We start from the raw sequence: 64,758 nt of genomic DNA, 5'->3' as shown, positions 1-64,758 counted from the left end.
TAAAAACACCCTTGAATTAGCTGGAAGACAGATCTTGTATGTCATCCGCAATGCCAGTCGGGCTTTTACCCTATCATGTGGCTGCTCACAGCAGACTGTTGTATGGCAGCAGATCCATAGTCCTGTCCTTCACACCTGCTCGGGTTACTCTGTTAATTCAGTTTTCCCTCGGATCTTTTGCGTCTTGTTTGTGCCCTGACATTCACAAGGCCTTGTGTCCTACATAAGCAGTTGTTGGGCTGAGAGCCAAGGGTGGGGGGTCCTTCCGTTTTTGCCCTGCAAAGAGAGTGGCAGAGTACCATACCGATCTATTAATATTAAATCAAGCAGGAAATACAATCTGCTCACCCACTGTTCTCCATCTGGGGTCAGGAGATTAGCAGGAGCCAGGAGAATAAAATACATACACAAGCAAACACCAAGATATGCACACACACACACACACACATATATACACAAGCTTATTGAAGTGTCCCAGGATCATAGGCTTTTTTTCAAAGCTGGTGTGGGACCCCTGGCAGTTGGCAGCACTTCATGGCCTTTGGCACATGGATCATTCGTTTATATCACACATACAAGAGGGAATGATCAGTATCCACAAAAAACAATGCAAGGAGCTGAAATTGAAAGCACACTGTTATTTGTTTGTCTGCCAGTAAGGAGCTGTGCTCCTGAAGGGGAAAACACGGTTTGTTTTATGCGTCCACAGATTGTAATGCATTCGCTTCACTGTACATCCTGAGACTAGTTGCCACAACGAAGGCACATCCGAATTAATTTGATCCTTCGGGGCTAGAAACGCGGCTCAATCGTTTTTACGATTGTCATTTTCCTGCTTTCCCTCCGTCATGCTCTCTTCCTCTAATGCTCTAATTATTTTCAAATTGGCTAGGGTACAAATAACAGACCAGTGTATTCTTGAGTGACAGGTCTGTCATGATAACAGAAATACATACTCCAGCGAAAATGAAATGCTTCAGCCAGAGTGGATTTTGGAATCAGTGCCACTAGCAGCGATACCATCAGGTCCATCACTGGAATTAGCATTTCATCTTCTCCCCCACTTAAGCCCACTCCAGGAGCTTAAAGGTACAACAGATCAGTGGGTGGTGGAAACAGTGACATGATGTTTAGGAAAATGTAATACCATTCATGTGCTTTTTGAGGGGGCATTTCTATCCTTCACTTTGTAAGTGATAATTCTGGGAGATAACAGCTGTGCAAAAGCTCAACACCAGGAAAGAAGCTCACCAGAGATTGTAAACTGATCAAATCTGTGCCTACTGTAACCCCTACTGTCCACAAAGGCTGGGCAATGAATCCCCCTTTAAAAGGACTTAATCTGGATTCTTGTCTTTCACTGCTATTGCAACCAACATCATCTAGTTTAACATGCAACATAGATTCACAAGTGTGTTTTTATCCCCTGTACAATACGTCGCACATAGTATCTAGAATGTTCTAATGTTCTCACGACTGAACAGAATAACTAACCACATCTCTAAACAAACTTTCCCATGTTTGATCATCTTTCTGAGTGAAATTCCTACGTGAGTAGAGCCAGACTTTACTTTGGCAAAATGAATAATTGATTGTTGTGTCATCTGAATCATAGATGAACTATCTGCTCGATGGTGTGGCTTTTGCTCTAGTGGGCAGGCAGCAGGAAATAACCAAGTGCTAATGGGATACAGATAGATCCCATACATACAGGGGCAGACTAGAGCGACGGCATCTGAATGAACAACATTTTCACTTCCCATTTATTTTGTTTATATGCTGTGCAAGGCACCATCTTGACTACAGCCACTTGTTTAGCACTTCCCCTAGGGGAAGACAGAACCCTGTGAAGCCAATTGTCATTCTTCCTCAATCTAAGGAACAAAAGCACATTTTAGTGTCGCAATAATTAAAGACCTCTCAAAGAAAAGTTCCTTTTTTTAATGTCCTCTGACATCTGGCATAGTCACTTGTTATTATGTACAGAGACGTCATTATCTGTATCTGTTTGACCAACAAAATAATCGGTCTCTGTATTTGGATATAAGACTGGAAACGGGCATGGTTTATACTTTAGTCACATGAAATGGGGCAAATGTTGTATTTTCTAACCTAATATTCATTGGCAATATGATTTTCGTGCCTTCAAAGCATCACATTAATTTAATATTGGCATATAATTAATTCTGAAATATATTTCCACATCCTCATACTGTACTTTTCATCTCTCTCTCTCTCTTTTTTACCTAAATAATGACGCACAAATTCAGGTTGAAGAAATATCTGTTTCCATCACACTATTTGTGTTTTCCCTAATAACGGATTCGGGTACATCCCTACTTGTTATGTACTCAGTGATCATTGTGTTCAGAAATTTGGACAAAGGTAATCGAACCTTATTAGACTATTAAATCAGGAATGTAGGCTAACTGCAAATTAAGCTAATTTAGACACAGAAATTGATGTTACACTGTTGCTATCTAACTTAGTACTTAAAGGAATCATTTGACATTTTGGGAAATAGGCCTATTTACTTGCTTGCCAAATGTTAAAAGAGAAAATTGATATTAATCATGTGTGTTTGCTAAATATGAAGCTAGAGCCAGGTTAGCATAGAGGATGGTTCGCTTAGTTTAGCATAAAGGCAACTTTAAATGGCAGGCAAAGAGATGAGAATGTGAGATGATGTGTAAAGCAGTAGTCACCTTTCCAGTCAAGAGTTTCAACACAAGGCAAAACCTCACTCTCTGTTTATCTGTTCCTTCCCATTCAAACACTTACTCACTATCTCTCTCCCATGCATGACGCCATTAAACACATATAATGTGTCTCCAAAGTGAACAGGGTTGTGGTTATTCAGTAATGAATCAACAGATTAAATCAATTTAGAAACGGCTGTATTGAGCTTTAATTTAGGTATCTGTGCTGTTTATAGATACTTTATCATTTCATGGGAAATCATTTTAATAGCAATAGTTCTGCATTTTGGGGAAGCGACTAACTTGTTTTCTTGCCGAGAGTTAGATGAGAAGATTAATACCACTCTCACCTCTGTATGTTAAATAGAAAGCTACAGCCAGGAGATGGTTAGCTTTGCTTAAATGTTGAAAACGGGGAAACAGCTTGCCGGGCCTACCAGCTCCTCTAAAGCTCACAATGAATAACATGTCAACAAATCATGTTTGTTTTATCTGTGCACAAACGGAAATGTGAAAATGACAAGTCGTGGTGTTTTTGGTGAGTTATGTGCTGTAGCTGTTTCGTGGCTCCAGCTCCATATGGGAACGTGGTGTCGATCCTCACATCTAACTCTTGGCAACAAATCAAATAAGTATATTTTACTTTAATAATAATAATACAGTAGTTAATTTGTATCCAAAGTTAAGCATTAATCCTTCAAATTCTATAAAGTTCAATACATTTCAACCCCTTGCTAAAGCTCCTGCAAAAAGGTCTGAATGTTCAAATATCAAATAAAAGATTAGAAGATAAAAGAATTGTAAAATACTAAATTATCTGATATAAAATGTAAACTATACATGGCTTTCTTTTTGACTGTACTGCTTACAGAGTCACTTTCTACCTTCCTGGAGTCCACCAGGGAACTTATTTTAAGCCCCACTAGGCCAAGGTCATGGATTCATCCTTGGCCCACAAATGATTCCTGTTTTTGTTTCAGGCCTCTATCTGTGCTCATGCTGATACTGTATTTTAGGAGACAGATTACATGGAAAAAAACATTCCCACGCAAACAGAGAAACAAACACTACTTCTCCCTGCTGGAAATATTTTTTGGATGATATCATGTGCATCATGGCTTTTTAAAACTTCTCATTTTTATCATATCTGACAGTGGAAGACTGGCACATCAGCTGAGCTGTTGCTTTTAGGTTCATCCCTTTAACAGAGATATCGCTCTGGGAAACATTTTGTCTCATGAAATATGTCTCTGTGGTTTATGACCTTAAATTACCCCAAAGGTAGAAATAGACATTACCTTTTCAGCTGTGGCTGTCAAGTCCTTAAAGTATTAGTATCGAAAATGTACTGCTGAATAAATGATCAAACGCTCACATAGAGCAGTATTTCCAAAAGAGAGAGGAAACAGGAAGACACAATTTGATTTGGTCACAGTCCTTTTAGCACTCTCTGCAAATATTAGTCAACCAATCACAGGGAGGATTTGATCCCATTTAAACACAAGCAGCACAGTACATTTGTGCTGTCTGCAAACATTTGTTAACCAATGACAGGGTGGGTAGGAAAACCTTTTTGGCCTGACACACTTTAAAAGTATGGCAAACTATTCTGACAAGCACATAAAAAGATAACTGTTATCTGGCTATCCAGTATTGTTTCATGACATGTCTGGGGGTCGGATGCAGCAGAAAACGAGGAGATTAAAGGAGAAATTTGTTGTTACCTTTGTACCAGAGGTTAGCAAGCACGCTGCAAGCTTGTTTAAATCAGTTTGTATTGTGGGATTTGGATCATTTGTACAATCACTGGCATATTTTTTTAAACAACAAGATTTAGTGAAAAACGTAACATATTAGTAATTAACTATTATATAAGAAGCTACTATGTGTTGTGTCACCACTTCCATGTTTGACAGGGTCAAGGTCAAGTGTGTGTGTGTGTTAGGGGGATATGGTTAGGGTTAGGGCACTGTTTGTTATTTATCTTATCTTATTCTTTTACCTTTATATTTTTACATGCTTGTTGTCTGTCAGATTATATGTTATATGTTAAAAAAATGTAGCACCATCAGACCACGGCAAATTCCTTGTAATGTATGTTACTTGGCAATAAACAGATTCTGATTCTGATTCTGATTCTGATAGAAGGGGGACTGCATATTGTACATGTGCTGTGGGACCATTTCACAGACCTGAGCTGTTATCTGAGCTTCTGAATGTGAAGACATTTTCAAAAAGTTTGTTTCAAAAGTCAAACTCTTCAAAAAGTATGTAGGACACAGACATATTACTCATTCTTTTAGAAAACTCAGCATGTGACATTTGCAAGATGGTAAATATTTTACCCCCCAGCCATAACTCTACAACTCACAAAGCACAACAGAAAGCACACTATAGGGTCAAAGATCTGGTTCATGCAGACCACATTTTAACCAATGCAGGATTTTGAATCGCTGACTGAAAACTCCTTGTAACAGCCTCTCTTTCTCAAACCATGTGATCTTGAAAATTTGGCGACTTTGGCATTTCATCTGTGGTAGGAACAGTATCATACGGTAGATTTCCAACCATGCCAGACCAGGGCTGGTGGCTCTGGAACCGGGAAAGATGGCGTGCTTGCAGACGCAAGATTGCTCAGACGATTATGGGCTCGATCCATCACGTGATAAAGTAGAGCCTCGGGGAAACCTATGGGCTTACATTGCTGCTGTCTGCTGCCTAATGAGGTGGCAACAACAGGAAGTCCCATTAGAATGAAACAGAAATATCTCAATAGCAGCATAGTACGTGTTTGTATAGAAAATGGGAGATAAAGACAGTTTTTTCTAACAGACAGGATTCATATGATAATTAGTTAATTAGCTTTGATGTCAGCATCATAAGCAGCGAGCAATGTAGGGCAAATAAATGACTTTAACAAAGCCAAAAGAATAACATGTAACACAGCAGAATATACTTGAAATACAGTATATAGTACATTTTGAAATCTGTACTATAAATCAGCAAATGGTACCATAAACAGAAAAGTCAGTTACAGTTACTATTTATGTATTGGCAGCTACTTGCACAAAACTAGGCTTCTGTCGATGTGTTAATCTATTTATCAACTCATGCTTTCACACCTTCACACATGTAGACTTTCTGTCTCTGCCCTGGAAATACACACACACACACCCACACCCACACACACACACACACACCCACACCCACACACACACACACACACACACACACACACTTTCTTTCACATCCTTGTGTGTGTATGTACATGCACATACTTGAGGTTTCCATTCAGGGCGGCTGTATAGGACTGCAGGAGCAGCTGTAAAAATGCTGCAAAGCTTTTATGTGTGTGAGGGGGCTTGCAAAGTAGAAGGAAGTGAAAAAGCAGCAGGCAGGTTGTGACAAGCACCGTGCACACACACTATGGATAAAAGACAAGTGATTTGCCTAAGGTCAGAAAACTGCCACTAGTCATTTGGCATTGCACATGATGTGATTTCATACATTGTACCAGATTTCTCATTTCAGTCAGAATTAAATATGACACACTTCTTGTTACTGTAGCTTTTTGTAGTCAGATTCACTTAAAGTCACATAGAAGCTCTTTTGCTTTTGTTTGCTCCTGTGAAAAAAACTGAGAAGTGAGGCAGCACAAACACAGCTTTTCTGAAACAATTGTGCAAGAGTCCAATAAATTAGGGATTAAATCAGATTTTTCTACACCTGACCTTTTAATGCCATTTGTTTTGTTGATTTTTTTTTTTATCAGAATCATCCACTGATGCAGGCTTAATACAAATTGAGCCAGACAAAATCTAACCATTATCAGTGCAGGAAGGCAGGAAGAAACTGAGTCCTTTGTTTACTCACTGAGGTTGTCAGTAACCCCTGTTTGCACTGACCTGCAGTTCACCTGTGTTCAGAGTGTCGGGCTATGTAACCATGCCTGTGGTCGCTTAGCCCTGAATCAAACTCAACTGTCAACAGCCTTAAATCGCAAAGTGAGAAACACTGTGTGCCTCTGTTGACTAGTGGCTTATGTCTGACTCTCACCTCATGAGGGGCTTTGGTTGGAAAAGTCCACTGTCTCTGACATGGTAATGATTAATGTGAGAGCAAGTAGCTTTTACAAGCACAGAGAACAGATCCAAATCCTGAACGAACAAATAATATCCACAATGGACTGTAGAGGAACGAAATAAAGATCATGGCTTTGAAAGTAGAAGCTACAACCAGCGGATTCTTAATGTCTGTGTCAGCTATAATGCATCTCTCCTTTAAACTAGTTTCACTGAGGCAGAATAATGTTTCCTGTGTTTGCAAGCAATGCACCCCATGACAGTGTTGTATCATTGGCACACTGTCTGCATTTATGTGGTAAAAGGCCTTATCTGATGAAGGAAGACTGGTACAAATACACTATCTGCACCCAGCAGTTGCAACTGCAAATTAGTTGGCATTTAGAAGCATTTACTTCATCACATGTGATATCTCAGACACCAGTGGTCGGTAGTGCTTAATCTCACCAACACAGCTTAACATTTGTTTCTGGTCATTCCAGGAAACCAATACCTACAAACCTCCACATGCGACAACATCTTTCTGTCCACACATGACTCACATACTTCAGATGAATATCATACTACGCACAGAAAAAGAAATGTTTGAAACTGCTACCTACAGCCCTCCGGGAAAGGCTATAAAAAGTTATCAGCAGAGTCAAAAATGAAACTACATACACCAATAAATTACAGTCACTTAAATAGTAAAAGAGTGTTAAAAGAAATACAAAGCAGACCTTTTCCTTTAACCTTCAAACAGTTGGTAAAACTAGAGAAAACCTTTTTAGTTTTTTAGTCTTGACTGTATCCAAGTATGCTAAACTCAAAGAGAAACAAACTCTTGTCACAGCAGCTGAAACATTTTAAACAGCAAGCTAACGCTAACTTTGTAAGCTGCAGCTAGGTAGCTAGCTGAAAAGGCTGAGTCTGAGTAGCTTCCACTGTTTTCAGGTAAGCTAGCTAGCCACACAGTACTCTCTGACTGGAGGTTAAAGGAAAAGTATAACGCTTTATATTTCTTTTTACTCTTCGTTTGAATTATTTAACAGTATTATTTATTGGTGTGTTCAGTTACATCTTCGTCGTCGTCTTTCGTCATCGTTTTCTGTGACCTTTACAGCCTTAAAATATCAAAGATATTGAAATAAAATATTGATCAAGCTGAAGACAGGACAATATTAGTGGGCTAGGAATGATACAGTGGACAGAAAAACACACAAGAGACAAAGTATGCCATGTATGGATGTATAGTGTTACTACTATTTTTACCACTGCTGTTTTTGGGAACCAAGCTCAGTACACTATTGGTTAACACCATTGTCTGAACATCAGACATCAATAGCACAAAGTAACCTGAGCCCGGTCACTTGACTACCATGTGACCGGTGTGAGGCAGTTGCAGACAATAATACCCTACTAGCAGAGGACCTGAGGGAGCCACAGCTGCCGAGTCACAGAGAGGGCTGAAAGACGGTGCGAGGGTTTAGATATGGAGGCACGCTGAGAGACAGAGCGCTGGTGTGAAAACAATAAGCCAGCCCTTTGGTTGCATGTTCCTGCTCCTTTTCCACATCTGAGTGACAAAATGTTAACGTCTGCGTTAATAGATTTTTTTTTGGCCACTTCAGGACGGCGGAAACAAGCTGTAAACATGACACATTATCACTTTTTAAGTTGATATGGTGAAGATGTGAACAGACAGTGGCCTATTTACAGATCCAGCAGATACAAAAGCGACATTAGCATTGATTTAGAGTTGTGTTTCTGGCCACCTGATGAATGTTTTTACTCCACTTTGAGCTCTCTGTTCTGTCTTTAGCAGCTGGGTGCTCCACTATGTTTGTTATCTAGTTGCTAACTTTGTCTGCTGTTTGGTGCTGGGAAGGTAGCATACGACAGGCTTATCAGAGCTTTCTTTGCTGAAAACAGCTGACTGCCGTGGCACAAAAAAAAAATGATGAGAGTGAACCATCGGTAAAGTTTCCATCTTTTAAACAGAAACAAGGAGCTGCAGAGACAGTTGATCATTCTTGGTGGGTTCATCACTATGAGGAAAACCTTTTACATTACACATGGTCATTAAATTCATTGTTATCAAAAACTATTTACTGTAGCCACTTTAAAGAAGACTGAGAATCAGACTAGACAAATGGGAGCAAATATGGGCGGTAAATATGTACACAAAGATGTGGTACACAGAATATTCAGGGCATTTCAGACTACAAAATTCACAATCTTTATGCACAAATTAGTAATTAAAGGTACATTTCTCCAACCTCAAATGTAGCTCAGTAAAGGTAAAAACAAATCTTTCTGAATTACTTACATTTGAGATGCCTCCTGTGTTCTTACAGTAGCAGTATGGTTTGTATTTTTACAATAACTGAGCGCTCTGTCATCTGAGCTGAGCTTCTGTACAAGCCAAATCCAACAGGCTGTAACGAGGAAACCGGCACAACTCTCAGATGAATTCACATGACCCTGGTGTGTTCAGTGATGATGTGCCCTTCTCTATTACCCCACATAAAAATCACTTTGTTCTATGTGAGAAACCACTTCAGCGCATCACATTTTGTTGAGTAGCACTTAACCACACAGTAGCTCTTTCATTTAATTTTAGCTCCCGTGGACTCACTGAAAACAGCCGCCGGTGCTAGAAAATAATAGTACAGCAAAGCAGCTAATTAAATATTTCAGCATTTGGCATCGGATTTCTGTTTTGTAACTCAAATGAGAATCGGAAGCACAAAAAACAGTATAATGGACACTGAAAGCTTTTGGTGAGTTGAAACTGAATTGCGTGTCAATTGGGAAACAGCACTTTGACTGAAATCATTTAGTACAGTAAATCAGCATTGAGCTAAATGCTAACTAAGAAAACAAACCTGCTGGAGAATATTTTGAAAAATATTTGCAAATTTGGTCATATCAGACCCAAGTGTGGAACCAAGGACTAACAAAGATGTAGCTTATTGCAACAGCAGATATCAAGACCAAATCCAAGGCCGAGACACACAAAACAAAAAGAGAAGATGCCAAATGCTTGAAACCAAAGCAGGGAAATAACACTGAAGTGTCTTTCATCATAAGTTTAGAGGAAGTAACAGTGAGGGCAAAATTATGGCAGGATGCCAGTACCCATTTCTTACTACCATTTGTGGGTTACACTAACTAAACACAGCTTTACGTCAAGGGAACTGAAATGGCACTTCTGAGGCATTTCCATAAATTGAAGCTGAATCAGTCCAAAAGTTCCCCAGGGGCATTTCTTTGAAATTTCTGAAAAGTCAGAAATTGTTTACTTCCTCAGGGCACACAAAGCATTAGTGAACCACACTCACAGCCCTTACTGTGCCCATAGGTAACCTCAATCAGACAGTTTTGCCTGCTTGTGTATGTGTGTGTGTGTGTGTGTGTAAAGAGACAATTCCTCTTTCAGGCAGTGTGTAGAGACAGATATACGAGACATGTAACCATCGGCATACTGGGTGCCAGATCAAGTCAAGGGAGGGAATTAAGGTAAAGCTCCATTTTTCAACCTGGAATTTTACAATCAAATCTCTTTCAAAAATGAAAAAACAAAACAAAACACGTATGCAGTATATATACACAAAACAAAATATTTTAAAAAGATACTAAAGTACGTATGTATTAATATGAACATCCTCCATGCTAAAACGTGAGAACACTTAATTTTAACCCCCTTTATTTAGCATAATGTATTTGTCAACAACTTATAACTCCTTCTGTGAAGCATCTGCAGCAGTTAATGAATGATTGACAATATAACAGAGTTGTAATATATGCATCTTCATATTTTATATATTAAAACAATTGAATTGTATTTATTAATTATATTTGTGTTAAAACTTGTTCACCCTCATTTTTCACCCTAGCTTCAAATATGTTTCACATTTCAGTAGGAACATAAAGTTCCTGCCTCTTGTGGGTACATCAGGTCAGGGGCAGATCCTTGACAGGCTTCCATATAGTGGCAAGCAAGGAGGTAATAGAGTCCATAGTTCATTTTGTATATGCTCTGCTCTTCAGTTACATCACATTCCCTCAGGCACTTCAATATATCTGGCGTGTCAGCCAAACAGAAAGGTAGAGTGCATACCAGTGGTTTAAAGAGGGAACACACTATGTGCTGTCCATCAAAGATGATTATAGGATGTCCCAGTCGATTTAACTGGCTCTGTAGATTTTGAGGAGACAAACAGATAACAGGGCGGACTGTGTGTCAGAACTCATCTTCAACTTGAGAAATCCAGCTGTTTCATATCAACACATAGGTATTGATTTTATTGGCTATGTTGAGTCAGATGAAAGTTTGCATTATAAATTATAGTCAGACAACGGTAATAAATACAAGCCAATACAAGCAGGCTGTTGAGTTTGGGGCTTTCCTCCCAATAACATGACCGTTAGCATGGTGGCTGTGGTGTTTGCAGTGCAAACATGTTCAGATTTTCACACGTGATCGCTCCCTTTTCCTAATGGAACTGTTACATTTAACAGCTATCAAGTTCTGTAAGTTCTCAAATTCGCAGAGCTGCTCTGTGACAAAGATTTCTTGGTGCAATTACTTTTCTGGCAAGAGCTATTTTTAGTTTAGTGAAATGCAGTTTCCAAACTGGTTTAGATACACAACATCTGAGATGCATAACTGTAAACCCTATTACCTGAGTGAACAACCACAGAAGTATTAGAGTGCAAAACAGCTGGAGGTTAAGTACCATTACATGCCAAATAACTACCAAGGTACTGTCTCAAATAAGTTGAAATATTTTGGTAAGACTCCAATACAGCTCTAATAAATCAAGTGATAAATCTGACAGGTCGAACAACCTGGAGTTCGAGGTTGTAAAGAGTGCAGTGATATGGAGAGCCAGAAGCCATCCATTGAATCAAATTTCAGCAGCGGTCTCCACCTCACAAGACTCGTCCTGCTTTGACACAGCTGCAGGCCCTGTGGCTGAGACATCCAACACCAGGAGCTCAAAAACAAGGGGAAAAAAGCAGATGACAGCGTGCTGAAAACCTGAAACGGTTCTAATAAAAATGCTGCCTGACTCTCAGCGCTTTGATCTGTTGTAGTTGTCCAGAAAGAAAAACGGTAGAGGGTCTTTTTCTTACTCCAAACTTTACTCAAAAAGTTGATGTTTACAAAGAGTGTACAGATTGAATGCTGCCTTGGACAAAGGCCCAAATGAAACCAAATAGACAACAGTAGCCATGAAATGGGCATAGCTAAAAGGTGTCTGCACACCACGTCCTTCTGAGAAGCCAGCAACCTTTTCATAATTCTCTACACAAAAGACCATTTTGAAGCAGATATAAAAGACTCAACATGAAAGAAAACCAGCAAGTATGAAAATGATCCTTTTACCACCTTTCTGTTTATTTGGGATCAAACTATAACCTCATTACAATGTTCATCTCTAGATCTAGCTTTTATCAGAAACACAAAGAAATCTAAACTTAGTGGAGGCCATGTGTCTACAAAATGGTAAATGTCCCGTGGCAGGAGGTAACAATAAGTGCTTTTTGCTTACAGAGGGACTTGAGCCAGATTGGCATTCACACCTTCCAATCCCAATACAGGAAAAGCGAGTCAAAATTTAGACAGGTGATGTCTGAAAACCTATCAATATAATAAATATAAATACATCTGAGGTTTTCTGCAGATTGCGAAAAAGGACATGACAAAAATAGCTTTGTTCTCAAACTCAACGCACTCGCATAAATAAAGTGTAATAATAACATTAATTACAATAGTTATATTAAACCTTAAGCTTTAGAAAAAACAAAGTATGCTTGGCCCTTTGAAATGTAAGGCTTGGGCCATCAAACATGTCTAGTTTTCTTCTATCTTCACAGTAGACGCACGTTGACACCCCTATGAGAAAACGCACTTATGAACCATGTAATGCAATGCATGGAGCTATAAGTACAATCTGAAGATGTGTCAAAAAGTGACCTCAAAATATTATTTCATTTCTTTGGGGTTTCAAGTTTACACAATTCTTGATGAGACAAATTGACGAGTCGAATTGTTTACAGCTCTGCCGTTGTTTAATTTCATGTGCGAAAAAAACTGACCCAAGGTAATGCTTCCTATAAAACCTGATTCCCAAGCACAAATTTCTTCACTGCAAAATATTATTATGATAAATTATTATGAAAATAACTGTATGTCAAGAGCAAAAGGTAATTTCTAAAAGTAATATCACTACAAGTAGAAAAACTGTCCATTGTGTAAAGTTGTATTTACTTGACAGCTGCTAAATGTGGTGGTGGATGAAAAAAAAAACGTTACATAGTCCAACCCTTTCAATACTTAATAATTCATTGATGGCTTCTTCCTGAGAAAAAGAAAGAAAAAATCCAATGGATTGTGTGGAGTGATGGGAAACGGAGGTCTAAGAATATTATTCAATGCACACAAAAGTGATTTAAAGTCCCAGCCGTAGTTTATAAATATGTAGCCTGACGGGCCGTGGAAGAAGGGGGGGGGGGGGGGGTCATTCCTAAAAGCAGTAGCCAGAAACAGAGAAGCCAGACCGAGAAACGAAGAGCTGCATCTCTCTGTGGTGAGTTGATAAGGTGGAGAAGGAGAGGCGGAAAGCTGGAGGAGAAAGAAATGGACGTCACTCCATGATGGCTCGGTAAATGACGGGCTCGATGTAGTCCTCTTTGTATCGAGAGTTGATGACCCGTTGCCTTTTGGAGTTCTGTTTGACGTCATTCTGTGTGAAGAGCTCGAAGCGCATGTCCGACGCCACCGACTGTGGACCGAACACAAACATCGGAAACAGAAATGAGTGCTGCAGATCTCAAACATACAATAACCTTTGTTATAAGTCTCGCCTACAACACTTCATAACACCTTCTCTTAGTATAAAAGGTTCAGAGACCTTCTGATGAAATGGGGGATTTTAAGTTACCATTCGTGACTTGACTCGTTTGGGCAGATTCTCCTCCAGAGTGTAGATGTCTTCTCGCTTGACAGAGATTTGTGATCCATCCTCAAACTCCACCTGATTGCACACACACAAATAGATATTTTATCACATGGCAATTTAAGCACTTAACTCACATGCTGCAATAAATCACTTGATATAACTGTTAAACGGGATAGTAAAACTACAGTAACATGCAGGCTGTTGTCAGAATAGATCACTAAACATAATTAGAGTAGAAACTGTGTAATTAGGTCAACCAGATAAAGGCACTTCACTCACTTCACAATAGATCTGACATATTGATGAGCACGCTATCACCCCAACATGTTTACTTTTAACCACACACATTTAGAGGTTGAGAAACATAAACTCAGCATCTTCTGATGTGGTTTGAACAGAGTAAGCCTTGTAGATGTCAGTACCAAGTGAGTTAGAAAAAGAGAGACAGATAAGAGGTTTACCAGGTACATAGGGATGGAGTGTGATGCTACAAACTTGGCTCCATAAATCAACCCATCTGTCCATCGCACTCGAACAGCATCACCTTTGGCGGGTGGACCGAGCCGGACACAGTCACGGTTCTGAAAAGATAGTGAAAGGTGAACTCATGCTATGTGTTAGATAAGGAAACTTGTCTAAAAAGGAAACTAAACAGGAAACTCAAAGCATATGAGATGGTATCTGTTATTAAGTCTCACTATGTTTATCTGTGTGTGTTACTACACTTTATCCCTTAATATCTTTTCAGTTGACGGAGTAAATAATGATTGAAAGCAATTCTATTAACCTCGATGTCCTCTGGGAAGAGGTTGTCGCTGTAGGACCCGTCGTCGAACACAACCTCGTAGAAGGTGGCTGTGGTCAGTTCCACCACCTCACTGTGGTAGTAACGGCAGTTTTTGTATTTACAGATCACCCTCTGCCCCACTGCCAGCTCTCGCATGGAGGCCTTGTTGCGCTAGGGGACAGAAACTGAGCGTTAGTCTTAAAAGCGTATCACTCAGCAGTGTTAACTGCCACATGAAAGATAAGTGGTTGTTGAGCAATAAACAGAACGAGTCTATAAAGATAATCAAGCAAGGATTAGTCTATGGTAATGAATAAAACAATATTTGGTCAGGGATGTGTACCCAAGAAATCATACTGCTCTCTGCATCATGCTACAAAATACATTCGAGCATCACAGCTGAGGACTTAAACAAACAAGCCCAGACTTGTAGTCACATAGCTCAATACCACAACAGCAAATGAGAAACCTTGACAGCTTATTTGTATAATTTTGTTGCTGCATCTCTTGACAGGACCAAACAGATGTCTGTCTCCCCCCATTAGTGAATCAAAACAGTGAGAACATGAAGTGTGTGTGCAGAAGTAAGAATCCCTGTGGTAGTTTTGAGAGCTTAGAAAAAACAAGTTGTCCAACAGTTACTGTGCTGCATGGCTGAATTAGTCTTCACATGAGACATCTTTGCACCAAGATAGAAATGATGTATCTATCTTTATCAGTGTAAACAAGCTTCAATAGCGAAAGTAAAAATTATTTAACTGAACACAAACCGCAGGAAAAATTACATTAACTGAATCCTGTTGTAGAAATCAATGAATTGCAGGGAAGGAAACTTTATTTAGAACGAGGAACTACGGAAAAAACTGCATGTCAGTTCACAAAACAGAGTCATTTCAGGACTGAATTCTTAGCTTCCCTTTCAGATAAACAACCTAATCCAAGCTACGCAGTGAGATCAGACACAGAGCAACAAGAGGGTGTGCATCACATGATTGGCTTTTTGTTATTTTTGTTTCTTTTTTCAAGAAACGCTCCAGTTAACCCTTTTTTCTCACCAAAAAAACCCAAATGTTACAGCTTCACAACATAATGCATGTAGAAATGATGTGACCTTTTGCACCCAATACATCACTATTGGCCACTAGGTTACCTCAGGTAAGATGGGCGCTCTGTGTCTGTGGCAGGTGATGAAGACTATGAAGGGCCAGTCATCTGGGTGCATGAGGATACCAGCGGCCTGAGCGCAGGTGGGGTGAAACGCAGTGGAGCAGCGCCCGTGGGAGCACTGGACACAACAGCCCTTCACCTCCCTCTTCATCCGTTTTCTGCAGTATGCGCATTTCTACCACAGTGACAAAGACATGTGGAGGGGGAATAGAGGTCAAGAGGACAGGTTAGGAGTAGCAGGTTAAAGTAAAGGAAGTACAGGGGAAGGAAAGGAGAAGAAAGGAAACAAGCGGGGAGGATGAGAGGAAGAAAGATAAAAAAGTTATCAAAGGGAGTACAAAACAGGCAGACCCAGACACGAACTCGAACACAAATATGTTAGAGGGAAATTACACAACTTCCTTTTGAAAATTAATGGGGTTCTGACATCATGCACTTATTTAGAAGTAAATCCACTGAGAGAGGCTCCTGTGAGATCAAGAACTATAACAATGGAGACAATGCCAACTACTGCATTATTTCCCACAGACTGGTTGTGTGTGACTCATACACACGACAGAAGGTAAGCATATCGTGTTTTTACTTCTTTTTTTTTCTTTTTTTTTTTTAATCAAAGGTGATCAATGTCACAGCTCTGTTACTTGAAACAGCATCTATTCTATCAGAAATGTCCAGAATAAGAAGAAGTGAAACTGAGCGAGGACAGCTGACAGGCGCCACATCAGTTTCATTATGATGAAATGTGTGTCCTCAGTGACAACCCCAAACAGATGCCATCAGAGTACAGCTGTTTCCCAAGAATCCAATCTGCATATGGGTTAAAAGTACCTGGTCGTGGAAAAAAAGACCTATAGGAGGTGATAGGAGTGAGATATACAACAGTTGACACCTCCAACCACAATAAAATCAATGTAGCATTTACTGCAGGTCAATGAATATTCACATTAAAAGTACTTATTTATTATTTAATTAAACTGTTTTGAATAGAGAAACACAGCAAAGAGGCAGGGCAACTACAGTCCAATTTCAGGATTCTGGCACACCAAATCAACAAGTATTACAACCAGTACATGCCCAAAGCTACGCAACAGATCTCCTGATCTAAACCACTGCAGCTACACCAAACGTACTGCAGAGCGCTGCAACAGCAGCGAGTCTTACCAGTTTGAACCGCGGCAGTGGGATTGCAGAGAGGTCAATGGGGCCCCGCTCAGTGATGTTGACAAAGCGAGCTTCCAGCACAGTGATGGCACACAGAACATGAACCCACCTGTGTGAAAAGGCAAACATGAAGATTCAGGACAAACAATTCAATGTCCAGGGTGCAATGTTTCTAGAAATGTCAGAGTACGTGTTAAGCAATGTGGTTACAGCACTTACAAGTAAACAGAATGTGTGGTCCCATCTAATGCTGGGACGACAAGTTCATGTCTACGTACAATCCATAAGAAACTACAACACTCATCTATAGCATGCTTTCCTAAATAGAAGAACAAAGACTGGGATTATTACAAAATGACAAATATATAGTTAGGGATGAAATTATTGAAAATAATTATTATTTTATTATTTCAATGGAAATCAAAAACAAATAGCCAAAACACAAAAAATCCCATGCTTAAGGGTTGTTCAGTTGAAGAATCAGTTAAAGAATGAATGAATAAATGTGACAAAAATATTTCCATGTAAAACTATGTTTTTAACTTTAAAGAAACAACTTGGTGATTTAAAAACCACGTGATGAAAAATATATCATTTTACTTTTCCATGGCATTTCATGTTGTAACTGATGAATAAGTGGTCCCAGCCCTAATACAATTACATACACAATATTTAGATAAAGTATTCCACATTACAAAAAAGTAAAATACTTCACTATAGTCCAGCTGTAGTGACCTATTCATTGAAGATGATATCAAGATATTGACAAGTATGATGATATAGTGCATTATTGTGAACAATATGAAGAAGCCACAACCCCTTCTGTCATAAGCCATTCAAGACAGACGGCTGACGGAAAAACATTTCCTGTCACTTCAACTGACATTCACTTACTGTTCCCTACACCAAGCGATAACGTGTAATAACCACAGGCTGAGGGTAACATCTGCATGTGCACAGACACAGACACACACACACACACACCTACATCTACTGTGTATGTGTATGTGTGTGTGTGTGCATGTTTGCATTTAAAAAGTGCATTTGGCTTGAGGGTCTTCGTCCACCAGATGGATTTCAGCAGTAACAGACTGAAGAAACAGGCAGACTTAATGAGGTCAAGGGAGAGCAAATGGTAGGCGTGACAATCTGCTGTGTAGCAACCAGTCAGACTCACTATGCCTGAGCTGTTTTGTAAACATCATAAATCCCTCTTCAATACTTTTTCCTGGCCCTTTATTTCAAAAGTTTATGACTGTGACCATGAAGACAGTCTCATTAAAAAAAGCAACAGGATCATATTTTATTAGAAAAAGCAAATGTGCCACTGGGAAAGCAGAAAAGACTGTTCTCAATATTCTACTTCTTTAAAATCCGGTGATTTTTACGAAGAGGTTAGCACACTTTAACCTCATGGAAAACACTAGATCTTCAGTGGTGCCCTCATGCCGCACTGGTGGGTGTAAATAAAATATCCAACCAATAACCGCCTTCCTTCCTGTCCTAGAAAATCAGCTCAGATTTCCGTGACCACTAAACATGTATAATACAACTTCAAAGTTGGGTTTCTGGTCCACAAAGAAGCTCTATGGTGGCAGCACTATTGTCTGCTGGTATTACTTACTTGTCATTGTTGGCTCTCTGCAGAGCTCCGCCTCTCAGGGAACACAGACAGCAGTCCTGGAGGAAGAAACAAACAACAATGTGGGTTTTTTTTTTTACTCCTTTATCTTTATCACATCTAAATCCTGATGTTTGGATATATGATGTTCAGCTGGGGATAACCCAATCTCCTCTACTGGACCACATGGATATGTATCAGTTATATGAAGCTCAATCTATTGCTGATCCTTGTTACCCAGTGCACACCTGGTATGTCAGCTGTCAGAAACGCCTCACTGCACTGTCTTAAAACCTGTTCCTAAAGTACAGTACTGAGAGTACTCAGCAGATATCAAATGACAGACAGACAGAATCAGGGGAAAAACAACATGATGGGGACATCCTGAGCAACGATGCAGTTCTTAGCCACGTTAATAACATGAGGAATGGCTCAAACTCCTTTGAGAAAAGCTCTGGCATTAGATGTTCTAATATTTCTATGAAATAAATAAACTATAATTCGTAATATATCTAAAGAAGGAAACATGACAACGCTTCAGCTCAAAGATTCTACAATTGAAAACCCAGACAACTTAAAAACAAAAACAGTGCAAAGCCAAAGTCCATTGAGGTGTCACAATGAACTGTAAAGTGAAGCATTGCCCACTGGTGGTCAAAAGGTGATTGTGCCAAACGTGGGCCACATTCCCAGAATATTTCACAACCATCTATTGTTCTGAGCCGACAGGAAATTTAAAAGATTCATTTTATAAACAAGGTTGTGAAAAACAAATTCCCTAAACAATAACACACAAAGGAAGGGAACACACTCACTGTCTCAGAACAAAGGAAGCGGTCGCATAGAGAGCCAAGTCTATTAGTGTGACAAACGCAGGGCTGCTGTGGCTGTCAAGTGTATTAAGCTTAGTTCAGTACAAGCTAACTTAGTGGGACTGGTGTGCTACTTAATGGTTTATATTGTGCTTTTGGATATAATAGGGACCGACTTTAAGAGACTGAATCAGCCTCATAACAGCGTGTACATGTACATACATTCAAAAGGCGAAATAGAGCTGCAGTATAGCCATCATGACACTCACAATGGTGCCACAATGGTTTCAGCTGCAAATTACAAAAAAAAAAACTTCAATTTCCCTGCATGGGATTATTAACGGGTATCTTATGTTATTACATACTGGTGACAGTGGCTGTCAACCACTGGCACAGGTCTGTCGTCTGAGGAAGGGGGCTGTGAATAGTCTTCAATCAACCCTTAAAGTCACGCCATGTGGTTTTCACTCTAAGCCGTTCCTTACTCTGCGATCTGTCATCAGAATGATGACACATTTTTAATTATTTGTATTGAAATGACGACTTCTACTATAGTGAAATCTACTATAGTAGCCCAATGAACTGACCTCTGTGATGGCATCAGCCTCACAGCGGGCGCACAGCCAGTCGTCTAGCTCTGCTTCATCCCCAGACACACCGTAGCAACCTGAACAGGAACAGAAAAGAACGTGTCACACATTCACTTTGCACAGGCTTCATTTCTCAGGAAGGTTATTAGCGATGTTTGGCTGGTTATTTAAGAGAATTGGGAAAAATAAATAAATAAATCGCCCACACCCTGCGGTTTCATTCTCCATACTTGTTGTTATCTTATTAGAAAATGAACGTTATGTATAAACATTTGACCATGGAACAGAACTGATCAGACTATAGTATGACCAGGCCAACATTTTTGTTGTAGTAGTACATAAATTAATTCAAATAATACTGCAAATAAAACTTAACTTTGACTGAATTAATAGCCCTTCATTCAGCAAAACAATTCATTTGGTAATGTGGTGCTGCTGGCTGTGTGACACAAGTGTGTTTACGTATTAATTCATAATCCATTTATGTCTGTTAGTGATGGCTGTTTTTGATACAACTGTGTAACGGTAGTTTTAAGAATAACCATTGAGTGGTGGTTTCGTAAAGAACAACAAAAGATCTGAATGTACTGTTTGTAAAACATATTTAATCTAACAATGTTCCTACCTATGCATACTTCAATAGGTAACTGCTCATCATAGAAAAGGCGCTTACTGGTATGTACGCGGACACAGCACTGAGCACAGCTGACCAGCCGGCTGGTCCCATCCTCTGCTACATGAGGGTTAGACAGCTGTCCCTCCCCACTATCGTTCATCTTGCTAGTTTGGGTGTTGAAACACATTTCAGGGATGAGTGGCTTGGACCACTGGCGGCCCCCTGGACGGTTCACCAACGTCATGCAGGAACTCCCACTGGTGGACTCGGACTTGAGAGAAACAAATAAAGCTTGTTAGCACATTATGTCACACATTTCCTATATGAATATCTGATGGATCCAATCCTCAGTGAGAAGTGGCTGAGACACATTCAAACCTGTTAAATGTTAAATCAATGCACAACTATGTTAACATAATTAAACATTACTGAGGCAAATTAAACTCATGAGATATTTGTTTCACTGATAATTGACTTGTAAAAAGACTGTATTCTCTGTTCTGTCTATTCTCTGGGTATAATGACCATGAACACTGACAAACCATTGTTCTGCCCAGTCCATAACGATTTTGTCTCTGACATGCAATAATTTGTGTCTGCTTCAAAGGTCGACAATTATTTATGTGGATACTGTCCACTCAATGCAGATGCAAAAGGGTGGTAATAACAATATTAAATAACAGAACTAACTTCATAAAAGCATAAAATGAGTTGTCACCTGGTGGTAAGTGTGGAAGAGCAGGCAGATGGAGCAGTAGGGGGCCTGCTGGCCCATGCTCTTGTTGTATTCTCTCTCTGCCTGAGGGTTATATGGCCGACACTGCCAGAGCTGGGTTAACGGCTTTGCCCACTCCTCTTTCTCCTCTTGCTCGACCTCCACATCTACATACATATCTACAGACAGCATGGTGGGATGGAGGACAGAGGGGTAGTGGGAGTGAAGGAGGAAGAAGGTGGTGGGAAGCATTAGGAATGTTAAAAAGTGGGGTTTGAGGAGAAATTTAAGCCAGGGTAAGTTGATAAGAAAAAAAGATATTGGGAATAAAATAAAATGGGTCATTAAAAGGTCATTAAAACAGGACCTAATATTATTACTGTAAATACAGTGCTTGGTAAACTGGCGCCACACAACATACTACTACATTATGCAGATTAACTAAACAACTGCGTACCATCGTCACTGTGCACCTCTCTGATCAGCGGGTGATGACGGGGCAGCTTACAGAGCTGTGCCTGCTGCTGCTGCTTCTTCACAACTGACTTGCAGTATGACTGCTCTTCTGACACCTGCTGGAGGAAGGAGTGTATAGCAAGACAAAACTTTAAAAACAGGAATTATACTGTCTCTGTATCAATGAACATGACATTATGAGGCTTATTGGGAGCTCTGTACTGGTATGCATACATTTCCAGATAAACATTGGGTCCATTGATCCCTTTGAGAATTTGGTCACAGCTCGTAAATACTTACGTGACGATACTGAGCAATCACAGTCACCTCATCAGGCATTGGTTTCCTGACAGGAGCGGTGTCTTTCAGGATGACAATGCCACTATCCGCAAGGGGGCATTGGCTACTCTGTTTGAACAGCATGGATAACATTGAACATTCATGGCAGACTTTGGAATGATGCCTGATGAGACCACTAAGAATTGTTGTTAGTAGAATTAGTAATAATGCTGAACTCAAAAAGATTAGTTTGCAAACATCATGCAAGGAAATTGCACCAGTACAGAGCCACCAAAAAGTCTTGTTGTTTTTTCTTCTTTAGTGACTGTATACATGCACACTACTATTAAGAAGCAAGTTTAGATTTGTTCAGGAGTGACTACAAGCTATTTTAGTTAGTTAGTTTTGTTAAGTTGACAGAAAAGACAATGCATGCATGCAGCATAAAACATAACCTGTGCTCAAACATGCGCTACAGTGTACAGAGAGCCAACAATGTCAACACTATAACATTACATTTCACCTGTTGCACAATAAAAAAAAACAGACCTTTCGCTTGTTGTTCTTGGGGGCTGCCATCTCCGTTTTGCTCAACTCTCTTGGTTGTGTTTGAGTCTGAGAGGAAGCGGACTTGCTGATGGGCTCAACTTCAGGCTTCTCCGCTTGAGCCGGAGCCTCAACGGGCACTGACATTTCAGGTTTGTCCTCCTTTTGGTCCTGCTCTACAAGACTCTGTGCTTCTGATTTATTCACTGCTACTTTGGTAACAACAATCTTGGATTCTGGCTGTGGCTCCGTTTTGTCACAGCTTGGTGCCAGAGACGAGGACTGAACCTGTGTGTGTGACGGTGTGCAGGTTTTGTGCTGGAGGTGTCGAGGTTGATGCTCTCTGGCATAGCTGTGCACCTGCAGCTGTGTGTGAGGCTGCTGCTGTTTTTCTAGAGTGTAACTGTGCACTTGAAGAGTGTCTTTTGGACTAAGAGTCCTGTGGAAGAGCAGGCTGGCTACCCCCATTTTGCGGGCAGGCTGAGTTGTGGCTTCCGTCCATGTAGGTGCCGCTGAAACTGAAAGATGTCCATTTCTGGGCTGGGACTGAGACGAGATTGCAGGTGCACGAGTTTTGGTATAATGAGGGGGACGGCCTACATCACTGTTACTTTGGGTCAAGCCCCTGTGAAATGGATCCAATAAAGTGAGCTTGGTTGGTGTGACAACCAACTTTGGTGGGCCTGTAAATCAAATCAGAGGACTCTCTTTAGGGTGAGGGTGAAAAATGCACACTTTCATTCCACAACTAGTGAGATAATGCACTAGTGACAATACCTTTATTTCTCTTGCCATCTTGTGACATAGTACGTGGAGGTATAAGGCTCAGCCTGGGGCGCTTCCCATACTGCTCCACATCTTCCTCATCTTCGTCCTTGGGAACAACCTCCTCAGGCACCTCCAGACACACTCTGTGTCTCTTTGTCTCTATCCTCTGGGTTGTGCTGAGGGTTTACCAAACAGAAACACAGTTGAGGACAGAAGACCATCAACCCATTTCCTTTTGATTTCTGACATCAGGAAACTGTACAGTAAAATCACAAATATATCTTTGGAATATTTATGAAAGGAATGGTTTCACTTGATGGGAAATGCCTCTGGATGCGTCAACTATGAAAGCACCATGGTCATCAGGTGTCTGTCAAGGACAGATTCAATGTGACTCGATCCCCTCTTCCCCACCTCCAACCATCACGTCAACATTTTGTGGATTGTATTTACAGAATTATTGTCAGTAGATATTCCATGGTATGGTTTGGTAGGTGGTTTGGTCTTTGTTCCCACACACAAATAGTAGGGTGGAAATTTATTTGGACTTGGACAGACAAATACCTCTTAGAACCAAAATGTTCATAGAAAAAGGGTCCTTAATCTAATAGTAACTTTTACTTTTCAATTATATATTGTATATTCTAGAGGAAGTATTTTCTAGCAGGGTTTGTCTTATATAGAATATGTAATAACTAGCTTTCATGTACATTGCTTTACATGGTCACCTGTACTACAGAATCAGTAGATTCTGGTTAGTCCAACATTAAGTTTATATCAAATATCAAATTAAATATCTAATATTTTCCAACACAAATATTCCATTTTTTGTTGGAAAGTGGAAAGAGCTAGTAGATATCAACCCTGGCTGTGTATTTACAGGAAATGTAAAAAAGTGTTTACCTTAATTTGAGCTCATTATGAATACTGGTCAATACTCTAAATTGCTTTGGAAAGGAGCTTCTGCTAAATGTTGTAAACATTGCAAGCATAAAGGATATGGGAATTCCTGTTAGTGACTCATTAAATCTATCACAGGTCCCGTATATATTCTTTAAATTGTGGGTATCTTGGTGCATTAAGACAATCCACTGATGCAAGACGAGAGCAACAAAGGCATACAGAAAAGGTCACTGGACTTCCCATGGCTGACATTCCCAAACGTGTTCCCAAATGAGGGAGCAAAATAACCAGGAGTACTAAATCACCCTAAGAATGTGCTAAAATATTTCACGGTATAAACCCTTTAAACAAAAACACATGTATATTAGAACAGTCTTTTCTGTAGTGAACAACCCACCTCTTCCGCTCTCCGTCCTCCCCACAGCTCTCCATGGAGTTACTGTTGCAGGTGATGTCATTAAAGGACTCCCCCAGAAACTCCTTAGCCTCTGGGGTGGGCCGTGAGTGATCAATGGGTCCCACATCTCGCCCTGCCAGCCACGTGTCATAGCGATCTGGCTGGAATTTCTTCACAAATACATCCATGGAAATCTTCACCATGTCTTTACGGCATGAGCACTAAGGGAAAGAAAGCACAAAAGATAGTGATTCAAATGACAAACGTTACAGGTAATATTGTTGCATGTACATCTATTAACATATAACTGATTATGTGAATGTATATATTTACATTCTTCAAATTAGATCAAGTATGGTTTTCTATGCTATCAATTCGCAGTCCTCACCAAAACTGCTTGCTTGCCGTACTCAATCCATCTCTCTGTGGCGAAGTTGGTGGATTCTGCACAGTTGAAACCGTGGTTGAAACCAGCATGATAGGCATAGGGGAAAGTTACCATGAACTCACCAGCCTCTTGAGTAATCTTAGGGAGATATAATAAAAAAAAAAGTAGTATCTGCAGTTTATACATTTGGCTTGTGTAGTGGGTGTGAAGTAAAAGGTCCTCTGTTTGAAAAACAAATGAACAAATGCTCGACTCATACCTTATCAAATGGAATGCCATACTTCTTCAGTATTGAGGGGGAGATGAGAGTCATCTTGTGCCTCAAAAAGGCCTCACAATTTTGGGAACTACCAGGAAAGAACCCTAGAAGAACAGCCAGATAGATGTTATAGTCCATGATAGTTCAGAGCCTTACTTTTTGCATTCTTTTTACATTACATACATCTACAGAAAATATGCCATGGGTCTCTTACCTTTAGCCAAACGCTCCAATCTTTTCCCATGCTCTGGAGGAACACAGTACCTGCACATATTCAAATGAATCTTCTTAATTACAGTAAACTGTAACTGTAAATGACAGCCATTTGCATGTGGTAGAGAAGATTTAATATCAACATCCAGATGCAATTCCTCTGTGTTTCAAGCAGCAGTGGTAAATCAATATCAAAACACTTTCAGATTAATATAACAATTGTATAAGAATCAAAGCTCCATTTCAGCATCTGATCAAGAAAAGAATAGTTTGTTTCTTTACCATGACTTGGGCTCTCCAAAGTGCAAGTAGTTGATACTGTAAAGGTCCATGTCCTCAGTGTGCCATGCAAAGGTGGTCTTCCACATGCCAAAATATAAGTAGGGTGTATTAACACCCTCAATAGTGATGCCGCTTTCACGTTCAACAGTGTCCAAAATGGTGTCCAAACGGCAAATGTTCCACTCTTTGACTTCCTGCAAGAGTAGAGCAGATAATTCAAGATCAACAGCTGAGAATTGAAGCAAAAATACTCTATAACAGAAGATGATGCATTACAAACTGTGCCAATGGTATGAAATGCTATAAACTTCCTGTCTCCCAAGGGGACGTGGTCATCTCCCCACTGCCTTATTTTGCGGCTTGTTTTAGTCGTCTAATATTCTTTTTCCCCCTCCAAAAACAATAATAACAATAGTGTTATTAAGCAAAGAAACACGTGTCATTTGAGTTTTAACTTTTAATTCACCGCCAGTTCTGCACCAGCAACGAGAAGTGATATCTGTGCTGCCAGATCTTGCGAGAGTGTGTTGCGGAGATAGAGACAGGTCTCTAACAAAGTTCATTTTCTCCAGATTTTTCCATCTGAAAAATGCCATTTTAGTGTCAGAATGTTCGGAAGATATGTGGCATGTGGAAAATGGGTCCAATATTTACATAGGTGGCTACGGGGCAAAAGAATCGGTCATAATCTGTAATCATGTTCACTTCTCCCATTGGAGTGAACAGACTCAGGACCTGTCGCTTGTCTGAGTTGGGTCGTCTCCTTTCTAAACCGTCTCTGATTGAAGCAGTGATAAACACCACTATGAGCAGTAATATTATCAGCATCCCTTATGTGTCAGGTCAACAGACACACAGACAGCAATTGGGAAAACTTATCAATACTAATGAATATTCACAAGTGTCAACTCACAGGGTCATATAGTGTTCCATTAACATCTGCGCCATATATGGGAGGGTTAAATGTCACATTCTTCCAGTACTTCCTTTCCAGCTCCTCAAAGTCATCATAATGTGGACTACAGAACCTATAAAAGGCATTAACAATAGTTAATTTGCACCAACACAATAAATGAAATTCAGCATCAAAAGGTTAAAAAAGCAGTTGACTGTATCTAACTGCAGATGTAATAGATTTACTGATAACTGACAAAAAAATGACAGGCTTAAATGTCCTTCTGCACTTCTCACTTGTCACTGTTGGCAATCTTGCGGAACTCTCTGACGGTCATGGACTTCTTCTGGATGTTATATTGTGTGAAAAGGCCCGACTGGCCTGTCACCACCTGCTGAATGGGTGCCGGTATCACCAAATCGTCTATATCGTCATAAGAGCCTCTAGGCTTCCATTCCTTTGGTGGGACAATCTTGTAGGAGGAAAGTGAACGGTGAGTTATTACACTATAATACTATTTGTTATCAGGATTATTCACGAGCAAAGCTTTGGCGGTATGAATGTTTTATTTTTTTGACAAGCTTTTGTTAACATGCTTGCAACGTATGGAATGATGGAAACTAAACAACAGACAACCTTATATTTGTCTAAATAATTTCAGAGAAAAAACAGATATAAGACATTCACTCCACATTTTTTGCTGCTAATAAATATGATCCCATGAACACATGAAGTATCAGTACTTACTTTAGCCAGGCCTGCCTTATGAGCTCCCTGGGACTCCACATATGCAATGTAGCGGGTGAAGTTCTTGAATTCCTCAACAGTGGGGTAAAAAGTCATGATCCCCTTGGAACCATGGTTTTGGGAAACCCCGTCTGACGCCATCCCAAAACTCTATGGCAGCTCCTGTAGATTGTAAATGGAGAAATTGAGATTTTTCAATTCAGTATGGTTTTAAATCAACTATTCCACTATTGATTTCCTACCCACAGCCAGGCATCTTTAACTGGACTCTACCTTTTTGCCAAATTGAGTGTTGCAACACACCAACTGCTTGGTTGCATGAGTGATGACTACTCAATCCATCTTTAGTGGGGGCAGCCTTGTTGCTTTACATTTTTAGCATTGCAAATTAGATTACTCCTACTATGTTATATTCTTACTATCGCTGGTTCTAAATAGTAGCGAATGCATACCGTTACTAAAATATGTCTAGTTATATGTCACTGTTGTATGTTACGTGTTTGTAAATGTTTCCTCACTACGGCGGGGGACATGCTAACCTGGGACAGGGCTGGGAAAAGCTATAACCGCCCCTGATTGGTTAAACCCGCGTCTCTTTAATTCGGCCCCACTGTGGAAACCCAGCCAGCTAGCATTAGCTCACATGCTAACTTGCTAAAGAAACATGAGCTAATCCATATTATGAATATGCAAGGGCACATATCAGCTAGTCTGATAGCATAGATGTTTTCACTGCTCTGGTATTCCAGTCCCATTTAGTTCTGAGCACGTACATAATAGTGTAAATTAACGTACACTACTGAGAGTGAACTTGCCATCTTGTTCTCATGGTCTCTTGAAGGAAAAAGTAATAATCACAAGACAGCTATCTTGCAAGCTAGCTAGTTCACGTTAACACCATGATGGGATTAGACTATCTCCTGTATAACATGAACCAATATATCTAACGTTAGATTACATCCTATGCAGCTCATGCGTACATTAACGTTAGTGTGCCGTTAGCAAACTTGGGCAGAGCTAACTAGCTTTAACGATCTCATAACACTTGGTAAATTATAAAATTACAACCGGCTTTTTCCTAAAAGCGCCGTTTAACAGTTATTTGACTTAAGTTTTACCGACAACACAACCAGTGAAACTATCATTCACCAAGTCAGTGAGATCTGTTCCAGGAAATAGACTACACCCGACGCCTAGCATCGACATTAGCTGTAGAGCAGTTCCGGCTAGTTTAGCCACAAGATTAGCATTGTGAGTTAAGAAGCTAACATACTGGGACGGCCGTAAGATAACTCGACATGCAGATACTTACCGCCTTCTATCGGTTGATTCAGACGTTGTTCCTTTACGTTGTAAACACCTCGTAATCAATAGAAACAACAGTTGTGAACAGAAGAGAAGGAAGACAGCTTGCTCACTAAGCCCCCTGTGAGTAGATCACAATCCTCCATTACCACTTCTACGCAAGCATACGCAGCTTGGATTTTGTTTACCACAACACGCATGGGACACGCTCAGCCAATGAGAGGGCGGCTCTGATGGCGCGTCATATAATGTATGAAAACATTAGTTTAAAATCTCGTCTTTTTGTAATGACTGTAAATATTAACTAACCGATATTTTGTCTTTGTCGCTGCATTTTGGATTTAAATGAAACGTGGAGAGAGCGGTTTTCTAATAAGAAGAAATAATCTTGTCTACCTACTTTTTTATCTAAAAATGGCTGCAATTTTAGTGTTAATTGCATTAGTGTCATTGTAATTGTGTTTCTATACTACTCTATATATATGACGAGATAAATGGAAACAAACAAGCAAAAACACCTGTAGACTGTGAACATTTGTTTTATTTCATGCCAGGAAAGGCACATTCATACACTGAATCCAACTGTTTTGATAGGCTATATAATGTTATATGCATCTACATTCAGGCAGTGCATATATTATGATTCCCATGAATAAATGCAACAATAACATTAACACATTTTGTTAACCACAAAAAGATTTTAGCACATATGAGCACTGACAATTTGTATATGCACACTTTTAGCATAAGAGGAAGTACATGTGCACCCTGTAGTCCATACAGTTTTACTGACCTTTTACACCAAAGGAGACATACAGTACATTGCATCAGCAGCACTTGTTGGTTTTTGGAAAGTCCATAGAGAATGTATAATGTTTTTGAGGTGTCAGTGCCAGGTCAGTTTATTTCCACTCTATTTCTCTCTGTTTTGTTCCAGTTGCATAAGACCAGTCATGTTGCATCCGCATTCTGTCAAAATGCATATATAACAGACCAGCATGGTCAGTACAAATGTCCCTCTTTCAAGGGGACTTTCTCCTTTGGCTGACTCATGTTTGATTTTAAGCTTTGGACACTCTCACAAATCCACCAATTTACACCTTCTGCTTCTCAAAACAGTATAAACTATCCAGTCAACAGATAAGCACTGTCAGGGAGCATATTAGACTGTGCTTTTACTCGCACCTTACTGTCCCACTATGAGACAAAGCAGCACCCACGGATGAATGTCTTTCAGTGAGCATAACGTTTAGCTCATTCTTTCTGTCTGACACTAGTAGATAAATAGGGTGGACTGGAGAGTAGTAGGGGAACACACTCTTGTTTTGCATTTATCAGCTTAGAGACACAACAGCTTAAAGCGGTCAATTCAACCACAATTTGTTATGGCAGTTGCTGTTATTTCAGAGTAAAGGCAAAATAATACTTACACATTAAAAGGAACACTTATTTGATTTGAAAGGAGTGCACTGGGATATTTTTCAATATGAGAATATATTGCAACGGTCTGAAACAACCCCCATACTTTTTCATATTCTGAACTCATGCAGGGCCTCGGGACTTTGTATCCTTAGGATATTATATACTAGTGAAGAAATGGCCGTTAGAATAAAGGAGGAGAACCTTTCGGCATCCATGTTTGTTTACATCTGTTTTTGCAACCAGTTCACATACATCTCTCATTGAATATTACTTAATTTTCATGCAACTATGAATTGGTTACATTGTGCTTAACATAGACACACATAGCTTTTTGGATTTAGATTTTATATTAGAATTCATATGGAAAATACATTGCTGTAATTTGGAAATAGATAGTCAATTGCATTGACAATAGCTGTGATCGTGAGTCTTCATGTTTGAGAGTACACTGCACACTGTATGGATGTGGTTAATAGTTGGCTGGATTGCAGGTGAACAATGAATTTTTGAGTTTCTCCTTCTGGCATAATGTAATTTATGTATGCATGTGGTGCAATTATTAATTACATTTTGCATGTACATCAGTATATATTTAATGTCTTTAAACAATTTCCCACTACCATCCAGTCAGTATTTGATAATAAACTATTATTATCAACACTTTAGTTTTATACTGGCAAGTCAGATCTGTAACTCCTCAATTCACTACATATTATTTTGCCAGTTTCCCATTGAAAGCAGATGTAAGACCATTTTGTAAAGGTTGAACAGAAGCTCTGCAGTACTTTACAGAATATTTAAGATAAAGGTGAGGAAATTCACACACCATTTCATGGATTTTATGCTTTTTGCTTCTTGCAGTAGTCACCAGAAACATTTCATACACAAATCACAAATGGACATAGTCCTTTTGACCTCCAGGTGTTGTGTCGTTTTGCTAAGATGACGCGATGGAGCACAAACTGGTATCAAAAAGCAAAGCAGAGACTGACTGTGTATTTGCATCCATTCCTCTCATCTTTCTGTTCATTCCATCGTTCTCTGGTTGGCACCATGCCTAAGTCCTGCTTTATCTTGGAGCACCAGTGGCCGTCCACATCCTTAAGATGTGGCCCTGTTTATAACAGCTCTCAGCCTGGGAGCAGCCTTAAGAACACATGCCGAAAATGGCCTTCTGCTTGGTTCTGTGATAAAACTAGACTCCTTGTTGGTTATTTGTCCATGGACTTATTGATTTTCAGTGTGTGGAGAGTGTCACTAAGAGCAACAGTCTTCTCTGTGTCTGTCTTCCTGCTGTCCTTTCTGGACATGTCAGGCTCCCATAGAAAGAACTCATGGAGGAGGGTGTTGACGGTGTCAGGACACTCCATCATGACCATGTGACTTCCCTCCTCAATGACTTTGAGGAATGCAAACAGGAGGATCTAGAAAGGGAGCCAAACATGAATGCAGAACATTACAACAGGTAACACTGCAGCGCAAACACAACATTTCATATTAAATACCACATGATAAATCAGCACTCATTCACATATGAAGATGTACTTTACCTCTGCCATGCGCTGGTCCTCATCCATGGGCACAAACTTGTCACACATGCCATGAACCAGAAGGATGGGCACGGTGAGCTCAGCATGGTAGACCTCATCCCCCTCAGGCCAGTACTGGCCACTCATCATGGCTCGCAGGACAAACGGAGACACATTGAAGGCGTTGCCCTGCTTCAACAGCTGCTTTTCTTTGGCACCTTGACGGGCAAATCCAGCTCTAAAGGTTAAAAAAAGAGAGGAAGAGTTACTCAGAACTTTTACGCATTCAATTTGATGATCAAAGCCCCTTGAGGCTAATTTGAGTTTTTTGGCTTTTAAAATGTTTTGACATCAACAAGCAATGCTGTTTTTGCCAGAAATGAGAGAAGTTCCTGTGGTGTGTCACTGTCTCTAGTGTCAATTTTGACACTGTACAAATGCAGATCTTACTTGAGGAAGCTCCAGGCCAGACAGGGTGACAGGCAGTGCAGGACACAAGATGGCAGCTGGAAAATGGAGCATAGGCTAGGCTCCAGAGCTGTGGGACCCCCTCCATTGATCATCACCACCTTGTGAACCAGATCGGGATACTCGTGGGCCAGGAAAGTGCAAAATGACACTCTGGGAGAGATAAGATGAGATGGGTACGGCATGTTAACAGCAGCATGTTAATCACTACTGGAAAAGAAACTTCAATCAGCTGTAGAAATGCTTCAGAGAAATTTCCAGTGGCGAATGATTTATAACGAAAGCATCTCACAAATTCTCACCCATATGAGTGGCCAATGAGAATGTTGCGTTTACGTGCATATCTCTTAAAGATGGCACGAAGGTCCTCTGCAAGGGCATAAAAAGTATATGCTGCTGCAATCTGTGGGGCAGTGCTGGCCCCATGCCCCGCCAGATCAGGCGCAATGACCTCATAGCCCAGCCGAGAGAAGAAGTCCAGCTGGCTGCTCCAAATGTCCAGAGAACCCCCCACACCATGCACAAAGAACAGCGCTACGTCCGAGTGCGTCCCCTTGCAGCTTGAGATCACCCTCTTTGAGTCGATTAGCACCGTGCGCTTGGGCTTGCGACGGCGGCGGCGAGGAGGTGGAGCAGGTTTCTGTTCTCCAAGGGGTGGAGGAACTGGAGGAGGAGCAGGGTTGGGGTCTGGAGAAGAGGGCATTTCTTTGTAGTCAGCCAGCTCCACCTCCACAGTGCTACAAGGCTCCAGATCCCCATCCTGACACTGCAGGATCTCAGAATGCAAAACATCACCGAGATTCTCGATCACCAGCTGGCCGTTGCGGTAGACAGTGATCTTCCTCTTGCAGTGGACACTGCTGCCGGTCTCATTATTAGAATCCTCAAGAGAGCCGTCTTCATCACAGCCGCCATCCATCTTCTCTTTGCCTGCAACTTGCTCCTCTGTTACTACTGGCTGACGCTCGGGGACGATGTGCCGCACTCGCAGGACCCTCCCAGGTTTCACCTCCACAAACTCAAAACCATCAGAGGGTTCTGACGACTCCAGGGGCAAGACCAGACTGGCAGCCTTCCCTGTCAGGCAGCACAGTATCCCTTCAGTGATGCTGGTCAGCATGGTGCTTCCCTGCATAAACAACATCACACAAATACAACATCATCACTCATATGCTTAATATGTTTATGAAAAGTAACAAATGGAAAAACACACAATGTATAAACATAGGGGTAGGTTTGTGAAGCTTGTTACCCTTCTCCGACTAGCTTTTCACAACTAGTTGTGTTTTTTTCTCACAGCAACATAAGCATCATAAATGGTTCCAGGTTTATTTCCTGTCGCAGTGTGTGCAAATGTCAACAACTCAACAGGAGGAAATTGGGTCTCAGCTTGGTTCCTATAAAATTGGACCCAAGCTGTTTCCTAGCAACGCAGTTACAGTGAAATGGTCTTCTTTATCCTTTCATCAGACCACAGCCAGTATGAGTGGGATAAAACACGGAAAGAGCAAGGATGCTTTCAGTTTAACAGGCTCCAAGCCGCTATGCAAATTTAAAATACAATAGCCAGTGTTAAGTGCAGCTCCAACAGCCTTTGCAAAGACCTACTGACACACTCACCTGGGTGGCAAAGCAGCTGAACATTCAGGGATTCCAAGTTCACAAACAGACAACATAAAAACAATACTTGTGCCGCACTACAGTTTCAATGTCAGTGGACACTGACCATTCGCATGCCGACCTAGACGTCTGCTATTAATAACCCCTCCTTTTCACATGGTCAGAACCAGGATATATATTAATAGAAAACACCAGTCATAGGGCATGACTGTGTACATGCCTGCGAACTGTATGTCTCATGATGGTATGGTAGCAGTTTTCCAAGTTATACTGTCTTCAATGGAGATGAGGGGAAAAAACAATCTTTGTTTTCCTGCCCAGGCCCAGTCGCAGCTGAACTGCATTTTGGCAGTTGTGCAAATAAAGCATCATTAATCCTCACTTTTCATACAAACACTGGCTTGTTATCTCTAAGAAACAGAGTGGGAAGACTCTACATGGCAAGCTTAGTGTTTCCTGGTTACAGAAACTGTGAAACAGAGCGCAGTATGCACATTACTGCTCATAGCATATTATGTAACATGTAGTTTAGATCACTGTTGTGTCTCATGCCTTCTTAATATATTCAATAACAACGCATAACATATAGACATATTGTTGCTGAGAGATAAAATAAAATAAATAGGTTATTATAAATAAACTATAAATGAAGTATAAATATATATACATAACTGTGACTAGTGGGGATTGGTTTTCATTCATTCTTTATCATGGATGCTGGGATTTCATATTTTTTGTGAGTGAAGTTAGTCATGTATTTATTGAAACAAATTATATACCATTACTTCTAATCCCTGTCAGATGCAGATTCTCATCCTACATATATCCATTATTCAAACATCATCACTGTAATAAATTCATAATAAACAGTATGCACAGTGATGCAGAGGTCTGGCACTTTGGTGAGGGGTAAATATGCTGGTTTACCAAGTGTTTCTCTGTGCATGTATGTGTGTGCTCTTGTTGTTGGTGGTAGGATGGTCTGAAGGTCATTGCATCGAGTACTATTCAGTTACACTCTGGAGTCAAGTGAATGTTGACCTGTCATTCAGTTAACATCAAAATGGAGCGTCAACACAATGAGTAGACACTTCAATCTGCAGCTCAGCTGTCAAGTCTTAAAAACTGCAGTGAGCTTTATTTTATTCTCAAAAAGTGTTTCATATTTGAGCCATATCATCTCTATCTATCTATCTATCTATCTATCTATTATATAATATATTTATCAGTTGTGCCACATCAGCTACAAGTGGTACATGATGAGATAAAGGTGTCCACTGAGGAAGGCCCTAAGTGGTGGTCACTCATGACAACTGGTGAACATTTTGACAGCATCCTAACCTTGTTCAACAGTTTGGATGACCCAGGTAGAGATGCCACTACGTCATTAACACAACACTAACTCATTAACTGATCAGCATCAGCATCAGCATCAACAGCTCCGTCATTTAAATCAGGGCTTCTCCTCCTGACCTACTGTCCATCAATAAGGTCAACCAGGATTTAAATGTGGGTGAGGGGAGCAAGTGGATCTGACATCCCCAAACTCTAAAAAAACAGTCAAACAGGCTGAAGGTTACTCAGCCATGTTATGTCTGCACTGCAGAATATATAGGTTGATATGTCTGCCAAGTCTTACAGTAACACACATTTGGAACACAGTGTGCTGCTCTAATTCCACAACAGGCTTCTACACACTGTACTGCACAGTCTAGCATGATATCTGCACATGAAATGCGGATATTTGCACAAATGAGACCATTCTAACCTACTTTCTGTTAAAAAAAAAGGCCTAATGCACAAATGTCCTATAGCTTAGCTGGTTCTACAAGCCGATGAATACAAAACATCCAGCCATAACCTGCAGTGGTAGGCTCCACATTTCCCTAATTTGACATAAATCATAGATTATCATGTTTCACAATAATAAAAATGCAGTGAAGGACATTTTTACAAGAGTCGTGCGTAGGCCCAATTAATAGCGTCGCATCACAAATTAAAAAAAAAGATTAGAAATCCGTAGCAGTGTAGTGCTGAAGGCCATACTTGCAACATGTATATTATTGATATATCTATTATTTGCGCTGTCACAGGACAAATGCATGCAGCCATCGTGCAGCTGTTTATTGATGCGAATGACTATATGCTGCACAATAAACACTGGCTTATTAGACAACACAATGTAATAAAAATCGATTCCTTACCTGCAGAATTACTGATGGTTAAGGATGATTAGAAATGTACACAGATGACAAGTCAAGGGCCGATGAAACTGAATTGAGGAAAACGTTGCATTTGGTGCAACAATTTGTCTACGCTAGAGATGCTGCAGAATAGTCAGAGCTCCTTATTAGCCTCATTAGACTGTCACAGAACGCGGAGAGGCTTGAGTTGGTGATACAGCATGCATCTGTAAAAGTGTGCCAATTGCATCCCAACAAGATACCCATCACGATAACAAACGACAATGTTTTTTTCTCCTCCTTCAGCATCCACTGCGCACTCCACACCAGACCCTACCCAGCCCTGCTGCCCTTGTATCCGCAGCAGCTACGGCAGTCTTCGGGCATTTTCGCGCCTGAGTGGCAGCGAGGAGGGCGAATAGAAGACAGCTGAGCACTGAGAGGAGGCCAATGGGAGAAGCTTGTTGCCTTGTTGCCAAGGCTGACAGAGTAGCAAAGCTGCGTGCGCGTGGGCGCGTGCATGCGACCGGGGAGAGTGACAGAAATGATAAACATGATAGTCCAGTTACTTTTCTAAATAGCCTCAACACATGGCCATGATCAGGCCTGCGTGTGTGATCCCATTTCAAATTCTACACGTGGCTTCACCTGAACTGCATCGTCATAGGCTGACAAAACGTGTTATTTTCACAGTTGGTGCATCACTGGAGGGAGACATGACCTTTAAGTTTGAACCAATTAGATGAAGGTGTGCTGCCTTCCTCTGTTGCCCTTGAACTGAATTCAAGTCACATCAACAAATTGGTCCCACTAGGACAGTCCGGTGCCAGTCACGGAACAGCCAGTTGTGACGTTTATGGGGCGGAGAGCCAACAACTGTGTACTTTCTGTCATTGTTTGGCAGCCGCTGTAAATAACAATTGCAGCTTTATGTTTATACATAGCACGTTTTAATATAGTGGTTCAGTTATGCCAATTAACATGCCAAAAAGCCCATAGGGAATTCTGCCCTCCCACATCAGCGCACGAACTACATTGTCAGAAAGGACCAAACCGCGCTCAAACATCAACTCCTACAGTATGTAAATCTATTGTATTGCTGCTAGACGGGAACTTAAAGTTTCAGCTGTTTTGACACAATCCTCGAATGGCAATCATTATTCCCAAAACACTATTTCTCACACTTCATATATACAATCTAATTATTGTCAAATCCAATTCAAATTTATTTGCACAAATATCTTCAATCTAACACGTGATGCATGTACAATGTTTTTCTTATTAACATGCCAATTGTGTAAATCCTCACATTAAACATAATGAAGGGGATGGTGTTGCCATGCAAATACGTTTTTTCCCACATTTTTGCATTTTTACAAGGGCAATGACCAGATGAGAGGTAGATGTCATGCTATGATACAGAGGAGTGTTTGAATGGCCAATTAGGTGGAGGAAAGTATGTTGTATAATGCAATTAAAGCTTTAATCTGATTCTGGTTTACATGACGGTTACTGTGAGGTTCAGCTGTAAATTGTAAATGATGGAAAGGAATTTACTGGTAAACCCTGTGAAAACTTTACTTTTGTGGAAACTGGTGTTTGTATGATATGGGTTCTTACGGATTCTCTTCAGCAGGTTCAAAGAATATTTGACAGTACTCTGGGGCGATTTAATCTAAGTCTAAATGAAAAATTAAATAAAGAAACAGAAATATAGTAGGCTATTCATATTGAGGCTACGATTTCTCTTGAGGAGAATTACATTGTGGTAGCAGTGGTACACTGATTGATACATTCATTTGGCTTTTATATTATTTGAGTGGCACCGATTGCAAGTTAAGTGAGGTGCTGTGGTGCACTGACATGTGATGACTGCAGTTGTATTGAGAATCGTTAGGGTGTTTAAAAAGTGAGAATTGTGACAGTGTTTCAATCTGAGGAAAAACTAAGATAATTGTTACTTTATACCCTGAGGGGACCCTCTCAGGCAGAGCTTCTTCACAAGATGCATACAAATCCCATTGCTTACCTTGTTTATTATATCCCGTTTGGGAGAACCTTGACCTTACAGTTGGAGCCGTTATCCCTGCCAATAAAACGTTTTATTGCTGAAACATGGTGGTGTCGGCCGGTAAATTACTTGACAGTTTAACCTGAAAGGATCTACTCAGGGCTAAAAAGTACTGCTATCCAGCAACAAGCATTTCAATTGGCTGAAAAGTCTGAGCCAATCATTTCGCTTCATATACACTGGGAGGCTGGCAGACTGGTGACATTCACTGTTCTCATGTCTGTGTGAACTGTATAAATATCTAAAAATGAACATTATGCTGTCGTCGTTTTCCCGACTGCGTGGAATAACCCATCTCACCAGGTAACAGAGCTCACGTATTTTCATGTTAGACAAACGGCAAAGCCAGTAGTGTTTGTGTACGATGCTAACATTGGCAAGATAGCTTAGCAGTACGTTAGCAGCGTGGCTAGTTAATCATGTAGGGAGCTAGCTACCTACTGATGGGGAATTTAGTTAGGTTATGGTTAATCTAATTATAGTTTAATGGTGGCTACATTCATATCAACATATTGTATAAGACTATTACCTTAAAGATTCACACTTTGTTTGTTATTCATGTTCCGTGAAATGTAATCCCTGTGCTCAATTCTAGTCTTGGAAATCCATTTTATCGCCTTCTGTATTCATTTGCACTCCTACACGTGTTGTGTTTTCAAATGTATATCTAAATTTTGTGTATGTAAAGTTTATTTATAGAGCACATTTAAACACAGCTTAAGCTGACCAAAGTGTTATACAGAAGTACATTAAATACACACAAAGAGAAACGGCAACAATAAACAACAAATGGCAAGTACAGAATTATAGACAAGGCAACCAATTAAAAGATTAGTGGGCCAAAAAGGCCAGTGAATACTAATAGGTCTTTATGAAGGACTACTCAACATGTTGTGGATATAATCTTAACACACAATATTATAAATATTGAATGAGTGGGAATCATAGGTTGGTGTGATTTAAAGTAGTAGTAAAATGTGTTCTCAATCTGTACATAACTTTCATCATTGTATTGATAGTGGAAACCAAGGCATGGCATCCATGCATGAGACTGCTCTACACATAAGTAGCAGCACCATAAATGTATTACAACTTGAGTGTAATCACAGCGTAATAACATTTGTTCTTAACATTTTTAATCTGTACTCTTTCAACAGCGTCCCTGCAGGGATCCTTGCAGTAACTGGCACCTCTCACCTTAGATTATTCAGCAACTGGATTGTGCCCAGGGCAGCTGCAGGACCTCAGATTTCCAGATGTGGGCCACTTTCTACACAGGCTGAGGGTTCAGGAGTGTTCCAACAGCTTCCGTGGCAATATCAGCAGGTACGGACACGGAAAAGAGGCACAGAGTATCAGCCCAAGAACATCAAACGCAAGAGGACCCATGGCTGGATCAAGAGGATCAGCTCACAAGGCGGCATCGAGGTGATTCTACGGCGCATGTTGAAGGGACGGAAATCACTCTCGCACTAAAGGGTCCTGTTGGAAAACCTGGAAGACTTTCAGGAAACAAACATTGGTTCTGAAATGCTGCCAGTGCTCAGCAAAGAACTTGTGTATTGGGTTAACTGGTGATACTGGGTGTGGCATTCCCACTGCATTACTAATGGGCAGGAGAATAAAAACTTCAACAAACAAGTTGCATTTGCCTTGGTTAAAAAGAAGCCTGATAGTTTCACCCACTTTGTGATGCATAAAGTTTTGGTCATAATCATTGATTGATTGAGATTTCTTTTGCTTTTGTGAAATCAGGTGGTTCAAAGACAGAGTGTGTCTGTAGAAACCAGTGTCATCATAGTTGTTCTCAAATTAAAACACCAAATCTGGTTGACTTGGAAATAAAACCCATCCCTGCAGAATTTACATGCAGTTGCATTTGTGATTGAAAAAATAAATCTGTGCTTCCCAAAGATAGTTTATGCACAAAGGGCTTGTTCTTTGTTGAGACAAGGTTTTGCCAAGTTGGCTGCCATCTACTATTTATGAGTTTTTCAAGTAAAGGCAGCATACAGAGAGAATTATAGTAAGTTGTGACAACTAAATATCAGACAAGAGAAAATGGAGACATTAATTGATAATGATATATGCCATAATAACACAATTAGTAAATATTTACATTAGTAGTCTCTTGGATTCTCACTTTCACAGTATTTTCCATTTTCCAAGTACTTGCCTGTTATTTAATAATATACAGTTAAACAACACATTTAGCCCACACATTTTACAGTAGCTGATTCAGCATGAGTTTAAAGGTAGTTTTTGGTATGAACTGCTGTAAGTTGGATCTATACCATTCTAATGACCTGTTTTTTTTCCCAATTTTTGCATTGTATGTGATATAGATAAATAAACAGACATATAGATTAAATACACTTTCATGAACAACCTGATTAGTAATTAGTTATTACATTTAGTCATGGTTTTAATGTCAGTAATTCAGAGTTATAGAGTAGGGATTGCTTTGCTGTTCTTTTATAAAACCAGTATTTTACCATCGCTAACCCATCTGCTTAACTCATAACTGCCAGCAGCTTTAGCAGTCGAGAGATACATGAATACATACTGTACATGGAGGAGGGCATACTGTAGAGAGTACTTGTGTTGTTGTTTTTTTAGCCTCATGCCACAACCCCCCTTGTATTGGGAGATAGGTCTGTTACATAATCACTGTCTAGCCAATCAGCGCATTGCTTTTTGTCCCTCGTCACGCATCTACCTCAGTTCAACCAATGAGGTACGTTGACTGCTGGAAGGTAACCGCCCCCGAACAGACGAACAACAAAGATGGAGTTTTGAACTAAGAGCAAGTTAGCTTCCTAGGAACGTTCAATTTCAATTTTTTGCGTTATAACCTTTACACAAGTGGACGTTTGCAACCGATACTGAAATTGAAGTGGCGTGATGCGATCATATCAACTCCATACGTAGTTGACGTGTTATAGCAGTCATAAGAAGCTGTCGAACGGGTAAACAAACCGGTATCTTGGCTACGACAAAGACAACAAGGCTTAGTGGCTAGCTAGCTAAAACAGTAGCATCTGCTCGTTTTCACTCACGGTGCTTAGCTAACTAGCTAGTCAACGGACGAAGAGCGATACTCGGACAGAAATGGAGAAGGTAGGTTCACAGCTGGTTCTGGCTTAATCGTTTAGGTAACCTATAGGTAGTAGCTTATATAGCTGGTTCTTATCGGCTTCAATATGCATGCTACTTACGTGTTGGCAAATAGGACGTAGTGTAAATACTCTGTCACTTAATACCACTTTACTGACACGTTATCTAGGTTAGTTAAATGTAAGGTGTCGGGGTTTGCAAGCTAGTTGTGGCTATGGTAGTTGGCCTTACCACCCGGGACTTTACATTCGTTGCACTGTTGGTACAGGGAAGTGGTTTTGTTTATATTTTTCTGTTTTGTTCACAGGGAGATTTCCTGAAGGGACTACCTGTCTACAATAAAACTAACTTCAGCAGGTTCCATGCAGACTCTGTATGTAAAGCATCAGTAAGTCATCTTATTGTAATATATAAAATCATGTTGTCAGTTCAGTGTTTAATTTAGGTCTTGAAATTCAAGAAATGTTGACACATGGTAGCACTGCTTTTTTGTCTGACAGTTTATAGACTAACATGGCTCTCAATATTGTTTTAGAACCGTCGACCATCTGTGTATCTCCCAACCCGGGAATATCCATCCGAGCAGAGTGAGTGCATTGACTTTTAAAATGTTTACATGGCGGAAATGTTGTCTTATGTCCTTGAGGATATAGAGTATAGGGTATATATGAGTATACCCCATGCACACATCACATAATAGCTTAATTCTCAACCTGTTTATTAAGTTAATGCTCTGTATGGGAACTGCAGATTTCAACTTGGAGATTTGTGCCTCCTATGATCTAATCAGTGTCTGTGTTGTCTCTCCTCAGTCATAGTCACAGAGAAGACAAACATCCTACTGCGATATCTTCATCAACAGTGGGACAAAAAGGTAAAGGATTTAAAGATAACTAACGTAATGGAGGAGAAAGTTTTTGCTAATTGTATTATTCATGACTGTAGATGTCCTCTGTTAAGTGGTTCATGGTTTGTTAAATGTGTTTCTCTCTTTCTTTATCAGAATGCAGCAAAAAAGCGAGAGCAGGAACACGCAGAGGGGGAGAACGCAGCACCGCCACGGAAAATTGCTAGAACAGACAGTCGGGAGCTGAACGAGGATTCATAGATTTCTGTGCTGTGGATGCACACCCTGCAGAGACTGACTGACACAAACAAAATGCACACACAGATGCAGGATAGATGTTTGCAAACCCAGGCCTTGAGACTGAAGCACACAAGAATTGATACATTTCAGACCACAGCAGGCATGTCATTAATCCCAAAAAACACTGGTCTTAAAGTTTGCATTTGACTTCAGATTTCCTCCTTCACCAAAAAATTTTTTCCTCAATTTATTTACTAGCTTCACTCAGTATTTTTTTTAACTTCCAAGTCACCTCTGCCTCAGATTTCAGTCTTTTGTAGTTTGAAAATAACATAAATCTACCTCCTTATTCCTCTACCCCTCTGGTTTTCCGTCTCTTATACTCACACAGTTTTCTTTTAAATATGCAGTGGGTTAAAGTCATTGCTCCTCTGCTGCTATTTATGGGTTTACAGCTGGAGTTATTCCTACCATCTCTGAGATATGCACGTTTTAAGTTAAGTCTATATGAGTGACATACCATCTTTTCTGGCTGCTACTCCATTAGGATTTTTTAGTTTTGAATTATGTAATGTCAGTGTTCCTAAAACTTTTAATTTTGGCTCATCCTTTGTGTGATTACTGTCATTACAGTAACAGAAAATAAAACTGCATTGAGTTTGTCGCTTAGATTTAATTATCCATTCAGGGTTTGTTATGGATCGTTGCAGTAAAAGACACGAGTGCTGAAAGAAATGTTCTGTGTTTTTCTCCTGACGAATAATGATTTATTGCCTTAAGTGGAAGTGAGTGTGTTTTCACTATGTCTTAGAGTGCCCCCTTGGTTTACATTGTTGTTTCAGGTGAAGAACTGAACCACTGTTCAGTTGAATGGATATTAGCATGACACATTCAAGCCAATCCAGTCATACTACAGGATGCAAACGTTTTGTACAGTGCGACCTGCAGATTTTGTAGCCATAGCCATCTCCAAGTTTGATGTTCAGTAGTTTGAGATCACTACTTTAGAAGCAGTGCTTGTATCTTTGTGGTTGCAAGGTTAGCACAGTATTTTATGGAATAGGTGATGACTACAGGTATTCAGCTGTACTGATGTTTAGGCTCCTTGTAAGGACTGCTGTCTATCCTTGTTATAAATGTGCCATTCACATTTGATCATTTAAGTCATATTGAGGAAACGTGTGTTTGGATCGACAAGCTTTTGACAGCAGAGTTAAATGAACAGTCTGTGTTTGCAGCTCATAAAGTCAGTGAAGCACCTCATGAGGCTCCACAGGTCTTGTATATTTGTACAGTATGTATATTGTGACTGTTCTGACCCTTTTATCAGGTAACAAGGACTCACTCTGATTTCTTTTTCTCTCCTAAGTCAGCCGTCAGCCATATTGTTATTTCATTTTGTTTAGCCAATTTGTTCTCTTGTGCTGGAGGGATTCAAGCCAGAGTTTGTTCAAAATAATCAAAACCATTTTACTTAATTTGCTTTGCACCTTTTGAAACATCAAAAGAGTAAATTAATCTGCTGCAAATTGTGTCACATTTTCAATAATGTTAGGCACGACTGACAGTTGAGTCTATTAATGTGCATTTTTTCTTTTGTTACAGATTGTTTTCAAAGGTTACGCAGTATATGCTTGCTTATGTAAGTCAAAACAAGTAGAATACACACTGTAAAGTATTACTTTAAACCAGAGACATGCAGTGTTTTATTTTCCCAGCTCTTCATGGAAGAGTGCTGTTCGACTTTTGTCATATGATTTGTATTTCATCAGCTGATTACATTTGGATTACATGTGTTTATTGTATAAATGTGTTGTTGTCAATTTCAGATCTCGTTTTTGTATAGATTACACTGACATACAGTAACTACTGTACTGTAACTAGTTAACACCAACATTTTTAGCAAATCCCCATTGATTGTGTGCAAATACTGTTGTGAACAGAGCTGGCAGAGATATCCTTCATAGGTGCGTGTTTATACAAGAGTGTGTATGTTCTGTTCTGAATTTAAATCTTATAATTTTCCTTAAACATTGAGTGTACATGCATGTCCTATTTCCATGAAACACATCAACCCAGCAACATGACCCAGCATTCTGTTAAATTTATTTACTGTCAACAAAATCAGCCAATGCTTTATCTCTTGATGGATGTTTATTCAAGTGAGATTTATTTGCATTATATCAGTACATTCACTAATTTATGTAGTAAAATAATTCATAGAAAATCAAAGTTAAGAAAAATAGAATATTTTTTTATGGTCACAGTGAATATAATCTGACCTATTGCGGAAGAATACAATGGCTTTGAAAGTGCTTCAAAACTGAAAAGACATGATGGACATGTGATGCATGCACATGATGCAACATGCATTCAATACAGGCATCAGAATGAGAAACAAACCTAGAATGAGAAGCTGCTGTTAGTGTCCTTTGACAAAAGGGCTCGTCTGATGATCAGGTCCTGGTTTAGGGAAAAAGATCCTTCACATCAACGTAATCTGTTCTGGTGCTGTTGGAAACCAGGCAGTCATGCAGTATTTTAACCTTAAGTAAAGGTTACTTAATTCCCATTCAGGGTGTTACACTCACTGTACATATTTTACATGGAAGCTAGATAATCAAGTGTTAATAAATACAGTATAATACTTTGTGCCAAGTAAGTTGCCTCAGTGAAAGTCTAACGCTCGCTGACCTTACAGGTGGTCCTCGTGACTAATGTGTTCTCCTACAGTACCGGTGTGTCGCTGTCTGTTGCCTGAACATTTGTACATTGCTCTCCATTCATTACATTGGTATGGTTGAACATGTATTAACTCTTTGAGCCAGAGTTTTCTAAATCAGTCAATTGTCTTGACTCTCCTTTATCTGACTCATTAGAGGGTAGTTCCTCCAGCGAGGTGTTTAAGTCAGCCCTGTTGGGCTGAGTGTTAGCAGGCTGGGTCGCTGGTTGTGTCCCATTCACACACACCACAGTCCCCTCCGATTTGCTGAAACTGAACAGCTTCCCAGGACTGAATGTCCTGTTGGGGGACTGCGACCTCTCCTGGCCACTAGAGGGAGCGGAGGAGGTCACCGTTGACCCTGGAGTTGCTCCAACTGCCACTGCTGGCTCTTTCTTCACCTCAGGCGACTTCAGGAACTTAAGAAATCCCGGGAGCTTTGCCTCACCGCCTGTTGGGGACTGGGCTGGTGAGCGGGAGGTGCCAGAGGAAAACTTCCCCTGGAGAGGGATGATCTGCTTCAGTTTCATCACGTTGTTGTTTCCCAGCAGAGAGCTCGGCCTCTTAGGCTTGTCCCCTGGCTTGCCCCCAGACGCTTTGTCATGGTGGTGCTGGTGCTGGGTGTCCGCCTTGTGGTAGTCGCTCTCCTGGCGGGCCTCAGCCTGCAGCTCAGCCTGGCGCTGAAGCTCCCCCTCTTCACGTCGGCGTCGGAGCTGCTGTTGGAAGTGCTGCTGGGCCTGCTGCTCATGCTTCTAAATGTGGAGGCGTGTTAAAATGAAGACAGAGATCATTGTTTACTGAGAGTAACTGAGCCTGTGTGCCCTTCCTCATTTGCATCTTCACTATTGATAAAGTTGTCAGTTCACACAAACAAGCTGTGAGGGACTTGTTTACACTAAATATGCTGACTTTTGCTCATAGTTGTGATTTTTTATCTCTTGACAAGACTTATCTAAGACACCATCAAGACAAGTCCCACTGACATGATACAACACTGCACAGACAAACACATGGTTATTTCTTATGGACAGTCAGAAAAGGCTGCACAACAGGACCAGGGGACACAAAGGGAGTCATATAGAAATATGATATAAATTGTACAAAGTGCAGTCAGCATACGTTGGCCGAAGGTCTTTCAAGCTATGATACAACTATACCTTGAAAGCTTCCCTTCGTCGGTACTCTAGCTTGGCCATCTCTTCTGCTACCCAGCCAGGGATATCAGGGATGGCAACATGGATGATGTACTTTAGGAGGATTGCAAAGTGCTGTAAACCACCGAGACCACAAAGGGACAGGCTCAACACATAGTTACATCAAGGCACAATCACATTCTGTTTCCTGTCCTGTTCTTTTTCTACAGACCAAACAGCACATCTCATACACATACCAAAAACTCTTACGAGGTTTTGTGTTCATTAATAAACCTGGATCAAAACATTATTATTTTGAAGGTTTTACAAAGTCACAACAAAAAACAGCAGGCCATGCACATTTGTACTTCTTTTGTAATATTAAGTTAGTAAAACTACAAAACTCTTCATGGACAAATCTGCATTCACTGTACACAGAACAGTGCATACCTCCAGTAAGACGATGGAGATGATGGTCATCTCAGGACTCAACCAGGGAAACAGACGCTGGAGCTGCCCACACTGACCAATCAGGTAACAGTTAACTATAATGGCTATTAATCCCATGGCCTCCATTGCAGTCTGATGTTGAGAGAAAGAGAGAAATGTACAGGCTGATCTGATCAGATGCCCCCACTGTGTACGATGTAGCCTGGAAGGCTTTTCTGACATTTTCCAGAGCGAAGCGCACTGACCTGCCATTGTCCGATGTTCTCCACCCTCTGTCCAAAGGGTCTCTGCAGGCCGGTGCAGAGCTTCAGGGCGTCGCTGCGGATCTCGATGATGTTGTTGATCAGAGCACACATGGCCGCCAGGGGAAACGCAGAGGAGAAGAGCACCACGTAGCCAAACTGAATGAACATTTCCTGGTAGTCCTGCAGCGTGTCCTGTCGGGTTCAAAGGTCATGAGACAATATTAGAATGTTCATTTTCATGTTGTGACATCGGTTAATTGTTCAACGAGCATTTCTTTGCCCCATATCAAGAGCCCCACCTCGTATGTCTGCATACAACTCTCAATCTCAGCCTGGGTCAGGGTGACAGTTTTGGGTTCTTCTGGTGGATCGATCCATGACTTCTTATTCTCTTTCCCCTCACCTACGTTCTTTCTTCTCTGACAGAGAGAGTCAGATTCCTTTGGAGAGGACACAGTGGCATTGTCCTTGGTCTCCTGCTGAGGTAAACATTGGACTACGATACTTCCTCTAGTGACTAACAAGACGTCTTACATTCTACAGCTTTGGAGTGGATAGTTTAATTTTGATCTAACTGGATGAATGAGATCAATCTCCACAAACATGATATGACTTAATTAATAAAACTACATGAAACAAGTATTAGAAAGAGTTGGAATTATCTAAACATAGTGAGAGATATCTGTTTCTTTAAGAAAGTGGAAACGGTATGACAGTCAGAGTAGAGAAAGAAGCCAAAAACACAAAGCTAAAATAGCTAAAAAAAGGATGATATGTTATAATAACAAACAGACCACATACTTGAGCCAACGATTCACAATCACTGTCCTCATCACAACTGTCAAAAATACTGGACGGATCCATCCCTTCCTCTACCAGAGTGGGACTGTCCTCAAGGAAGCTGTCATACACCGTCTGCGTTTCTGCCGTGACATCCTGGTAGTCGACCTTCTCCGTGAAGCTGACTTTACGTTGCTTCAGATTGCTGTCATTCATGTCCCACTCTTCCTCTGTCAGCCTGAATCCAGCTTTCAGATCCCCCCTTCTCCTTGGCTCTGGGTTACCGTTAGCAGTGTGACTGACAGGGATCCCTCTGGGACCCAGGAAGGAATAGGCTGTCATTGAGGCTTGGGCCTTTCCCAGAGCCAGGCGGCCATACTTGAGTATGATGGCTTGGAGTAGCTCCCACAGCACCTTGGGGGTGAAGACACCCAGCTTGTTTTGCTCGTAGAGATAAGGCTGGAGGACCTCTTTGATGTTCTGCAGGAACTGGCGGAAGATCAGTAGAGTGGCTAGCATCTGTGAGGAGTAGGACAACATCTGTTACTGTGCTGAATATAAGAAGTGCCAAAGAGACAACACATGCACACTTTCAAAAGTGTTTAGCGAGCACGATGTAGATACTCAGTCTGACTGAAGGTACAAATGCAGTTCACTGCCTGACATGATCCCAGGACATTTACAGCATCTGACGCGCCACATGACATTAAAGCGTGACTATGTAACTTTTAAAAGAAGAAATAACACATTCAAGTCCAATTCAAAACGCTCAGGGGTTTTGCTGCTAAAGCCTTACTTGTTCTGGTATGACCATAAGCTTATGGCTGCTAATTCAGTGTTCCAAATGTTCCTTCCTCTATTAGGGGCTTAGCAAACAGTCAATTGCCACTTTTGGTCACAGTGGCCGCTGTCAAGCAAGAGCTACATATTGTCCCTTTAAGACTAATATTTTGTCTGTGGTGGTCTGTGTTCTTTGTGGTATTGCTAACGATTGTTACCTCCTTAAGTCGCTCCATGTCCTTGAGGTAGAATCCGATGTAGAAAAGGCTAAGGTAAGAATTGATGAATTCAAACTGCAAAACAACCATGGGAAGGAAACATTACAGGAAGTCAAACCCTAAGTCCATTAAGATGAATTGTCTGTCAAACAGAAAAGGAAGCATGACTTACAAAAACCATCTTGATGATGAGATTATTCTCATAGGCACTCTGAAGTCTGTAGTTCTCTGGATGAAGAAATACATGTGAGCATTTGTCAATGTGCAGCTGAATGACAGTAAAAATGTTTCCTTTAACAGCCTCATAGATCAATATAGAGAATATAAAGGTCAGGAACCTCATAGCTTAAATCTTTTTACATCAGTACTCAGGTAGCATAAAAATATACTCATACATACTAATACCTACCCTAAATTACAATCTGTTCCATTTTAGTGTAATTTCTTATTAAATAATTCCTCTATTATATATCACAGAGGTAATAATTCACTATTGTGCCCAGAGAGTTCATGTTGTGTCTCTTACCCATGTCATTAAGCCAGTAGGCAATCTTCTTATACACTTCGTCACATACGGTCACAGTAAGGGCCAGAAGTATCTTAGGAATGAATCTTGTGATACCAGGTAGCTCCTGAATCTCCATCACCACTTCCTGCAAGATGCATTAGAAGCATGATAAATATTTAATAACTCCTATTCATTCACACCTACTCTGTCAAATCCCACAGCTATTTTTAAAAGTCTATTAAATTAGCATGAACTGGCAGGAGGTATATTTGAATGTGCTTTGTTTAACCTGTTTGTAAAAATGATATCATTCACATTTTCAGACTACAACTGTAGTTATGGATCTTTTTTCTGGCATATAATAAACTGTAATGCTGTTCTTTCTGTCTAACCATTGTCTTATTATTTCCAGTAAGGATGGGTTTAAACTCTTCATTAGAAATACATTTACACAATATCCCAATTTATCAGCCCCAGACTACGTCAGCTCCATTTCTTTTCACTGGACTTGCATGCTGTGTTATCTGTCCAAACCTGCAGTTCCAGGCAGAGGAGCATAGCGAGGAAGACAAAACAGAGACAGAGGAGGCAGATGGGCAGGCTGACCAGCCATCTGAACAGAGCTCTCTTCCAGGGCGGGTAGTAGAACTCCTCACAGCCCGTTATGGGACTGCAGCGCTTCACCCCCTGCGGAGACAGTGGAGGATGAGAAAACAGCCAGGTGCGATCATCTTAACAAGAAAATGGATCAGACATGTTTGTGCAAAATGTGCTCCAAAACATCAGATAATTTATATTTTGAAGTGACATTTGTAATGTTTTTACAACTTTCTATTAGAAAGTTGTAAAAGATAATATAAATTATCTGATGTTTTCCACAATAACCTGGCTGATATCAGAATGTATGTACAAAAAAGCACATTGGTGATAGAAGTGCAACATCATCCTTTCGTATCATTATGTTATATCATTACACAATGGTGCTGTTGCCAGAACTGCCTCCCCAAAAGCTCTCGCCCAACGTGGGGCTCGAACCCACGACCCTGAGATTAAGAGTCTCATGCTCTACCGACTGAGCTAGCCGGGCATGTCCCACAAGGTTTCCACATGTCTTTTCAAGCGGCCCATATCCCCTCCCCCAAATCCACTATTCATTCTACACAACAGGAGATGGGGTGGAGGTGAAACAGAGACCCCCCCCCCTTCTCTGAGAGAGTGCATGAAGACACACACCCCTGTAAACAATGATCACATTTCCTGGTATTGTGTGCCAATCCCGCAGAGTTGCGCAAGTGCTCTCTGATAAACCACTGAACCACACTGACATTGCAACTTTACCTGAGGACAGTGGAACTGGTACATTGACATAACAGAACTTACTGCTGTAATGTGGCTGGTGATGCATGAGACCTTTTGAGAAGTCTAGAGGTCTACGAACAAGTGCCTGTGAATGTATGGGAGTCAAGAGCAAATGCTGCAAGAAGTGAATAAAACCTTTTGTACACCCACAACAAAACAACACTGCTTTTTCATCCACGCAGTAACAATCCTCACCCTGAACTGTGGCCTGGGCTCCTCCAAAGACTCGGCGGGGGTGTCCAGGGTGCCCCACCTGTACGCCAGCTCCGCCTCTCGCCTCTTCCAGCGCTCCAGAAACAACGTCGCCCACACAACATTGAAGAGGGCAAAAACCACACAGCAGATATCCTGGCTGGTCTGTGAGCGAGCATGAGAAACTCAAAGATACTTACATAACCTTTGAAAGTATGATTATGCCATGCAGTTTTCTGTTGCCAAGGTCAGTGCCATTATGAATTTATTTTGTGTAGGTACTGTGTGCTGCTGAAACTAGCTGTAAACTCGTCTTATCTTTACAAAACATGCAAAGGAAATCATATAAAACGTATGAGGACAGAGCAAAATAGAAATCAAAATCTCAGTAAGTGCCTGACATTCCTGGCATAAAAATAAAAACAATATGTCGATGAAAGAAAAAACAAATGTACAAAAAATCTTGATATAGAATAGGTATCAAGTACCTGGTCAGCCTCTGCGAGTATCCAGAGCAGAAAGCCGATGACCGCAGGGTAAAGCATGGAGTTGGTGTAGAAACCCAGCCAGGCAAAATACATGCCGATCTTCACTCCAAAGTAGTCACAGATATCATCTGCAAAGCAGACAAACTAATATTGAGACTTTGAGAAGAAGAATCATCATGTCTCAAACAATTACATGAACAACAATCTCACACTATTTTATTCTATAAATGAATACGACAGTCAGGCCTGCTGTTTACTGTCTTGCCAAATTTTCTTAAAAATAAAATTTGGACGTTTCCTACCCAGGGGCTGCCTTTCACACACAGCCTGGACCCAAGACGTCATCAGCTGGTTGAGGATCCTCTGCTCGTGGAGAGGAAACATTTGATGGATCACCCCCCGAGCTTCCAGCTCCGGAACTAAAGAGGACACATCATGAAACGTACACATGCTATCTAAGGTGACATTTGGACACTAAGTGATGCTAAGTGATTCCCTAAAAGATCCAACATTTGAAAAATGAAACTGATTTATTTTGATGGGTGCATCAGATAAATGTAATGCCTACATTATTCCAAATGATTCAAATGTAACTTTGCATACAAAATCCACTGCACTAAGTAGTTATTCTATTTGGATATGGAAGAGAAAAAGAAAAAACAGCATAAAAAAAGTGCAATCATAATAAATGACAGCATACTGATTGGCTGTCCCTCCAGGAAGTGAATGTTGTGAAGCACCTCCCCCTGTTTGGCTCGCAGGTTGTCCAGCCAGTACTTTATAATGCTCTGTCGCTCCTGAAAACAATTATGGGGGGAGAAAAAAATTATTCGTAATAATTAGACATATATTTTGAATTCCTGAAATATAACTGCAAAAGACAGACTAAAAGAATCTTTTATAAAGTAACAACATACATATCATTAACAACAACCTTGGCATGCGGCTTTCATGGCCCACAGTTTTGACCTCTAACCTGTGAGGTAAAAAAGCAGAGCTCGCTCTCTATGTTCTCGTAGATATTGTCTTCCTCACAGGAGAAGCGCCGCATCCCGCCGCCAAACTGCGGTTTGACGGCCTTGTGCATGCCCATCTGCTCTGCTCCGCGCAGTAAGCTGAGGGTGAGGAGAGAGGGTAAATGAACAGCGGGATTAAACCTGATGGAGCACAAACACTGTGTCGAGGCTGGCTGCAGATGTTTGGTAGATTAAGTGCATTGAGGGTAAGCACACAACAAACTGTAACACACACACAACTGCAGCTAGGTGATAACTGGTTTCTAAATTCTGAATTTGCTGACGTGTGCTTAAAGGAATAGTTCCCCATTTTGTGAGATGTACACAAAACCCCCCATAAGACCACAAAAACGTTGTTTTTATGCTAAGCTAAGCTAATCAACTCCTGGCTCTAACTTCATGGTAAATGCACAGACATGAGAGTGGTATCAATTTTCTCATCTAACTCCTGGCAAAAAATCAAATAAAAAAAAACCTCCCCAATTCAAACTATTCTTTTAACTTGCCAAACTTAGAGACCATAAGAAAAATATAAAAAAACAAATGTACTGACTCTCTGTATTGCCCTGATGTTTCATACATACACACACAGATATTCATGCATATATCGACACACATGCTGATTTGAAATGAAATATGTTTATATATATCTATATATATAGATATATATATAGATATATATGTATATATTCTTCTGCAAAATGTAATGGAGGTTTAGGTAATTCATTTAATCATCACTAGAAACTGGGGGTTTGTCTACAACCTATCTGATTGTCTCTCTGCTGGACAATTTTGCTGCACCCCATTTATATGCAGTTAAATCGCCATGCCTAACCATTATTCTAACCTCAGTACTAAAATCAAGTACCAGCACTCATCTGCAGCTTGGAAAATTAAGTACCAGCCAAAATGTCCTCACTCAAAACAGTTCAAACAAAGACAGAAGCAGCCCACACACGCATGCACACACAGTCAGAGGGTGAGTTTCGGAGTCTTACTTCTCAAATGTTGTCGTGATGAAGAAGGCGTGTGTCTGGGTGTGTTTATGCTGTCGAACCTGAATGCTGACTTGTGGGATTCCAACACGAATCTGATTCAGGAGCCACAGCAGAGTGTGGTCGTCTATTGTATCTTGAGGGAGAAAAAATAGCTTCACTGTGAGTGTGTGTAAGTGTGATAGCATGCTTTTAAACATTTATAGACAACTGAATTTTCATTAATGTAACATATATTACATATTTTTTACACAGTTTCTTTGTCTACATTCACTTCAATTCCTCAAACGTCTGCAGGCATGTTTGCCAACGGCATTAAATGACGCGTTTGCTGTTGCATAAAGAGGCTGGACCAAACCATCTATCACCGTCCTGTCAGAAGGGCCAAGAAGCGGCGTTGTGGTGGCCGCAGTAAAAGGTCAATCCAATTAAATCCTTGTCTACATATATCACAAACAGTTTTTCCATAGGTTGAGATGATGGGCTATAACCCAGACTCATTCCAATCTGCTTCCAGTGGTTTCAGCCAACTGTATGCAGCATATTGTGTCTCAATTAAGCTAAAACAATGAACATGAAATTGAAAACTACTGAGACTTTAGATCCATCCAGCATGCACAAAGACTTAAATTCTGGAATAATTTACATTACATACATAGGTCGTACTTTATGATTGACTATTAATTATTCACATTTGATAACCAATAACAGTAAAATAATTTAATTTGGGGTTATTTAATGTTGCCCCACTTTTGTCCACGAGATAGAGGTATTAAATGCAGCCAGATTAGTCAGATTCTGGCAGCACCACCGTATTTGACCTTGCAGGCTGGTCAAAATATTACTGACTAAAAATGTGACATATTCATTTTATTTCCTTAACGATGTGGTCTTACAGCATTTCTTTTTCTCAGATATTATGCTCAGCCTATGATTGTTGACATACTGTACATGGCATGTTGTTTAGTTTAGTGTAGTTAATACAAAAGGCTACATTTAAATATGCTCACTTACACTGAAAAGTGCAGTTGCAGTTGTTGTTCGCAATGTGAGATGTGTGGGAGTTGCAGTATAGGATGAAGCACTTAAACAAGTAGAAATGTTAGTTGGAGTATTGAAAGGGTTTGAAGTGAATTGTAAGAGCTGAAAGTATCTTAAATTTTAGTTAAGGTGGGTAGGCGGTTCAAATTGACAGTTTGTATGTAAGCACTGAAAGTAGTTGAACTGTAATTTCAGTTGAAGCTGAAGCACCAAAGATAGTTTAAGTGCGTGCACTGTAAATAGTTGAAGTGTCCGTTGGTATGATATACAATGTCATTTGTATGTATGACATTACATATAACATTGATCTCAAAACAATGTCTCAAAAATCCTAATAATATATGCCAAACATAGTATCTGCACAGCAGTCAACCCCTGAAGATAAAGCCCATTGAAATGATGTGTTTGATGTGTTGTGAGCATCGTATGTGTGTATGAAGTTTACCTGTATGAGTCAACCTGCAGAGTTAGTTTGATGAAATGCTTCCAATTCACATTTTTATACCCACGACTGCAGCTTCCTTAAAAAATACTGCAGAGAGGGCCGGTCTGTAGATACAGGTACAGTAAATGGATGAGATCTAATTGTCCCCAGACACCATTTTAAGCCCTGAGTGGCTGGCTGACCACCAAAGACATTTAATTAGGATGCACTGTTCTCTCAACAGTGAGGGAATCATCACAGGACGAACAGGGAGGACGAGCGGGAGCTTACAGTACCTGGGAATGTCATCAGGATATCACAGTTTTCGGTGGGCACCATCTTCAGCCAGGACTTCCGAGACATAATGTAGTGTCTGGCCTGCAGAAGGCGCTTCCCAAACAATTTATCTAAAAGGAAAAGAAGGGGCAGCAGGGCGAGAAGTTGAGTGAGTCAAACTGAGGTTAACAAAGTTTAAAATGAGTGATAAAGAGGGCTGGGCAGAGAGTGTGTGAGAGAAAGGGGGGCAGGGCAGGCAGATGGTGATATTTTCTCTTCAAGGTGATCAAGGACACAGATGACAGGTTAGCCATTAGTGCCACTCATCACTGAGGTTACCTCTTCACCATATTTTCTGTCCTTTCCTATCTTTTGCTCTGTCACGGAGACAAAATGACAGAAATGTCCAAAACAATTGCTCAGCCAGTGTGAAGGTTGACTGTGCTGCGTTTGTCATATGACTTTGAGCAAATGCTCTAGGCTGCGAACAAACAGATGATCTGTAAACTGGGTGGTGTGTAAATAGCCTCTAGAAAACTAGCTTTTCAAGTCTGTCTCTAAAATCTTTAAACCACCAGTGTAAGCTCTGAGGACGTCTTTTTTGCTGCTGCGTCTTCTTTTACATGTTGGCTCTCGCTCTAAAGTCACACTGTAAAGTCACACTCTCAGTCTCACGCAGGCACAACAGCCCAATAGTGACTGGCCGAGCTCTTCATTGTTCACTGAATCCCGCTGTGACACTCTCTCAGGACGTGTCGGTGATCAGCATTTCACATTCTGCAGCGTAACTGCATCATCGCGTCACCTACTTTCAGCACGTCTTGTCCCTCTTATTGAGAGCCGTCAGTGCTGCTGTCATCTCTCTGCTATAGTGTTGAGTTTTACACCAACATGCCAACTCAGTGACTGCAATAAACCCTTAATACACTGGACCTATGAAACATGTCAGAAAACAATGCAACAGGATCATGTTCCCGTGTTATCGTGCAGTGGAGCAGCACTGATGATCACGATGTTTTTAGAAATATGATGAGAGGTATAAATCACCGAGCAATTCTGCTGATTAAAGTGTGTGTGTGTGTGTGTGTGACATAATGATGCAATCCAAGCCAAGTCACTGACAATGGATGTTATTTTTTTCTTTGTCTTGCGCATACTGTATGTTTCTGAATACTTCAGAGTGATTGTCTCTCTGGTTGTCGCGGACAACATTGCTCATTAAGGCCATAAGACATTCAGAGCAACATTATCATGCATGATGAGATGATTTAATGTAGAGCTAGTATAGACTGAAGAAGAAGAGTATACCGTACACTTGACATCTTTTTTATTCGTCCTTTTGTTTAAACAGTTGTTATAAAGACTTGGCCGTCATCTTTGAAGCTTCCTAACATGGGCTATAGTAATGTTTTATGTTTATCGTCTACCATCGTAATTTGCATCATGGGATTTTTTTTGAAATACCATCATTGATCGTGATACAGAGTTTTGTTTTCAAATTGAATGATACAAAGCTCTTTGTAAGTCAGACCTCTTCCAGAATGACCTCCGAAATGCAGTTTAACATGGACAACACCGGCCATAAATAAACATAACAATAAATACAATACTTGGATATGGCTTAGATATAGATATGGAGACACATTGATTTTGTCATATATATATTTTGTATTTCAATATCACACATTTTTGCTTGGTAATAAATTAAATGTATGTAATTACAGACATTATGAATCTTTTGGCGTTCTAATTTAACTCATTTAATAACTTTCAGTATATGTCTATAAACTGACTACTACAACTAATGCCATCTGAATTTTGTCTGAATTAAATTTTAGGTAATTTCACCCAACATAGTGCATCCACTTCACTTCATGTCTCACAGTTGGCAGAACCACACTGGGTTCATCAAACTACTCCATGCAGGCCCACAACAGTTTCAGAAAGTTAATACTCAAAATATGTTTTCATTAATATTCAAATATTTCTTATTTATTGTTTCTACTCTCTATCTGTTTTTTTTGGCGGTTTTGGGTAGTTAGTCTGGTGCCTTTCCCAGCATGCAATGGAGAAAAGGCCATTAAGGTCTATCAGACAGACCACCACATTCAGACCAGCAGATGGTTACACTGTCCAGTTCACCAGCTCACCATGAACTGCAGTAAACTGCAGACAAGGCCATTAACAGGAGGTGTGGTGATCTGTCGTAGCTTTATAGGACAAACGCAAGTAGTCATCATCAAAATCATCACTCATATTCTAGAGCTCAGCTAAACCACTAATGCAAAGCCTACAATCACACTAATATTGTTGAAACAGATGTAGAGGAGTCCAATCTTTCACGATTACGTCAGGCTGTGAAATTGCACTCTTCTAATGAATAATGTTCGTAGATGGCAAATGATCCCTGCAAGAGGCACTGTTGGCACTCGCCACAGTAGTGCAGAACAACTCACCTTTGCAGTCACATAAATGAAATGAAAATTTTAATCTTCATTTGAAAGGCTTTGTCATTGTTTGAATGTTTAAAGTTCATTTTCACATTATGGACGCCTATGTCACCTGATCCATATGTGGTTCAGAGTTTCTCCAATAGGTTAAGATTGGCTACCTTGAAGTCAAGATGTAAATCAAAGCAATAACTGCAGTGACATTGTCCAGGCTAAGATTGTAAAGGTTATATGGTCATATCCAGATGACCAGAGCTTCTCCCGAGTCTCTCCTCTTTGCCAGAGATGCTGGATGGAGATAACACTCAGGGGGCCCAGAGATGGACGGCTCCTGGGAGGGAAGGCTATAAAATATCACATTTTCAGTGCCGCTTAATAATCCTCATCATGCATTTCCACAAATAACCATAACACCAGTCATTTGCTTACTCACCACTGAAATATTTCTCCTGTAAAATCCTCAGGTCCTCCACACCTGAGACAAGACGGACACGGCTGACATCTGAGCCTGCAACACAATCTTTACTCTCCTGTAAGTATAGTGTGGCTCAGCCCGTCGGGACATGCACCTCCTCCGCTGCATATGACTCCTGCATGCACCTGTGGACCTCTGTAAGCCGGACTCTTGCCGGGCCTGTGTGAATCGGAATGCGCACTATGTAGCGGGATAAGGAAAGACGCACCGAAATCAAAACCCAATCACAGACGATTGACCCCTTTAAGTCTCCTGTGAGTCATTCAGCGAGGTGAAGTCTATCAAGCGACAGTGACTGCACCATATTGCCCGTGCACAGTAGCCTAATCTCCATCCCTTTTTTCTTTGCAAAATAAACACAATCTGATCTGCACCGTAGAGGCTACGCACGCAGGACATATAGGCTACAGTATTTTTTTAACCGTTTTTCTGTGGCACTCACCGAGCACTCCGGACGGCGTTAAGGACGTTTGCTGCTGCTGGTGGTTGTTGGTCCTGTCCTGCTGCTCGCTTGGCACCGTCCTCTCCATCCTCTCCCCTGCCCCGTCGCTGTCGTCGACGTCTGCGGTGCCGCTGCTGCCGCTGCTGCTACTGTTTACAGTAGCGTCGGTATCAGCTGCTCCGGTGCCCGCCGCTTGCATGCTGATGTGCACAAATACTCCAGGCGGTGGTGGGGCTGGAAGACCGGACTCTGCTTTTTTATTGCATGGCCGTTGCATGTAAAGGGAAAACCCAACTGTATCTATCTGATGAGGAGGAGGAGGAGGAGGAAGAACATGATCATGGCATCAACACGTTACGCGCACTAGTCGTGACTGGGTGGTGACGACAGAGTTTAGGGAAACACCGCGCGGCTGCAGGTCTACACACACACACACACACACACACACACATGCAGAGCTGCAGCGGCTTCAGTCGCTCATGCCTTCGGTGATATTGATCAGGATTCATCTGCCAATACTTTTCTATTTGTCGAAGAATGTGCAGCTAGTTTGACAGTACTCAAAATGTCTTGCATGAATAAATCGTCATGGCAGGGCCTGAACGTGTAAGAAAGGCCAGACATCTATGTATGCCACTAAAATGGTTCTTCAATGCATGTTTTAGAATGGTTCATATATTAGTTATTACTTAGTTAGTACATAAAGCTACAACAATAGTTTGAATTTATGCTTATTCGCTTTCTTGCCCAGAGATAGTTGAGGAGATTGATACCACTCTCATATTTGTGCGGTAAATGAGAAGCTACTGTTTAGCTTAGCTTAGCATAAAGGCTGGAAAAAAGGTGGAAACAGCTAGCTCCAATTATAATACTATATATCTAATTTGTTGAATGCATACAGAAAACAAATGTAAAAACTACATGTTTTTGTGGAGGGTTATGTGCTATTATGATTATTTCTAGGCTTGTCTGTATGTAAAATAAGGAGATTCAGCCAGCAGCCGGTTAGTTTAGCTCAGCACAAAGACTGGAAACAGGGGGGAACAGCTAGCCTGGATTTGTCCAAAGGTAACCAGTTCAACCAGCACCTGTAAAGCTCACCAATTAACATGTTATATATTGTTTGTTTGATCTGTACAAAAACTAAACTGTAAAAACGAAACACGAGGAAGCCAGGCAAACAGTGGAAACTCCAGGAAGTCACTGCGCACCGATACACGCAAAATATCCTCACATGACCCCCCCCTAAAACCCATCCCAGTGTTTACACTGTTTTTACATATGTGTACACATGTGTATAATATGTAAGCAAGCTTTAGGTCCTCTTCATACCTGGTATTAACATGCGTCCACACTGCTAAAAGAATGCAGCCCAGACCACCTTCAAATGTGGCCTGAGTGATCAGATCTCAATGCGTCCTCTATGTGTCTTGGGTGAAAAAATATTTCCTCAAACTATCAATTTAAGTAAAAACAGCTGATAAGATGTTCCACACAGACAGAATTCACACAATAATACTTGTAATACTCATATTTGTCATTTCTTATAAGCCCTGAGAGGTAGAGCCATTGCTCCCATGAACTGTTCATTTTCTGTTTTACACAGAACACAAGACAAAGATTTATGTAAATATTCTGTACATCAGGCAACATGTTAAGTTAATCACTCTGTCAATAAGCCCTATACACATGCTCTGTCAGCCAGCCCTTTCCCACAAGTGAATCTTTGAAAGGTAAACAGCCAGAGAGTTTAACGAGAGTGTAATTATAATACCATATGGTACCATATTTAAATGTGCATGTCTCATTTTCCACCAACAACATGAACAAAAACTCTTGTGTTTTGCCCAACAGGGTCCGAGAGATACTAATGTGATTTCTTGGGATCAATTATTCATTCACACCTTCTGCTGGGGCTGTCACCCAAAGGCTCATATGTCAGCCTGTCACAGGTTCTCCTGTCATGTCAACACATGGACAAATTGTCCCTCAGCTCTGTCTGCTGGAAGAGGGTGTTTTGTGGCAGTGTTTCACCGCTTCAGGCACAGTGAGCAGTGAAGATGGACAGAGGAGCACATCACTGTGACTGAATCCTGATACAGCCTCATAGGATTATCCAATAAATTCAGCCTGTATATAAAATATTTAGGGTGATATTGAAGTCATGCGTTGTAAATGTACATACCCTTTAGACCTGTGAAAAGAAGTAGACAGAAGGAAACTTAATTACACATTAATTTCCCTCCAATTCTAGTATAGCAATACACTGCTACGGACACTAGATGGAGGCAGTAGACAGTTTAATGCTTAAAGTCACCAGGGAAGGGTCAGGCTGCTGCCACATTCAAATGTTATACTACTTTATTATAACACTCACACTGAAATTTAAACACTATTATAGGTCTGCCTGTTCTGTAATTTTCCAAAGCCACATGTGGACCTAAAGGTTAAAAAAGTCCTGCCCAGGATGCCCTGTTTCAAGTCAAGTCAATTTTATTTATATGGCCAAAAATCACAAATGTGTCTCAGGTGGCTTTACAATCTTTACAACATACGACGCCTTTGAGTCAAATAAAGAAAAACTCCACTAAACAATCCTTTAACTGGAAAAGAGGGAGTCCTCAGAAAGTGTTCTGGCACAGAAAGGTTTCAGTGTTCTTTCCTCTCAGATTATTGAGACAAACAAATGCAAAAGTAGTCTGATGGGTGTTTCACATATTCAGCATTAAGGACAGATAACAGAAAGAAATCATGAGACCGTAAAATGATATAGAAAAATATGATCAGAGGTCATCAGAATGCAAAGACAAAAAATAAAGATAAAGCTGTATGAATGTCTAAAAGAGAGTTTTCCAAATGGACACATGGACAAATCAAAACCATGTCACTCTTTGCACTGTGTCAAATCACTGGACCTCTCTGGAAAAAAGTGCCTTAAGGCAGCCTGTCAAAACCAAAACCTTTTGTTTTTATAGTTTATATCGGAAACTGCTGTGGTCAGATGACCTACGAATTTAAGAAATCAGCACTTTTGAAATGAGCTTGGGATGTTCCACAGAGCTCATGTCTCTTGCATTCACTTTCTGTTTTACTCAAAATGAAGGGAAAACTGATAACCTCCAAGCAATATGTTAACTGCCAGGAAACAGAATAACTTTTGGTCTCACGCTAAATTGTTATTTATTCATTATGAGCAAATATTTATTGTTTCGGCGTATGACAGGGTCAGAGAGTGGACATCCTCCTGCTGAGCCAGGTTTGTCCCATCACCTACACTTAACCTAATGAGTTCAGCGGCTGTCAGCACATGTGTTACTACATAAACTGAGTGAGGGATTGAAAGCAAATAACTGCAGTGGCTTTAGCTCTGTTACTCTTTCTTAGCAGACTTGAGGATCGATAATCTTCTCTGTATCCCTGCCTGTGGTGGAGCCGCAGTGAGGCTCTTAGCATGTGATGGATAATCAATGGCATAGATAAATAGGACATTGTTGCAGCTGGTCTGGGCTTACAGCAGCTCAGCTCATGACATCAACAACAAATGACCCTTGAGGAAAAAGTCATTTGTTCCTCAGTAAAGCCTCTTGTTTCCACTTTGGTAGGCTACATATAGCAGGTACACATACAGATCAAAAGATAACAACTTCATATACCATTTATTCTTCAAGGCATGTTGGTGGAACCAAAATGGCTTGCCATTTCAGTGTATAGTGATATATTTTTTATTTCAATCCACTTCTATCATCAGGTCAAAATTGTAATTTACTCAATACAATACTAGCAAATGTTAGCATGCTAAAATGCTAAACTAAAGATGGTGAATATGGTTGAAATTATGCCCAAACATCAGAATGTTAGCATTGCCATTGTAAGCATGTTAGCAAGCCGACATTAGCATTTAGCACAGAGCACCACTGTGTACAGCCTCACGGAGCGGCTAGCACAGAAGTCGACCCTAGACTAGCTGTTAATTTACTTTTTTATTCTATTACATTAAGTTAAGAGTTCAGTTTGGCAGAAAACTATTTTATATATGGAACAAAATACAGCTGTTGAACATGGAAGAAAAATGGCAAAATTGAACACATTACCCAAAATGTTTAGGTACACAAGCTAGTACCTTCTACTTTTATCAATGAACCAGATATTTTCAAACACAGTTATTAATATTTTGGACTGATTCATTTAAACTGTGACTGGGCTGTTGTACTGCCGTAAGCCTAAGAAAAGTTGCATCTGCAGTATTTTATGGTGACATCACTTGCGTGACTTCAGAACTGCAGGATTGTACATAAAACTGAGGCTACTTTGGGTCTAGCTGCTCAAACACAGGTTACATGAAGTCAAACCCATTCTCTTTAAGTAATTAAACTGAGCCATGTTTTCCTTTCTAGAACTCTTTCGCAGAAAGAGGTCAAGTCAGGGCTGCTCTGAAGGACTTCAACACAGAAGGACATCAGTGCTGGGGTACATTTTCCCTTCCAGCTGTTTCCAGCATTCACCTCACCCCCCCTCAACACTATAGTATCTGCATAAGAGAAAGGGTTTTGCCCCCTGATGTCTTTACTAGCCTGGGCAGCCATGGGACTGAGGGAGGCCAGGCAGATAGGAAATGCAATTAGAAGTCACAGTAAAGAGGGAACTTTAGCAGCCACAGACAAAAGAGGCCACAGTCCTGCAACCCCAGGTGAGGAAGGAGGTCGTAATCACAAGCACCCGGTCCCTTTCCTGCATCAGGCAGGGGAGGGAGGTGGCCGGGAAGGCTATGACACAATGGCCCCAACTCTTCATCAGTGGTCTCAGTGGTGTCCACAATGCAACCAGCGAAGAGTTTAATAATCTGTGGAATTTAGCCTCATTCAGCCTAAACTGACCAGAGCTGGATGATCCTGATCCCAGTGGCACATGTGGCCTAAATAATGACCTACTTGAAAAATAAGGATAAGCATGGATAGACCTTAAACACACCTTATTTAAAGATAGATCTGACAGTGTCCAACGTTGGTTGAATTACTTTTTCAAAAAGCACATACAGAGAAAAGTTTTTCTCATATGACAAATTACACGCCAACATTTTCAGCAGTGTTGTCAAGTTATTGTCAATGACGGTACTAAATGATACTGTCAACAATTTCACGGGCCAGTTGTGTTTAGATACATGTCAAACCTCCTCTTTGGACCTTTGTGTTGCACAATGACAAGCTGAGATAGCACACATGGTCCTTTTGAATAATCACACAAATCATTTGACTCTTCATTTGACAGCTTCAAAACAAGTGCCTCCCCCCTTCACTGTCTAATCTGTACTGTGCACACCGTCTAACGTTTTACCATTCATCTCTTACAGTATAAAGCTACACAAAACCTTGGAATGAGATCCACTTTGTATGAGGGTGATAACCTTCACGTTTTAAGTTTGGATACAACTGCTTCAAAACCATTTCCATTCTTAGCACTTGTTAAAAATGTCTTATTTACACTTATTTTAGGTTGGTATTATTGTTGTAATTTCATAGATTTGTCAGTGTTATCTTTTATTTTGTTTTGCTGAACCTATTCTGTGATTTGTTTTGTCTTGTACTGCCATACTTTTATAACAGCAAAATCACAATTCTTCTGTTTATGTACATGTTTTTATTTCACACTTGCTTTGGCAACGTGAACGCCTGTTTCCCATGCCAATTAAGCTCCTTTGAATTGAGTTGAATTGAAAATACTACAGGGACTTGCAGCAAAAACAGTTTGTAACTGACTTACAGTTATGGTTACATGTAATATTGACATAATTATAATATTATTGTTACTTTTCTGTTAAAAAACAGTGATACAATAAACTGCAGGGAGTTATTGTAAGGTGGGTGCATAAATGAATCTCCCCTTTCCGTCAACAGTTATTGTTGCTGTTCAAAACCTGTTGATGTCAGGTATATGGAATGAACTGTATATTTTATATTCCATATAAGGTAAAGAAATTGTAAGAACAAATTAAATAATTCTGTACTAATAATTATTATGTCAGTTGAAACAATGGCCAATTGTGTTATTTGTGTACAGGGAATAAAGCAATTACATGAGTCGACAGGAAAACGCACGGAGATGAGGGAAAACATGTTTGCACAGACGAGCATCATCATGATGATTTTCCAGTGATGTGGTTTTGACACATCCTGTGTCTCAGTCAGTCTAATAAAGCGACTCCCAGAAGCATCCAACTAGTTGACCTTTAATATCCTCACAGCTACTCCTGCAGTAAGCTGCACATCCCAAATGTGGAAAAAAACACTTGATGTTAAACAAAGGAAATCCTTTAGACGGGAAAGAGCTCTCCCTACGCTCAAGTCTAAATACTGTATTTATTAATTGGCGCCAACACAATACATTTTTGGTTCTTGAATTAACAGCATGTTCCCATCCTTTCACAGTGCAGCGAACAGGATGTTTGTCTGTTCTCATGGCGGTTTGTTTCCCTGCTCCATTTTGGCTTCATGGTAATGTTGTTCTGGTCCAAATGAAAGCAAGTTTGCACTGAACTAATTCTGTGGTCCATGTCAGTAATTTAAAAGTCTATTACAGAGATGTTAAGAAATTCATATCTCACAAATGTTTAAACATGGGGTACTTATTTCTAC

At 40.5% G+C, this 64,758-nt stretch overlaps 5 protein-coding genes and 1 non-coding gene across 6 annotated transcripts; 2 read left to right on the top strand and 4 right to left on the bottom strand.

The window, feature by feature from the left end:
- Positions 1-12,146: 12,146 nt before the first annotated feature.
- LOC139296096 (lysine-specific demethylase 4A-like) lies at positions 12,147-28,783 on the bottom strand. The gene is made up of 23 exons (XM_070918391.1): positions 28,646-28,783; positions 27,334-27,495; positions 26,883-27,058; positions 26,605-26,719; positions 25,692-25,885; positions 25,411-25,460; positions 25,197-25,300; positions 24,938-25,075; positions 24,550-24,770; positions 23,259-23,425; positions 22,485-23,164; positions 21,957-22,064; positions 21,658-21,775; positions 21,204-21,379; positions 20,543-20,756; positions 19,867-19,946; positions 18,471-18,526; positions 16,847-16,955; positions 15,669-15,860; positions 14,519-14,689; positions 14,193-14,312; positions 13,714-13,806; positions 12,147-13,554 (listed from the first exon to the last, which is right to left on the bottom strand). Exons 2-23 carry the CDS (start codon positions 27,472-27,474, stop codon positions 13,417-13,419), a joined length of 3,561 nt encoding a protein of 1,186 aa, XP_070774492.1. The 5' UTR covers positions 27,475-27,495; positions 28,646-28,783; the 3' UTR covers positions 12,147-13,416.
- Positions 28,784-31,271: 2,488 nt separating this feature from the next.
- LOC139296099 (protein ABHD8-like) lies at positions 31,272-37,990 on the bottom strand. Its single transcript, XM_070918394.1, has 5 exons — positions 37,890-37,990; positions 32,360-33,186; positions 32,040-32,210; positions 31,611-31,827; positions 31,272-31,484 (listed from the first exon to the last, which is right to left on the bottom strand). Exons 2-5 carry the CDS (start codon positions 33,175-33,177, stop codon positions 31,272-31,274), a joined length of 1,419 nt encoding a protein of 472 aa, XP_070774495.1. The 5' UTR covers positions 33,178-33,186; positions 37,890-37,990.
- Positions 37,991-38,116: 126 nt separating this feature from the next.
- mrpl34 (mitochondrial ribosomal protein L34) lies at positions 38,117-39,782 on the top strand. The gene is made up of 2 exons (XM_070918401.1): positions 38,117-38,234; positions 39,089-39,782. Exons 1-2 carry the CDS (start codon positions 38,179-38,181, stop codon positions 39,405-39,407), a joined length of 375 nt encoding a protein of 124 aa, XP_070774502.1. The 5' UTR covers positions 38,117-38,178; the 3' UTR covers positions 39,408-39,782.
- A 948-nt stretch (positions 39,783-40,730) lies between these two features.
- Positions 40,731-42,296, top strand: LOC139296103 (DET1- and DDB1-associated protein 1-like). The gene is made up of 5 exons (XM_070918402.1): positions 40,731-41,051; positions 41,356-41,436; positions 41,584-41,635; positions 41,861-41,922; positions 42,052-42,296. Exons 1-5 carry the CDS (start codon positions 41,043-41,045, stop codon positions 42,154-42,156), a joined length of 309 nt encoding a protein of 102 aa, XP_070774503.1. The 5' UTR covers positions 40,731-41,042; the 3' UTR covers positions 42,157-42,296.
- Positions 42,297-44,946: 2,650 nt separating this feature from the next.
- On the bottom strand, positions 44,947-58,328 carry ano8a (anoctamin 8a). The gene is made up of 18 exons (XM_070918392.1): positions 58,130-58,328; positions 54,783-54,893; positions 53,025-53,157; positions 51,987-52,125; positions 51,711-51,807; positions 51,313-51,429; positions 51,011-51,138; positions 50,526-50,687; positions 49,506-49,658; positions 48,990-49,116; positions 48,636-48,691; positions 48,464-48,538; positions 47,487-47,984; positions 46,985-47,164; positions 46,686-46,877; positions 46,441-46,572; positions 46,015-46,125; positions 44,947-45,609 (listed from the first exon to the last, which is right to left on the bottom strand). Exons 1-18 carry the CDS (start codon positions 58,326-58,328, stop codon positions 44,947-44,949), a joined length of 3,273 nt encoding a protein of 1,090 aa, XP_070774493.1.
- Positions 49,986-50,058, bottom strand: trnak-cuu (transfer RNA lysine (anticodon CUU)). The gene has a single exon. It is a non-coding gene; the product is annotated as a tRNA-Lys (tRNA).
- Positions 58,329-64,758: the final 6,430 nt, after the last annotated feature.

Source organism: Enoplosus armatus, chromosome 14, assembly GCF_043641665.1.
Source record: "Enoplosus armatus isolate fEnoArm2 chromosome 14, fEnoArm2.hap1, whole genome shotgun sequence".
Taxonomy (NCBI): domain Eukaryota; kingdom Metazoa; phylum Chordata; class Actinopteri; order Centrarchiformes; family Enoplosidae; genus Enoplosus; species Enoplosus armatus.
The sequence above is the reverse complement of the archived record's forward strand: the minus strand, read 5'-3'. Positions and strand labels throughout refer to the sequence as shown.

Excerpts from the sequence above, each read along its gene's own strand:
- LOC139296096 (XM_070918391.1), bottom strand. The coding sequence starts at position 27,474 with ATGGCGTCAGACGGGGTTTCCCAAAACCATGGTTCCAAGGGGATCATG. Across the intron at positions 25,886-26,604 it reads ATGGAACACTATATGACCCT|GAAGTCAAAGAGTGGAACAT; the intron begins GTGAGTTGACAC and ends CTACTCTTGCAG. Across the intron at positions 15,861-16,846 it reads CACTGCCGCGGTTCAAACTG|AAATGCGCATACTGCAGAAA; the intron begins GTAAGACTCGCT and ends TCACTGTGGTAG.
- LOC139296099 (XM_070918394.1), bottom strand. The coding sequence starts at position 33,177 with ATGCTGACCAGCATCACTGAAGGGATACTGTGCTGCCTGACAGGGAAG. Across the intron at positions 32,211-32,359 it reads CTCATTGGCCACTCATATGG|AGTGTCATTTTGCACTTTCC; the intron begins GTGAGAATTTGT and ends TATCTCTCCCAG. Across the intron at positions 31,828-32,039 it reads CTGGCCTGGAGCTTCCTCAA|AGCTGGATTTGCCCGTCAAG; the intron begins GTAAGATCTGCA and ends TTTAACCTTTAG.
- mrpl34 (XM_070918401.1), top strand. The coding sequence starts at position 38,179 with ATGAACATTATGCTGTCGTCGTTTTCCCGACTGCGTGGAATAACCCAT. Across the intron at positions 38,235-39,088 it reads GGAATAACCCATCTCACCAG|CGTCCCTGCAGGGATCCTTG; the intron begins GTAACAGAGCTC and ends CTCTTTCAACAG.
- LOC139296103 (XM_070918402.1), top strand. Across the intron at positions 41,437-41,583 it reads ACTCTGTATGTAAAGCATCA|AACCGTCGACCATCTGTGTA; the intron begins GTAAGTCATCTT and ends ATATTGTTTTAG. Across the intron at positions 41,923-42,051 it reads ATCAACAGTGGGACAAAAAG|AATGCAGCAAAAAAGCGAGA; the intron begins GTAAAGGATTTA and ends TTTCTTTATCAG.
- ano8a (XM_070918392.1), bottom strand. The coding sequence starts at position 58,328 with ATGCAAGCGGCGGGCACCGGAGCAGCTGATACCGACGCTACTGTAAAC. Across the intron at positions 48,692-48,989 it reads CTACTGGCTTAATGACATGG|AGAACTACAGACTTCAGAGT; the intron begins GTAAGAGACACA and ends TTCTTCATCCAG. Across the intron at positions 45,610-46,014 it reads GACGAAGGGAAGCTTTCAAG|AAGCATGAGCAGCAGGCCCA; the intron begins GTATAGTTGTAT and ends CTCCACATTTAG.